Raw genomic sequence first — 68,076 nt, 5'->3', positions numbered from 1 at the left:
GAATCACTACAGAACCATTACAAGCATTACATCTGACTGTATACATGTTTATATGTATATGTGTATGTTTATTAGGACATGGAAAATAATGAAACTGACATTTTTCATCATGTCTGCACTTTGACACAAACTCAACAGTGATATTTGTATTTCTGCAGCAGCAGTAATGACAGAGAAATCATTTCTTGAAGAAAATCTGCTGTTCATTTCTTCACATCTGACTTCAAATGTCATAAATCGAGTATTTGGGGCTTTGATGAGTTGAATCAATGATCTGGATTAGATTAGATAGATCATTGATTAGAGATCATACAGAGATCACATCAGAAATGGTCTAGCAGTACAACAGCTAACACATGGATGTGAATAATTACAGAAGAACACTAAAAGTTTCATATGAATTGTGGGTAATATGCAATAATGTTTCAGCTAGCATAAGATCTAAACATAGACTGAACAGCTCACCGAGGACATTTATCATCTGACCTCACATAAGCACACGTTCATCAATTAATTATTGTCAAAGTTTCTGATCTCCAGTCAACTCTCCTCCATCTCAGATTGCAGCTCCGCCTCCTCAGCCCTGATCCTGTCTGATTGGATGCTCTGCTCTCATTTCTTTTTGTATTTGCTCTCATTGGTTCTCCACACTCTGGACTCTGTTCAGATTTTTAAGTGTGTCTTTTTTAGGAGGGATACACTTCCTGTTGTCAGGCCTGTGATGTGTCTTAATGTCTGCTGGTGGACAGAGGAACAGCCACAACCACAGGTGAGTTTCCCACCCAGAAACAGAGCGTGAACATCACCTCTGTCTGCGCTGTGTTGGTCACAAGGTTTGTTCTGGGCTTTTAAGTGGAGGGCTGGAACTTGTTGAGTGATGGAAGCTGAGAGCTGTGTTTGCATATGCTCGTGTTACAGGATGTTGGCTGCTGTGAAAGCTGAATGCTCTCTGGTTAGAAGTGATGTCACACATTAGGATAACTGTGCTCGCTCTCTGTCAGAGTACCAGGTCCTCGCTTTGACCACATGACTCTCAGTACACAGCATGATGTGTGCTCTGTAAACAGGAAGCAGAGGAGCAGGACTGAGGTAAACCTCTGAGGGATCAAATTGAGACTGAGCTCTCGATGTTTCCACATGTTTCTGCTCTGCCGTGTGTTTGATGATTATTTCAGGTGTAGATGATGGAATATGACCATACTGATGTGAGCCTGCTTTTCTGACAGCGCCTCACCTCTCTGTGCTGCCCCCTGCTGGCTCTTATCATTACTTAGCGCAGACATTCCCAAAGTGTGGGGCCCGCCCCCTAGGGGGGGCGCAGAGCCATTGCAGGGGGGGCGCGGCATGAAAGAGGGGGGGAAACAAAACGCTTGGACACTGCAAGCACGGGGCGGCCACAGAAACGCAAAGCAGGAGATGAAGCATCGCTGAATATGTTTCCAAACCAACTTCATTCTAAGCCAAAGACTAGAAAATATGGTGAAGCATATCTTCCCTTTGGCTTCACCTGCACAAGTGCGGAGGTAGGTCTCCCCTGCAGAATTGGTTTTCCCTGTGTCGGGAGCAGCGCTGGGCTGTTCAAATCACAGACAAACAGTATCTCACAGCTGTTTATGTTTTTGAACCCATTTTGCACAGAGTGACATTTTTTGAAATGTATTGATAGCAATGTTGAATATTATTAAACAGGGAAAAAAAACCAACTACACGTAAAATGATTACACCGTGATGCCTCTGCCTTTCTAAATGGAGGGACAGTAACTGCGTGTGTATATGTAAGCATGTAAAACCTGCAGATAGTCAGATTAACAGTATTTTGTCTCTATCTGCCATTCTGCAATTCATCTCATGTAAACAATAACGTGGCGCACAGCGTGACGTGAAAAAAGGCACATACCTTTGACGTTGCGTGATGAACTCTGTATTCCTCGTCCACACGTAAACGCAAAAAAGGAGTTTAAAAAAATCTCAGTTTTCGGTGATTCGAAATGCCTTTTACGTGTGGCCGAAACAGCTGCACTTTCAAAAATACCCGTGTAGGTGCGGACGTAGCGTGAAAGTGTTAGTAGTTTATTTTATTACTACCTGTAATTTATTGCAGATTACTTGTATTTGCTTAATTTTTTACTAAATGTTTGAGGTGTGAAATAAACCGCGATGGAGCAAAATATGGGTGTGTGGTTGGAGGATGTGCGTGTGCGTGTGCGCGTGTGGGGGGTGGGGGGTACATTTTTCTTGTAAACAAAGGGGGGCCCGGCAAAAAAAGTTTGGGAACCACTGACTTAGCGAGTCCTTGATACACTTACTGCCACTTTATTAAGTACAGCTTTCTAACACAGGCTCAGACTCAGCCAGACAGAGAGCTCCATTCAAGCTTTGCTGCCATCAGTAATAATTCTTCAAATATAATCATCAGTGTTTGAGCAGTTATGATATCAGGGACAATCTAGACACGTGTGACAATACTGAACATGTCACATGACACACTTTAATAATCATGTGATCCACCCTCAGTCTGCACTTTCAATCATGACTTTAACATGGTAAATGAGCTTTGAAGAAACATTCAGTGAAATAAAGCTTTCATCACAGGAATCATTTGAGCACCAGATGAACTTTGCAAAGATTCAATGGATTTATCTTCTGTTTCAGATCAGCTTTGATCACTTAGAGCCATCTTTAGTCCGTTTTTTCTAACTTCTCACTCACTAACATCTCATATGATTTCGGATTCTTGCTGTTCCCCACCTGCCGTGTAGGTGGCCTCAGTGTGTTCCCACTGTTTCCAGTCATCTGACCCGTCCTCCATCAGCACACTTGTTCAATATGATATTCGATGAAAATAGTTCAAAGTCATCAGATCAATTCAAACATTTAATTTCTCTTATTTTGAGAAGTTCTTTTTGAATTTTAATCTCAGCGACATGTTTCAAATATTTGGCTCAGGGCCAACAAAAGGCTGTGACCGCATTGGCCAACCTGCCCAGAAGGTTTAATTTAATGCCAACATGACCAGATCCATGTTTGGATATTTACATCATTCAGTCATTTTATTCACACAACATCTTCAGTCTGAATGAAGTTCAGGTGTTGCTGCTGCTCACTGATTGGACTGTTGGTTTCAGCTCTGGTCTCTGTCTTTACTGCACAGGTGAAGGTAGAAAGTGTGACTGGATCTATAGACTGGAAACAGGGAAACTCACTGTGACTATTTGCAGTATAAAAATTTTTCTTCCAAACACAGTCAGCAGTCTGGGTGTGACGGTATTAGATGTATCAGATGTCTGTTTACACTGGCAGATACAACAAGGCTTCATGTTAACAAGGTGAATTTTACTCTGAACCAGCCTGAAGTAACACACACTGAATTAAATTGTAAAACCAAAGATCTGTTTCTACACATTAAAGTCTGTACATGATCTAGATACATTAAACATGTCAGGCTTAATTTGTCTTCATCAGATTTTTCTCATTTCCAGAAATCTTGTGATTTCATGTGTGCTTCTTTTTCACTTTGTGTTTATACAACACTTTGCTTTAAACTATGACATATTATTCATCTCTGGCTCGCTTCCACGGTATGTCTTTGTGCTGTCTTCCTTCTTCCTTCCTTCACCCCAACCGGTTGCGACAGATGGCCGCCCCTGAGCCTGATTCTGCTGGAGGTTTCTTTTGCAATCCAAGTTTATTTAAAAAGCATTTTAAACAGCCAATACAGGACCAAAGTGCTGGACATTAAATGAGTTAAGAACAATAGATTAAAAGAAAAAGAGCTAAAAATAAAAATTAATAAATAACATAATACTTACATATTAAAACAGCCCTTAATTAGTTATTAAAAAACAAAACAACAACCACATCTCATATGGTGTCAAAGGCCAGGGTGAAGAGATGTTTTTCAGGTTTTCAGGAGTGATTTAAAAACAGGCAGAGAAGAAGTCTAATCTCTAAAGCCAGATCGTTCCACAGTTTTGGAGCTGCTAAAGCAAAAGCATGATCTCCTCTAAGTTTACGCTAATTTCTGGGTGTACAAGGCTGTAGCAGCTCAGAGAGATAAGATGAGAAAGACAGTATCTCTACTTTCAAGATTAGGCTTCAAACTTTCCTTTTTGCTAAAGCATATAGTTAGGGCTGGACCAGGTGACCCTGAATCCTCCCTTAGTTATGCTGCAATAGACGTAGGCTGCCGGGGATTCCCATGATGCATTGAGTTTTTCCTTTCCAGTCACCTTTCTCACTCACTATGTGTTAATAGACCTCTCTGCATCGAATCATATCTGTTATTAATCTCTGTCTCTCTTCCACAGCATGTCTTTATCCTGTTTTCCTTCTCTCACCCCAACCGGTCGCAGCAGATGGCCCCGCCCCTCCCTGAGCCTGGTTCTGCCGGAGGTTTCTTCCTGTTAAAAGGGAGTTTTTCCTTCCCACTGTCACCAAAGTGCTTGCTCAAAGGGGGTCATATGATTGTTGGGTTTTTCTCTGTATTTATTATTGTACGATCTACTATACACTATAAAGCGCCTTGAGGCAACAGTTGTTGTGATTTGGTGCTATACAAATAAAACTGAATTGAATTTAATAGATGGAGCTAGGCTGTGGAAAGTTTAAAAGCAAATAAAAGAATTTTAAAGGGAACCCTAAAAGGAATGGGCCTTCAGTGAAGTGAAGCTAAAATAGGGTAAATGTGCTCAAACTTTCGAGTGCCAGTTAAAAGACAAGCTGCAGCATTTTGCTCCCTCTGTAGATAATTGATGTATGAAGCACTGACCCCTATATAAAGTGAATGACAGTAATCCAGGTGAGTGCTAACAAAGACGTGGATAACTGTCTCAAAGTGCTGCTGTGAAATAATTGGCTTCATTTTAGCAAACTGCCTCAGCTGAAAGAAGCTTGATTTTACCACTGCCTTAATCTGAATGTCAAGCTGCAGTTCACAGTCCACTTTGACTCCCAGGTTTGTCACAGTTCGCTTAACATATTGGGCTAAGGAATGTAAATACACAATGGGGGTCTCAGTGGGGTTACCAAAAATCATCACCTCAGTCTTTTGTTGTCATTGAATTTTAAAAAGTTAATGTCATTACTTCAATGTCATAAAGACACTGAAGTAATGAGTGTATGGAATATGAGCCTTTTTTCTTTTGATGGAAACAGATCTGACAGTTATCAGCATAAAAGTGAAATGCAATGCCGTGCTTTCTCAGTATAGAAAATAAAACTTATTTGATTGAATGAAAGACTAAATTATCTGAAGAATTTGGTGAAGCATGGTATCTAGAGTAGGTGGCACTCATGGGAATAAGTTTCTGTAAAAGAAGATCCATCCATCCATCTTCTTATCTTATCCGGGGCCGGGTCGCGGGGGCAGCCTAGGCAGAGAAGCCCAGACCTCGTTCTCCCCAGCCACCTTCTCCAGCTTCTCCAGGGGAACACCAAGCCGTTCTCAGGCCAGCTGAGAGATATAATCTCTCCAGCATGTCCCCGGTCTGCCCCGGGGCCTCCTCCTGGTGGGACATGTCCAGAACACCTCACCAAGAAGGTGACCAGGAGTCAGATGCCCGAACCACCTCAACTGGCTCCTTTTGATGTGGAAGAGCAGCGGCTCTACTCTGAGGCTCTCGTGGATGGCTGAACCTCTCACCCCATCTGTAAGGGAGAGGCCAGCCACCCTTCAGAGGAAGCCCATTTCCGCCACTTGTATCTGCGATCTTGTTCTTCTGGTCACTACCCACATAGGTCAGGGTAGGGACGTAGATCAACTGGTGAAGTCAGCGTCCTCAGTGTCAGCATCACTGCAGCCGCAGCACGAATCCGTCTGTCGATCTCCGACACTGACTTCTCCCGTGACTCGTGAACAAGACCCTGAGATACTTAAACTCCTCCTCTTGGTGCAAGAACTTGAGCCTGATCCGGAGTGGGCACACCACCCTTTTCCGGCTGAGGACCATGGCCTCAGATTTGGAGGTGCTGATTCTCATTCCCACGGCTTCACACTCGGCTGTGAACCGTTCCAGTATGAGCTGAAAGTCATCACCCGACGAAGCCAACAGAACCACATTATACGTGAAAAGCAGAGGGGAGATTCTGAGACCGCCAAAGTGAAAGTGGCTACACCTAGAAACTCTGTCCATTAAAATTATGAACAGAATCTGTGACAAAGTGCAGCCCTGGCAGAGCCCATCACCCACCGGGAATAAGTCCGACTTATTATATAAGAAGAAGATTTGTGAAACACTCCTTTCCCGGGGACAAAGTGTTGAAAACGTGGATTAACTTGGTGGGTTCTATTAAATTCAGTTCTTTGTATTCTTTACGGCAAAGAAAGACACGGCTCAAAGTGGTCTAACTTAAAAAATGATCTTTAATTTTACATTTTCCGGAAAATGGAGACTGAGCACACACAGAAACGCCAGTTCAAGTCTGGGGCATTGGGAGCCTGTCTCACTATATATTTTGCAGCACGTCACCCATAGTTTCCATACAAACAACTCCTTATACTCAGTTCCTCTTTTCTGCGTCTGATTTATGAATAGGCCTGTGCACTAAAACTTCCTGTGCAGCTTGCAATAACTTCCCCTTTTTGAGGTCTGTTGCCAGGGCAACCTGTCACCCTTCGTCTAAACTTAGTTTCACTCTCTGTCTGCTACTAATATACTACAAAAACATGAAGTTCCTGTCTGCCTGTGACCTGGTCAAGTCTGGGCCTCTCATAAAACAATCTAATCAGCAAATAAGCATTAAAAATATATATGTGACAGTTTATTGTCATTACCAGTGTTTTGGGTAGCAAATATGGATACTGGAAAAATACCCCAGATATATAACAGATTGACTGTGGTGAGTGGTAAATGTAAGTTTAACAGGATCTATAAGATTGTAAACAGAGAAACTTCCTGGCTTTGAATGTTTGTATTGTGCATATTTCAATTGAAACAGTGTCAGCTGGGATCAGTCTGACCAGTTTGAAGGTAAATATACACAGTAATGAAGGACAGAAGGCTTCAGTCAGATTAACATAAAATAACAAGCTCAAAGACAGTAAAATGATCAGGATCCATTAAAAATGTCTCACTGATTTGATTTCTCTTCATTAATAATTTTTCTTGTTTATCTTTTGATAAAATTACTGTAATTGGAGGAAATCTGATTATGAATTAATAAATTAATTAATTGGTTGATGTTTTAAACATGAGCTTGTAAAAAAGTTAACATGACATCTGTTCAACAAGTCATGATGTATGTAATGAAAACTAATACTGAACACAGAAAATTCAAATTCAAATGTAATACGAATGAAACTAGAAAAAAAAATTGTGAAATGTTCCAGTTTCCAGTTAAATGGACTCAACTGCTGCTCCTGCTGAGCTCCTCCCACCTGTCCTGCTTCAGGTGGCGTCCCGCGTTCTTCCAGGAAGCAGCTCACCTGTGTGTTCGTGTTTAGTGTCCAGGTGTGGAGTGGAGCTTGTTGTTGGTGTGTGTGTTTGAAGAAACTGTAAGTTTTCTTTGTTTCCTCCTTTAACAGTTTGTCTTTAGGAACTTTGTTGTTTGTTCAGCTCAGGTTTGATTTCTTCACACAACAAACTGTGTTTTTATTTCTGGTCTCTCGTTTAAAGTCAGTGTGTAATGTTTTCCTGGCTAACATCAGCTGTGTGCAGCTTAGTTCCAGCACAAATCTGCCACTCCATAGTTCACGGTAATGGACTCACAGCTGGACCAACAAGGTCGAGTGTGTCCGCCATATTCTGTTAGTATGTGATCAGGGCTGTGTTGATCTGAGACTGTAGACATTAAAAATTCCATGGTAGAGATTGTAGCTGAATAAACAAGACTTTTGAGATAATGGGGTAGCAGGAGGAGAGAAGCTGCAGAGAGGCATGTAAGACTGCAACTCTGCTTCCTGGTTCCAACTCTGGATAGTCATATTTTGGGGGGTTTAATAAAGTGGTCCATATTTCTAGAAATGAGAGCTGCTCCATCCAAAGTGGGATGGATGCCATCCCTCCTAACAAGACCAGGTTTCCTCCAGAAGTTTTGCCAATTATCTATAAAGCCCACATCGATTCTGGGACACCACTCAGACAGCCAGCAATTTAAGGAGAACATGCGGCTAAACATGTCACTCCTGGCCTGATTGGGGAGGGGACCAGAGAAAACTACAGAGTCCAACATTGTTTTGGCAAAGTTACACACAGATTCAATATTGATTTTAGTGACCTCCGATTGGCGTAACCGGGTGTCATTACTGCCGACGTGAATTATGATTTTACTGAATTTTATGAATTTACATTTATCCTTTAGCCAGCAATTTTAAATTTCCCTCAATGTCGCCTGCTCTGGCCCCTGGAAGACAATTGACTATGGTTGCCGGTCTGTCTAGCTTCACATGTCTGAGAACAGAATCACCAATTACCAGAGTTTGACCCCCAGTCGGTGCGTCGCCGAGTGGGGAAAAATGGTTAGACACATGAACAGGTTGGTGGTGTACCTGGGGCTTCTGTTTAAGACTATGCTTCCTTCTCACAATCACCCAGCTGCCTTCTTTCCCCAGCTGTTTGGGGTCTGCCGGGGAACAGCTAGTCGGGCCTACGCTATCTTCGGCTGCACCAGCTACAGGGGCCTGGCTAGCTACGGGTGAATGAAGGGTGTGAAGCCGAATCTCCAATTCAGTAATCCTGGCCTCCAGAGCTGAAAATATAATACATTTGTTACAAGTATCATTACTGCTAAAGGAGGCCGAGGAATAACTAAACATCTTACACAATGAGCAGGAAAGCGCAGGAGGGACAGGTGAAGAGGCCATGATGCTAGCGCGCTGGCTACGAGCTAAGCTAGCTAAACAGTGAAGACACAATGAGTGAATATTTTGGCTATAAATCAGGTAGCGAGTACACAGAGAGTGTGCTTCAGATGAAGCACTACCACAAAATGACCCCGACTCCGGCCTCCACTCGCTGCCTTTTATTGGACAAAACAGTTACAATACGCACAAGCACCTCCCCTCGTAAAACCTCTCTTGGTTAGAAAGACAAGGCACTGTGTGTGTGTGTGTGTGTGTGTGTCATGGGGGTGTGTTTGTGTGACCTCCTGCTCACCAAAAGGGTCATAAAAGCAGGAAACTTACAACACAAGAAAAAGATCTGTCAGATAGGATGTATAAACAATAAAACCTCCCCCAGCACAGAGTGGCTGGAGACGTGGTCAGGATCAAAGGAATGGCTTTGATCCTACTGCTTGAACTAAGACTTTACAAATTTAAGAAACGCATTGACAACATTCAACAATTAGACTTAACAAAGATTATACTATGAAAAAAGAATGCATCTAAAAGTTTTTAATTAAATTGCTAAGCAGATAAGCTACTCAAAAATGCCACTTTGTTTGAGCAGGAACAGGAAGTGATACTCTACCGCAGAGAGAGCAAACACCAATGACAGCGCCACACGCATGTTTAATTTTTCTAATTTTAGAGATGTTGCACAAATGGAAGAAAGCAGTCTTACATATTTGTTTAATTTGTACATTGAAGGGCATTTCTTGGTCAAAAATGACTCCAAGGTTCCTCACAGTGTTACTGGAGGCCAAGGTAATGCCATCCAGAGTAAAAATCTGGTTACATACCACATTTCTAAGATTTTCAGGGCCGAGTACAATAACCTCAGTTTTATCTGAATTAAGAAGCAGAAAGTTAGTGGCCATCCAGGTCTTTATGTCTTTAAGACATGCAGTTTAACTAATTGTTGTTTATCTGACTTTCTGGACAGATAGAGTTGGGTGTCATCTGAATCTGCATGGTCTCCGCACACAGACAATCTGCGTTGCACACAAAAAATAATCTACACTGAATTGAAATAAAAATAAATATGTTAACAATTCATTCTGTTTTGCAGTGTGAGTCAGTCAGTGACCGGTGTCTGGCTGCTCCAACCAATGAGACAATTCACATTTGTATACACGCAGCTAATCAACGTTGTTGACAGCACCCTTATGTGCCGACACTGGTGTTTTAGCTAGAAAAGCGGCGTGGCTGACATTGAGTGAAGCCACGCTAATGACATTGTGTGCAACCATTGGAGATGTGAGCAGGATTAACAGAACAATTGTTGTTTATTTAAAAAAAACACCTTGGCTGCATTTTTAGGTAAATAGCTGCAAAAACTTTGTTGTTTGAACAAGATTTTTTTTCATTGTAAGTGGGCTAAAGCACTTAATTAAAAGTAGTCTAACATAAATGTAAATGCTGTAATTTGATTATTTTAATACACCATGTAACTTGGATGGATTCGATGCTGGTGTGACCACAATGCACACGTCTAATGTTGCTCACAGTGGTCCGAGGCTCAGTGAGTATATGTGTTTGCTCAGACACATGAAAAATTAGAGGGAACTTTGGTGGAGAGTCCCAGATTTTACGCCCTATGGGAGTGTACCCTCTATTGATCCTCTGCCTAATTACACAAGAAGGTGTCAAAATGTTTGTGGGTCACAATCAGCCAAGATTTCAGGTGAACCCATTGTGAAACCTAACCTCATCCTATCATGTGATTTATTGAGGTCAAAAAATGTGAAATTTGCTTTCCTCAAAGAGTGACCTTTGACCTAGACAGCTGAGTCTTGTCCTCTCCAGCTGGCTCTTCTATGTTGCACGATGTGTTTATGAAGTAGCTGTTTGGTCTCTCCAACGTCGAGGTCTGTGCATCCCTCGCTACACAGTACAGCATATACTACGCTGTTCAGTTTGTGTTTGGGATGAATCAGTTTGTGTCTGAGTGTCTGGCCAGGTCTCCACCAGTTACTCTTAGAACTGAAAAAGCTTCTCGGATGTAACGTCTTCAAGAAACTCAAAGAAGTCCAGACGCTTTGACGCTCGTATCTCTCTTTTCAAACATGACATTTAAAGTGAATTTTGAATAAATAAATAAATGTGTTTCTTTTCTTTCTCCTTTTAGAGTGCAGACATGTCTGCTGCCAGCAATCTGCGATCTGAAGATCAGTTTCTGTGCTCTATCTGTCTGGATGTGTTCACTGATCCAGTCTCTACACCATGTGGACACAACTTCTGCAAAACCTGCATCAGTCAGCACTGGGACATCAATCAGAGCTGTCAGTGTCCCATGTGTAAAGAGACTTTCTACACTAGACCTCAGCTGAGGGTCAACACTTTCATCTCTGAGATGGTTGCTCAGTTCAGACGTGAAGCTCAGCAGAAAGCCAGCAGCTGCAGCTCAGAGCAACAAGGTGCCAAACCAGGAGAAGTTCCCTGTGACGTCTGCACTGGAACCAGACTGAAGGCCCTGAAGTCCTGCCTGGTGTGTCAGACCTCCTACTGTCAGACTCACCTGGAGCCTCATCTGACAGTGAAAGGCCTGAAAAGACATCAGCTGATTGATGCTGTGGAGAACCTGGAAGGCAGGATGTGCACGAAGCATGATAAACTTCTGGAGCTATTCTGTAAGACAGACCAGACATGTGTCTGTGTGATCTGCTCTGTTTTAGACCACAAGAACCACAAGTTTGTTCCTCTGAGAGAAGAATATGAAGGAAAGAAGGCAGAGCTGGGGAAGACAGAGGCTGAGATTCAGCAGATGATCCAGAAGAGACGACTGAAGATTCAGGAGATCACAGAGTCGGTGAAGATGAGTAAAGATGCTGCAGACAGACAGAAAGCAGAAGGTGTTCAGGTCTTCACTGCTCTGATGGAGTCTGTTGAGAGACGCCTGAAGGAGCTCATGAAGGAGATCGAAGACAAACAGGAAACTACAGAGAAACAGGCTGAAGGTCTCATCAAAGATGTGGAAAAGGAAATCTCTGAGCTGATGGAGAGAAGCTCTGAGGTGGAGCAGCTCTCACGCTCTGAAGACCACCTCCACCTCCTCCAAAGCTTCTCGTCCATGAAAACTGCTCCACCGACCAAGGACTGGACAGAGGTCAGAGTCCGTTCACCATCATATGAGGGGACTGTGGGGAGAGCTGTGGCTCAGCTGGAGGAGACAGTCTGGAAACCCATGAAGAAGAAGCTGTTAGAGGCTGAGCTGCAGAGGGTCCAGCAGTATGAGGTGGATGTGACTCTGGATCCTGATACAGCAAATCCTGCTCTCATTCTGTCTGATGATAGAAAACAAGTGTATCATAGTGATGCGAGAAAGAATCGTCCAGACAACCCAGAGAGATTTTCTTACTATGGTATTGTTTTAGGAGAGCAGAGTTTCTCTTCAGGCAAATTTTACTTTGAGGTTCAGGTTAAAGGAAAGACTAAATGGGATTTAGGAGTGGCCACAGAGTCGATCAACAGGAAGGGAGAAATCACACTGAGACCTCAGGATGGTTTCTGGACTGTAGTGCTGAGAAATGGAAATGAGTACAAAGCTCTTGCTGGTCCTTCAGTCCCCCTCTATCTTCAGCCTGGTCCTAAGAAGGTGGGGGTGTTTGTGGATTATGAGGAGGGTCTGGTCTCCTTTTATGATGTAGGTGCTGCAGCTCTGATCCACTCCTTTACTGGCTGCTCCTTCACTCACAAACTCCACCCATACTTCTGTCCCTGTAACAAATCAAATCAAATCAAATCAAATCACCTTTATTGTCACGTCACATGTGCAGGTACACTGGTACAGTACATGCGAGTGAAATTCTTGTGTGCGAGCTTCACAAGCAACAGAGTTGTGCAAAATACAATAACGTGCAACAAGCAAAATATAAAAATGGTTAATCTAAAAAGTAATAAATATATGTACCATATATAAAGGTATATACATTACTGAATGTGTGTACTAAATATGTTTTTCTACGTGTGTGTGTGTGTGTGTGTGTGAGTGTGTATATACATGTTTTACAAATGAAATAGAGTAAACAATAAAATAAGATATATAAAATATAAAATATACAGAGGTAGGTATGTGCAAAACAGTGGTATTTATATACAGTCTGGAGTGCATAATGTTGAAGTTCTGGTAAGTGAGGGTGAGGTGTCTATGACGTGTTCAGCAGTCTGATGGCCTGGTGGAAAAAGCTGTCTCTCAGTCTGCTGGTACGGGACCGGATGCTGCAGAACCTCCTTCCTGATGGAAGTAGTCTGAAGAGTTTATGGCTGGGGTGACTGGAGTCCTTGATGATCCTCCCCGCTTTCCTCAGGCACCGCTTCCTGTAGATGTCTTGGAGGGAGGGAAGCTCACCTCCAATTATCCGTTCAGCACACCGCACTACTCTCTGGAGAGCTTTGCGGTTGTAAGCGGTGGTGTTGCCATACCAGGTGGTGATGCATCCAGTGAGGATGCTCTCAATGGCACAGCGATAGAAGGTCCTGAGGATGCGGGGGCTCATGCCGAATCTTTTCAGTCTCCTGAGAAAGAAGAGGCGCTGCTGCGCCTTCTTCACTGTCTTGTTTATGTGTACTGACCACGTAAGATCCTCAGCCAGATGTACACCAAGGAAGCGGAAGCTGCTCACTCTCTCCACAGCGGCGCCGTTGATGGTGATGGGGGTGTGTACTCCTCTGCACCTCCGGAAGTCCACTATCAGCTCCTTTGTCTTTGCGACGTTGAGGGTGAGATGGTTGTCTTGACACCAGTGGGTCAGGGCGCTGACCTCCTCCCTGTAGGCTGTCTCATCACCGTTGGTGATAAGACCCACCACTGTAGTGTCGTCCGCAAACTTCACAATGATGTTGGAGTTGTTAGTGGCCGTGCAGTCGTAGGTGTAGAGTGAGTACAGGAGAGGGCTCAGTACACACCCCTGTGGAGCACCAGTGTTCAGTGTGATGGGGGATGAGGTGGTGCTGCCCAGTCTGACCACTTGGCGTCTGTCAGACAGGAAGTTAATGATGGTGGTAAAAACTCTGCACCTCTGATCATCTGTCCTGTCAATCAAACTGAGTCGATCAACGACTGATTTTATTTGATGAACTGATTGATTTTTCTTGAAGGGAAAAAATGAACATGTTTAGTGTAAATCCTCTACAGTCTCCATGTTTCTATAGAATCTGATTATCGGGGACTGTGATTCACATTTTGATCTGATTCTCATTGAATTTTATGCGAGCAGAAGAAAAGTTGAATCATGAAATGTTCCCACTAATAGACTCAAGCTGAAGAGCAAATATCAGAGAATAAATGTCAAAAAGCTTCATTTCAAAATAAAGTTTGTTAAATGCTTTGAGTGAATACAGAATCACGTGTGGGTGTTATAGGGAGCGTCCTCCCTATAAAAACTGACAAAAACATTAGTGTCCATTGTGCGTGGGAAGAAAACTTCTGTTTACAGTGAAAAAAAACCCCTTAACTTCCAAGCAAGCACAGAGTGCGCTACCACTGAATGGAAAATTCACAGAGAAACTTGCGGATTCTTCCACTGACCGCTGTGGCACACCTGCACCAAGGCAAACATCCGCCTACCCCACTCCTGCTTTGTTTGTTTGCTTTATTTATTTTCTGCTGTGTTTTACTTGAATCTATTTGAAAGACTGGGTGTAAAAACAAAAAGAAAATATTTTATTTAATGTGCTGGAATGTGCAGAAAATAGGTTTAAATGTTAAACAAATTTCTTCCAGTCAGAGAATGTTGCATATAATATATTTTTTGCTTGATGCATAAAGTTAAAACATTAAAACTAATAAAACAAGTTTTAAAAAGAGACTTTTCCCATTTGATTACATTTTGTATGATGAATTATGCAGAAAAAGTAGAATTGGGATGAAAGATCTGTCGCTTTATCACCTATTCAGGTTGTAAATCATGTTTTTCAAAAGTAAATAAGTAAGTAAGTAACTAAGTAATTAAATACTTTTGAAAATAAGTAATCAGTAAAGTAACAGGATTACCTTCGAGGGGAAGTAATCAGTAATTAGTTACTGATTCCATTTTTCAAGTGACTTGACCAACACTACAGATGACTGAGCACAACCAACACAGTAAAAGTGGCACAGAAACACACAAAGGGAGGAAGAGGAGGAAGGCTTCTCTTCATCCTTCCTGCCATCATTAATGAAGTTTAGCTGACAGACAGTATCTGAGAAAAATTATCAGGGATATCATTACAAATATTTATAATGCTGTTATTGATTCAATTCAATTCAATTTTATTTATATAACGCCAAATCACAACAAAAGTCGCCTCAAGGCGCTTTATATTGTACAGTAGATACAGAGAAAAGCCCAACAATCATATGACCCCCTATGAGTAAGCACTTTGGCGACAGTGGGAAGGAAAAACTCCCTTTTAACAGGAAGAAACCTCCGGCAGAACCAGACTCAGGGAGGGGCGGCCATCTGCTGCGACCGGTTGGGGTGAAAGAAGGAAGACAGGATAAAGACATGCTGTGGAAGAGAGACAGAGATTAATAACAGATATGATTCGATGCAGAGAGGTCTATTAACACATAGTGAGTGAGAAAGGTGACTGGAAAGGAAAAACTCAATGCATCATGGGAATCCCCGGCAGCCTACGTCTATTGCAACATAACTAAGGGAGGATTCAGGGTCACCTGGTCCAGCCCTAACTATATGCTTATCAAAAAGGAAAGTTTGAAGCCTAATCTTAAAAGTAGAGATAGTGTCTGTCTCATCTTATCTCTCTGAGCTGCTACAGCCTTGTACACCCACCCGTTCTCTTAGGTTAGGTCAGCCAGTCAGCTTTTCCTAAATGTACCCAGGACTTAGCGTAAACTCAGAGGAGATCATTCTTTTGCTGTAGCAGCTCCAAACCTGTGGAATAATCTGGCTTTAGAGATTAGACTCTTCTCTTCTCTTTATTATCTTTATTATTGCACAGCATTTCAGTCTTGCTCACCACTTTGTGACCTTTTTAATATAATGGCCTACATAAAACAATATATACAGAAAATAAGCACTAAGAATATATATTTATTCTTTAACATCTGCCTGTTTTTAAATCAATCCTGAAAACCTGAAAACCATCTCTTAACCCTGGCCTTTGACACCATGTGAGATGTGGTTGTTGTTTTGTTTTTTAATATCTATTTTTAATATAGGGCTGTTTTAATATGTAAGTATTATGTGTTTTATTTAGTTTTTAGTTTTTGCTGTTTTGTTTTATCTATTGTTCTTAACTCATTTACTGTGCAGGACTTTGGTCCTGTATTGGCTGTTTAAAGTGATTTTTAAATAAACTTGGATTGCAAAAGAAACCTCCTGCAGAACCAGCAGAATCTGTCGCAACCAGTTCGGGTGAAGGAAGGAAGAAGGAAGACAGCACAAAGACATACTGTGGAAGCAAGCCAGAGATGAATAATATGTCATAGTTTAAAGCAGAGTGGTGTATAAACACAGAGTGAAAAAGAAACACTCACATATGAAATCACAAAATTTCTGGAAATGAGAAAAATCTGATGAAGACAAATTAAACCTGACATGTTTAATGTATCTAGATCATGTACAGACTTTAATGTGTAGAAACAGATCTTTGGTTTTATCATTTAATTTGGTTTGTTTGACTTCAGGCTGTTTCAGAGTGAAATTCACCTTGTTAACATGAAGCCTTGTTGTATCTGCCAGTGTAAACAGACATCTGATATATCTAATACCGTCACACCCAGACTGCTGACTGTGTTTGGAATAAAACATTTTATACTGCAAATAGTCACAGTGAGTTTCCCTGTTTTCAGTTTATAGATCCAGTCACACTTTCTACCTTCACCTGTGCAGTAAAGACAGAGACCAGAGCTGAAACCTACAGTCCAATCAGTGAGCAGCAGCAACACATGAACTTAATTCAGACTCTGTTATTGAAGATGTTGTTGTGCGAATAAAATGACTGAATGATGTAAATATCCAAACATGGATCTGGTCTTGTCGGCATTAAATTAAAGCTTCTGGGCAGGTTGGAAATACGGACCCACCCTTTTGTTGGCCCTGAGCCAAATATTTGAAACATGTCGCTGATATCAAAATTCAAAAAGAACTTCTCAAAATAAGAAAAATTAAATGTTTGAATATTTGATCTGCTGACTTTGAACTATTTTCATTGAATATCAGATTGAACGGGTGTGCTGATGGAGGACGGGTCAGATGACTGGAAACAGTGGGAACACACTGAGGCCACCTACAGGGCAGGTGGGGAACAGCAAGAATCTGAAATCATATAAGATGTTAGTGAGTGAGAAGCTAGAAAAAACAGACTAAAGATGGCTCTAAGTGATCAAAGTTGATCTGAAACAGAAGATAAATCCATTGAATCTTTGGAAAGTTCATCTGGTGCTCAAATGATTCCTGTGATGAAAGCTTTATTTCACTGAATGTTTCTTCAAAGCTCATTTACCATGTTAAAGTCATGAATGAAAGTGCAGATCGAGAGTGGATCACATGATCATTAATGTGTGCCATGTGACATGTTCAGCATTGTCACAGGTGTCTAGATTGTCCCTGATATCATAACTGCTGAAACACTGATGATTATATTTAAAGATGGCAGCAAAGAAGCAATTGAGCTCTATTATTATTATTATTATTATCATTATTATTATTGTTATTTTTATTATTATATATCCTGGTTATGTGGATGCACTTTTCTATCTGTCAGTGCTGAAGCAGACATCACTGATCACATGATTCTGAGGGATGTTTCCAGCACCTCACTGAATCTGAGCCATGAAGATTTAACCTCCTAAGACCCAAACTCTTCCAAAGCATGCATTTTTAATTTCCCTTTGATATCTGGGCATATTGGCACCCGATGAATGTAAAAACAAAGAATTACCAGTTTTTTGTTTAACCTTATTTTTGTTTCTAAGAAAAATTAGATCCCCATATGAGGATATTTGTTTAAAATCTCAATAGAACAGTAGCAGTATAATGTCTTCGTAAGTGGATATCAGGCTCTTGTAGAGTAAAATTGAGTATTTTGGTCTAAATAACCCAAAATGTGATGTTCACATATGTGGATGCCAGGTCCTAGGAGGTTAAGGCAGCTCTGAAGGCAAAGCAGGTCTGAGCCTGTGTTAGAAAGCTGTGCTTAATAAAGTGGCAGCAAGTGTGTCAAGGACTCAGTAAGTAATGATAAGAGCCAGCAGGGGGCAGCACAGAGAGGTGAGGCGCTGTCAGAGAAGCAGGCTCACATCAGACTGGTCATATTACATCATCTATACCTGAAATAATCATCAAACACACGGCAGAGCAGAAACATGTGGAAACATCTGGAGCTCAGTCTCAGTTTGATCCCTCAGAGGTTTACCTCAGTCCTGCTCCTCTGCTTCCTGTTTACAGCGCACACATCATGCTGTGTACTGAGAGTCATGTGGTCAAACCGAGGCCCTGGTACTCTGACAGAGAGCGAGCACAGTTATCCTAATGTGTGACATCACTTCTAACCAGAGAGCCTTCAGCTTTCACACCCAGCCAATATCCTGTCACACTGAGCATGTGCAACCACAGCTCTCAGCTTCCATCACTCACAAGTTCCAGCCCTCGACTTTAAAAGCCCAGAACAAAGCTTGTGTTCAACACAGCGCAGACAGAGGTGATGTTCACGCTCTGTTTCTGGGTGGGAAACTCACCTGTGGGTGTGGCTGTTTCTCCCCTACAATCTCTGTCCACCAGCAGACATTAAGACACATGACAGGCCTGACAACAGGAAGTGTATCGCTCCTAAAAAAGACACACTTAAAAAGCTGAACAGAGTCCAGAGTGTGGAGAACCAATGAGAGCAAATACAAAAAGAAATGAGAGCAGAGCAGCCAATCAGACAGGTTCAGGGCTGAGGAGGCGGAGCTGCAGACTGAGGTGGAGGAGAGTTGACTGCAGATCACAAACTTTGACAATAATTCATTGATGAACGTGTGTTTATGTGAGGTCAGATTATAAACGTCCTCAGTGAGCTGTTCAGTCTGTGGTTAGATCTTATGTTAGCGCAAACATTATTGCATGTTACCCACAATTCATGTGAAACTTTCACAGTGTTCTTCTGTAATCATTCATATCCATGTGTTAGCTGTTGTACTGCTGGACCATTTCTAACGTGCATTGAACTGTATGATCTCTAATCAATGATCCAAATCATTGATTCAACTCATCAAAGCCCCAAAATGGACCTTAAATACTCGATTTGTGACATTTGAAGTCAGATGTGAAGAAATGAACAACAGATTTTCTTCAAGAAATGATTTCTCTGTCATTACTGCTGCAGACATACAAATATCACAGTCGAGTTTTGTCAAAGTACAGACATGATGAAAAATGTCAGTTTCATTATTTTCCATGTCCCAATAAACATACACATATACATATAAATATATATACAGTCAGATGTGATGCTTTTAATGGTTCTGTAGTGATTCAGTGAGATTTCAAAATCATATTCAGTAAATTTCCTATGAGTCCATCTTCAGTCTGATTTCCACTTCCTGCTTTGAGCTCTGTGTGAGTCTGTCTGTACAGTCACATGACAATGAGTGTGTCAGCAGGAGCTCTGCAGGTTTCAGGGTCAGTGCAGTGAGATGATGATCCAGATGTTTGATTCATCATCTGCATTTTGATTTAAGGCATAGCAATATGATTCATGTGACAGCTGCTGCCACATTAACCGTGTGTTGTCCACACTTGAGCTGTGTGGCAGCAGCACAGCTCAAGTGTGGGTCTTTATGGGGTCAAATTGTGGTCATAAATGTTTTGTACTTGTAAATCAGTTTTGTACTTGTAAACCAGGATTTGCATGTATAAAAAGAATTTGTGTGTGTGTTAAAAAAGATTTGTGTGTGGACTTAGCCAAAAAATACGTGTGAAACTCATGTGAATTCCTGAGGTCAGATGGCCCAGGATGTGAGTGGGCGTTAAGGCGTCTGGGGAGGGAACTCAAAACTGGATTATAGATGGCAGACAGTTGGTGTCGTAAACCACCGCCTACACCAACTGTCCGCCCACTCACATCCTGGGCCATCTGACCTCAGGAATTCACATGACAAGGTGGGGCCAGGTTTCACAATGAGCTCACCCGAAACCCTGGCTGATTAGGTCCCACACCCGCTTTCGCACCTTGGCGCATGTGATTAGAGGATCACCAGGGGGTCCTTTGTCCCTCTTTGGGGGGATACTCCCACTGGGTTTAAATCTGGGACTCTCGGCCATTTGACCTTAGAACTGAAGAAGCTTCTCGGATGAGAGATGAAACGTCTTCAAGCAACTTAAAGAAGTCCAGACGCTTTTCTTTGCAAACTCCTTTGACTACGATGACCTGGATGACTGAGAACCTTCACAGACTTACGAAGGGTATGTTGTGACTTACCTTCAAAATTACAGTGGTCCCTCACTTCCGACACTGCAAAATAACATGCTCCAAAGTTTCCTCCTCTGCACAATAATCATAGTTCCCTAAATTATGTTTCCCTATCAACAATAGTGTAGAATTCAATTCTGTATGTCCAAATCTCAGTCTTTACGACACGACCACCACCACATCCTCCTCCTCCTCCTCGGTTTCAGTTCTGCTGTTAGTCTTTACTGTTAGGTGAAGCTAGAAAGTGTGACTGGATCTATAGACTGGAAGCAGAGAAACATGCTGAACATTTAAAGCTTTGCAGGAGAAATGTTCATCTTGCAAACACAGCAGAGCTGATCTGGGATCAGTGTTCACACCTGCAGCTACAATAAAGTTTCATGTCTTCACACGTCAGCATGTGAACTATACTGTGACTCAGCGTCACTCTGACTCAGTCTATACAGTCAGACAGCATATTTTTAAAGTTAACACATAAACACACACATAGCTGAGGCCGTCCCATCTGTCCTGCTTCAGGTGGAGACCAGCCTCCTTCCAGGAAGGACCTGTGTCCATGATTAGTCTCCAGGTGTGGTGTGGAGCTTGTTATTGGTGTGTTCGTTTGAAGAAACTGTAAGTTTGCTTTGTTTCCTCCTTAACAGTTTTACTGTTTGTTTCTGCTCTGGGATGTTTGGACCAGATGTTCAGCTCTTATTTCAGGACAAACTTTGATCACTCTTATGTTTGAAGACAAATCCACATGATTTTAGATTATTGATTGACTGAATCCACACTGGTTATGAGTCAGTAACTCTGCACTGAAATATTTGGTACTGTGATGGATCTGTATGAAACTTTAGAAACATCAGACATTGATTAGTGATCTGATAGAAAATTGATCTTCTTTTAACTGGAAACAATCAGATAAAATCAGTTTGTTCTTAAGAAGTTGGTGTTCAGGTTTTACTGAAGTGACAGAAAAAAACCCCCCTTCATACATCTGCATGTGGAGGATTTTACTCGAGTCATGCATAATATGCAGCAAAGTATTTGGACTCTGCAGCTTTTCCATGACTTTGTGTTTTTAATCAGTGGATTTGAGTCTGAGATTTCTTTTAGCATTTGAAGCTGTGAATCATTATTAGTTGGTCAGAGTGTGTCTCTTGTGTTTCTCTCTAGTTTGTGGTCTCTGGGTTGTTTTGCTGATGATTGAGGCGTCACAGAAACTGATGGAACAGAAACAGAAAGTGAGACATTTTCAACTTACTGCTGATGCTTCACAGAGATCAGCTGTTCTGTAAACTGAAAGAATGCTGCTTGCAGTTACCAGTTTTTCTAGTTTAAACTCCCATGAAGAATGTTCCCTCGGCTGAAAAATACGGGCTCAAATCGTGATCATAAATATTTTGTACTTGTAAATCAGGATTTGTATGTGTAAAAAGAATTTGTGTGTGCGTAAAAAAGATTTCTATGTGTAAAAAGAATTTGTGTGTGTGTAAAAAAGATTTGTGTGAAACTCTGTACTCAAGTTTCAAGTTACAAGTACGAATTTTGACCCTATTTTTCTTCCTTTCATCTGATTGGCCAATGTCATGTCAATCACAAATTTAAATATCCAATCAGAGAATAGATGGGTTTGGCTGTCGGAGGGGCGCGTTTTTGAACTGCAGGTCCTTGAAGGGTAATACAGTTTGAAGCTGGAGGATCTCTATATAAATATCCGATAGAAGCTAGGTCCCCTAACTATCAGTAGCTGTGAGCCATAGCCCAGTTACAGACCTGAGTGCCTTCACTGCAATCTTGGGGGACTTCAACCATGTCACCTTGGACAATACATCACCAACATTCACACAAAATGTGGTCTGTCCCACCAGGGGGGAGAGAATCTTAGATCTACTGTATGCTAATGTCAAGGATGCATACAGCTCCTCCTCCCAGGCCCCCACTTGGAAGGTCAGATCACAACCTGATTAACCTCATCCCCGCTATGTGCCGATTGTGAGGAGGGAACCTGTGACCACGAGAAACAGTAGGATGTGGTCAGAGGAGACATTAGCGGAACTACAGGGCTGTTTTGAGGTGAATGACTGGGAGACACTCCGTCAGCCTCACACCGAAGACATCAATGGGCTTACTGAGTGTATGACTGACTACATAACTTTCTGCTCTGACTCCATTGTTCCAGCTGAGACTTTCCATTGTTTCCAAAATAACAAGCCGTGGCTGAATAAGGACATCAAAGCTATCCTCAATGACAAGAAAAGGGCTTTCAGAGGGGGCAATAAAGAGGAGGTGAGAAGGGGTGAGGTGTTACTAAAGGATAAGATCAGAGAGGCTAAGGACAATTACAGGAGGAAGCTGGAGTGGAAACTCTAGCAGAACAGCATGAGAGAGGTGTGGAGTCACAAGAATATCATTTGTAACCTTCACTAAAGCTGTTTCTGTGCTGTGATGAGCTCTGAAACCTGACTGAAACTCTTCAAATAAGCTATTTCTCTGCACATGATCTGTTAGCTGTTTGACAACAACTCTTTCAAGAATTTTTGGTATGGAAGAAAGGTTGGAGATTGGCCTATAATTAGCTAAGACCGCTGGATCAAGAAATGGTTTTTTAATTAACGATTTAACTACACCCAGGTTGAAGGCCTGTGGTACATAGCCGATTATTAGAGATAGGTTGATCATGTTTAAGATTGAATTAAACAAACAGTTCTCTATGGTGGCATCATAGTAGTACTAGAGAAGCTTATGGCAGCTTCTTCTGTTTCACACTGGTATCTGACTGCATTCAGCTGACACTGAGATGAAGCAGGAAAGAAGCAGACGATATTTGGACAGCACACGTGATGGAAAGGAGGATTTCAGTTGATGTGCACAGGAATGATTTGTGTTTCCTCTGCAGGTGAAGGTAGAAAGTGTGTGTGAGCTGAATTGAGCAGCATGGATCAGTGTCAGGACAGAGATGAGGGAGTCCCTCCCTCTAAAACCACTCTGTGTGGGGAACATGAGAGCCAGACCAAAGTTCAGAGGTGAGATGACCATCTCTAACTGTCCATGACTCTTCTCCATGTCACAGCTCAGCACTCATATTACTGCTCCATCATTATTCACAGGAAGAAACGAGGAACTAAACGCAAACATGAACCCGGATCTGATCCCAGCTTTGTGTCCTCAAAGAGCAATGTGCCTAAAGATGAGGTCATTGATTTTAACGTCTCTGCTGCAGAGAGGTGAGCTGTTAGTAACATGAACTGATGTCCGTTTGGTGTCTGATTTAAATGACTTTTATGTTTCCTGTTTTCTAAAATGCATATCTGTAGGAGAGCAGTGTCTGAAAGAATGCACAGGTGTAACTGTCTTTTTAGCTGGTTTTAAGACAGATTTGGACAGAATTGTCAGTTTTTAACTATTGGAAACAAAAATGAAGCATCACTTTGTGACAAAAAGTGGAGATACTTTTCTGTTGGAAGTAGGGCTGCCACAAACGATTATTTTGATAGTCAACTAGTCACCGATTATTTTTGCTATTAGTCGACTAATCAGATCATGCATCCATTGGACGTAAAACGTACAGCTTATTGCACCAGCATGCATCTGCTCTTATATAACTATCATTAGCTTACAGCTTTAAGTGTTTAAGGTATGTGCTAACTAAAAATAAAGACAAGATGATAGTTTATTTAATTTTAATGAAATCTGCAGATTGTTTCAGTGGAGTTTAATAAACTTAGCCATCTGCTCCTTGCTTTCTAAAATATAACAGGACACTGGAGTAAATTCTTGAGCATCTCACACTTCTGATAATCAGTTGTCTGCTTGATGTTTATTCAGCTGTGTAAAAACTATAACTTTAAATCTCAGCCAAACCGATTTACTCAGGAACAAATAAAATGAAAAAAGCCAAACAATAACATTTTTAGGTTATCTAAGTGACTTATATATCATGTTTAACCTGAGTAGCGAAAGACGGCGGTGGGTTTGAAAATGATTTGCCGGGAGTCCGCTGTTCTCACCGGCTCTAGTGAGCCTTGAACCCCGGCTAGCTATCGAGCTGGTGGGTAACAGACGTCTCCAAAAACGTCGGCATGCTTTTGAAAATAAGTGGTGTCTTGATAAACCAAGCAGATACTTGAGGTTTACACTAGAGATGGACCGATGCGATATTACGTATCGGTATCGGTCCGATACTGACCTAAATTACTGGATCGGATATCGGTGAGAAATTAAAAATGTAATCCGATCCATTAAATATATATAAAAAAAACACCTCACAAAACTTGCGACACGGCGTAACTGGCCTCATAACCGTAGCATGTCGGAGCAGTGTGCGCTCACGTGATAGAGCGGCTGTGTGTATTTGTAGCCTCGCTACCAAACCAGCATTTCATCTCCTAAGAAGTTATCCCAGAGAGAAGTAAAGCAAGTGTGTAAGTTCATCTCTGAGTGTTTGTAAAGCGTTCCCATGTTAAGCTTAACAACCGATATATGGAGCGAGTGCCTCTCATTTTCTCTCCCTCTCCTGCCGCTACTTCATGAAACTGCTTAATGATCAGCTGATCGGCTTTTCTGTCGCGAGTCCGTCTCTCTTCTTTGTTTTTGGCCCACTTTGCACCAGAAAGAGGAAACCAGCGGCGGAACAACAGCAGCACCTTTAAGCTTTAAGCTTGATAAGCTGTTGTTAGAATTTATTTAATATTACTTTCTACACCAGGATCCTTTTCTACGTAGCTGACGGCTGGTAACTGTGCAGGGGCGGATCTAGCAAAGTTTAGCCAGGGGGGCCGATAGGGCATGAACGGGGAAAAGGGGGCACAAAGACATACTTTTCTTTCTTATTCTCATTTAAAATATCTAGCTTTTAATAAATAATTATCTGAATCTTACACCCAAAGTTTTAATCTGATGTAAAATATATAGAAGTCCATTACTGTATATAGTAACTGTTAAGTCTAATATACCCTAGTAAGCTACAGTACTTTTTCCTTTGGGAAAGTACCATCTGTGCACTCTGCAATTCTGTTGAAGAAAGATGTTGAATCTATTTAATTATTCTTGAAAAGTAATTTAATTCTGTGCATTTTTTTTCACCCTGCATCAAATTAAAGTTGATTACGTCGATTAAGCATCATGAGGTGGAGGGTGGGGGGTGGTTCCCTATTTTTTTTTTGCTGGGAGTTTGCAACCCTATTAGTTAGGTTGCTTAATATTTCTGCTAAGTACTCTTTAAAATACCAGAATAGGGAGGATGGAGTAGGTTTAAGTTTATTAGATTGATCAGTGTTGCTGAACTATAAAATATTTTGGGTGCAGTGTATTTTTTTACATACAGGTATAACAGAATAGCTTTAGTGTTGTTGTTTATTTAAACTTGAGGTTGAACTTATACAAAATGCAGCAAGATATTAAAAAAACAGTTTTATTGATTAAAAAACACACTATATCGGATTCATATCGGTATCGGCAGATATCCAAATTTATGATATCGGTATCGGTATCGGACATAAAAAAGTGGTATCGTGCCATCTCTAGTTTACACAGCTACATTCTAACATGAAAATATGTTAAAAGTTTATTTTGTGACCCAGAAAGAATAATAAGTGTAATATTAAATAATATCAAACAATGGTTGCTGCCATTGTTTGAAACTGAGCAGGGCTGCGCTATGAATTCTGGGACACAGCTTCTTCTTCTTCTGGGTTTAACGGCAGCTGGCATCCTTGTACATGCAGTGCTGCCACCTTCTGTTTCAGTCCGTTATTACACTCTTAAATCCTACTACTTATTCCTGCGTCTTTTGGGATCTTACAAAGCTTCAAATGACGTGTCGACTATTAAATTAATCGTCCACGATTTTGATGGTCGACTTAATCGTGACTAGTCGACTAATCGTGGCAGCCCAGTTGGAAGGCACTGTTCAGTCTGGAAACAGTCTGGCTGGGGCAGACTGCATGTAGTGTGAAAAGGACTCAAATGCAGACAAAAACAGAATGTGAAACGCGACGCTGATTAACAAAATCAAGCCGTTTATTAAGGCTAGCAAAAATAGATAGAAACAAAGGGCATGGGTGAAACTAAACAAAAACCTAAACTGGGAGAACTACAATTAAAACATGAAAAAAAATTATCGTAACACTTTTACTGTTCTCTGTGACCATCAGAACTTTTTCACCATCTTTTAAATTTGGATATTTTTAGCAACCGTCAGTAAATGATTTTAGTGATAAAAAAATGTGTTCAGAGAGAGGAAGAGGAGTGCTGTTTGTGAGGAGGAGCAGCTGCCCTGCTGTCCTTTCTGTCAGGACGTCCTGAAGGATCCAGTCCCTACCAGCTGTGGACACTGGTTCTGCAGACAGTGCATCTCCTCATACTGGGACCAGTCTGCCTCATCAGGAGACTCATCCTGTCCCCAGTGTAGAGAAAGATCCAGAACTGGAGCTGGACTGCAGACAGCCAGTCAGAGCAGCTGTGTACAAAGTAAGACTGAACATCTGTCTGCTGATGGACTCATTTCTGAAAACTGGACTTCTTATTCCGTTGTTCTGACATTGAAGAGTTTTCCTTCTCTTTAGTCTCATTGTTTTTCTTTCTTTCAGCAGATGTTGGTTTGCAGGAGGTTTTAGATGAACATAAGATCAGTGTGAGGAGGAGATGTGAACGTGTGACTGAAGGAAGTGATAAAGCAGGAAGTAGAACCCTCCTCAACAGGATCTACACTGAGCTCTACATCACAGAGGGACAGAGTGAAGAGGTTCATACCCAACATGAGGTGAGGCAGCTGGAGACAGCTTCCAAGATGGACACCCTCCATGACACTCCAATCAGGTGCATGGACATCTTTAAAGCCTTACCTGACCAACAGAGACCCATCAGAGTGGTTCTGACCAACGGCGTCGCTGGTGTTGGAAAAACCTTCTCAGTGCAGAAGTTCACTCTGGACTGGGCAGAGGGCTTGGAGAACCAACATGTCAGTGTGGTGGTTCTGCTTTCATTCAGGGAGCTGAACCTGATCAGAGATGAGCAGTACAGTCTTCTGGAGCTGCTCCATGTTTTCCATCCAACATTACAGAAGGTCACAGCAGAGAAGCTGGCTGTCTGTAAACTTTTGTTCATCTTTGACGGCCTGGATGAAAGCAGACTTTCATTGGATTTCACCAACAGGAAGCTGCTGTCTGATGTCACACAGAAGTCATCAGTCAGCCAGCTGCTGACAAACCTCATCCAGGGGAATCTGCTTCCCTCAGCTCTCGTCTGGATAACTTCCCGACCTGCAGCAGCCAATCAGATCCCTCCCACATGTGTTGACAGGCTAACAGAAGTACGAGGCTTCACTGACACCCAGAAGGAGGAGTACTTCAGGAGGAGATTCAGTGATGAAGAGCTGTCCAGCAGAATCATCTCCCACATGAAGACATCCAGGAGCCTCCACATCATGTGTAGTATCCCAGTCTTCTGCTGGATCACTGCTACAGTTCTGGAGCACATGTTGACTACAGAGCAGAGAGGAGAGCTGCCCAAGACCCTGACTGACATGTACTCACACTTCCTGCTGGTTCAGACAAAGAGGAAGAAGAACAAGTACCGTGAGGGACATAAGATGAGTCCACAGGAGCTGATGGAGGCTGACAGGGAAGTTCTTCTGAAGCTGGGGAGGCTGGCATTTGAACATCTGGAGAAAGGCAACATCATGTTCTACCGAGAAGACCTGGAGCAGTGTGGTCTGGATGTCACAGAGGCCTCGGTGTACTCAGGAGTTTGTACAGAGATCTTCAAAAGAGAGTGTGTGATCTTCCAGAAACCAGTTTACTGCTTTGTTCATCTGAGTATTCAGGAGTTTCTGGCTGCAGTCTACATGTTCAACTGTTTCACCAATACAACGACAAAGGTGGTGGTGGACCTTCTGAGGATAGATTGGAATGAGTCACCTCTGATTGTTTTCCTGAAGAGAGTGATGGAGAAATCCCTCCAGAGTAAAAATGGCCACCTGGACCTGTTTGTTCGCTTCCTTCATGGCCTCTCTCTGGAGTCCAACCAGAGACTCTTAGGAGGTCTGCTGGGTCAGACAGAGATCAGTCCAGAAGTCATCCAGAGAGTCATCGACAACCTGAAGAAGACGACCAGTGATAAAATCTCTCCTGACAGAAGCATCAACATCTTCCACTGTCTGATGGAGATGAACAACTTCTCATTATTTCAGGAGATCCAAGAGTTCCTGAAGTCAGAGAACAGATCAAAGAAGGAACTCTCTGAGATCCACTGCTCAGCTCTGGCCTTCATGCTGCAGATGTCAGAGGAGGTTCTGGATGAGTTTGACCTGCAGAAGTACAACACATCAGAGCAGGGACGACTGAGACTGATTCCAGCTGTGAGGAACTGCAGAAAGGTTCAGTGAGTCTGAAATCTAATGTTAAAAACATTGACAAATATCCAGAGCAGTCACCGTCTGAGCTTCTCCTTTGTGCTTTGATGTTCTTATCCACGGCGTTAATGTGCGCTGTGAAGGATTCCACTTCTTGTGTTTTGATTTTGACCGAGGTGTTGTCTACATATCTGTACCAGTGGCTGGGTACTCTCCCTTTAAAAGAGCCAAGAGCCTTTCTTTCCACTTCTTCCATGTAAAGGTTGGCTACAATAGGTGACATGGGGGAGCCTTTGGCACAGCCATGTTTTTGTCTGTAGAAACCCTTGTTGTATTTGAAATATGTAGTGGTGAGGCAGAGGTCTAACAATGTGCAAATCTGATCAGGTGTGAAGTTGGTCCTGTCTTCCAAGGAGCTGTCTTCTTGTAGTCGTTTTCTGACAGTCTACACTGTCAGAAAACTGTCAGAACTTAATTTTAACTCAACTTAAACTTAAATAAGTCCAGACACTTTTCTTTCCAAGCTCCTTAGACTACGATGACCTGGATGACTGAGAACCTTCACAGACATTTTGGGGTCCTCAGGGACTAAGTAAAGCGCTATACAAGTACAGCCCATTTACCATTTTATAGTGATCTCTGTAAATTGTTGCCTAGCCGCCTCCACGACGGCAGGTCCTAGGTGTGTTAAGGAAGTTACAGTTTCAGGAGTCAGTTCCACAAAAGCAAGTAGATCATCAGTGTGTAGCCAGGTTTCAGTAATAAAAAGAAAGTCCAAGCCATGAGAGACAAACAGGTCACGGTATATGAAATTCTTGTTCACCATGGACCTTGCATTGATTAATGCCAATTTGAATGAAGAATCCAAGACTATATGTGTGGCAGCACCAGGTAAAATAGTGGAAGGTACAAATTCCAGACACTGAAAATTGTTGGTGCTGGCAGCTCTGTTTTTTCTGTGCAGTCTAGTTGAGAGACCATGGGGAGCTGTCCAGACAGATGGTATTTGGTGAGAAAGTCTGTTTCCCACAGGATAATTATAATCACGGCAGCCCCGGTGAATGTAGCGTGGGCGGCGAGCTATCCCGAAAGCAACACAGCGCGCATAAGTTTGGGGAGGCAGCCGAGTCCTCATGTTTAGACATAGCAGTTCCAATTTTGAATAATGCATTCCCTCATTCGCATAAAGGTCTGAGCCTTTGGTATGGCTATAAAAAACACTGCATAGTCCAATAATAAAGCCGAGCAATGGTAGGCATATCAAGTGTATGGTTAAAAGGGAAATCATAGTTTCTAAATTTGTTCACACAGCCAGGTTAAACCACGTTAGCCAGCATGCAACGGCCACGAACTACAGCCCAGTGCCAGAAATGTAGCTGTGGTTACCTACCTGGCACTGTGCACACCGTCGGCAGCTAGAGAAGGCAGATGCTGTGACAGGCCAAACAGTAGTACATGCACCAGGGCATGTGTTAGGCTGGTGAGTCAGGTGCCCTCCTTTATCTCCAAACTAAAGCCAAACAAAGATTGTCTATAAAAGTCTGGAGATCTGAGAGAGACTGAATCACATTGTCATTTCAAACATAGTAAGAGGAGCTGAAGCACAGATGTGAAGAGCACATGTGTGTTTATAATATTATTTTCCATAATCACAGACTGACTCAGTGTGGACTCTCAGAAACTCACTGTGAAGTTGTGGCCTCAGCTCTGAAGTCCAACCCCTCCCATCTGACAGAGCTGGACATGAGTGACAATGAACTGCAGGATTCAGCAGTGAAGCTTCTGTGTGCTGGACTGGAGAGTCCAAACTGTCAACTGGAGACTCTGAGGTGAGTTTGCTGACTGCAGCTGTTTTTGTTTTTCTATATTTCGGATCTTTGATGTTTGAAACATTCTTTGGTTCATAAATGTTCAGGATGTATCTGAAGACAAATGTGAAGAAGTTTGAGTGCTTTCAGAAATGCTGTGTCTTCCCAAAAAACTGAACAACAGTTTTTCCTTTTGGCTCCAAATAGAAGTGACAGACTTGAGCAGGGTTCATTTAAAGGCTGACAGAAGTGGAATGGTGACGGGGAGATGTTTGACAGGACAGTTTTTCAGCCTCCACAGGTTCATGTTGTGCTCCATCAGTCAGTGTGTCTGCTGACTACTTCATCAGTACTTCATTAGTACTGACTTCAGTACTGATGAGGCTGTAGAGTGTGTGAGGGATGTGGATCAGGCTGTTGAAGATCTGATGATAGCAGATAAAAACAGGCTGCAGAGACATTGAGCTTCTGTGGAAACAAAGAGAGAGAAAAGAAAGACATGAATGTAAAAGCTTATAAAGGTGAAGTTAGGAGCGGTGATGATGTTCATGGTATCAGAAGCTGCTATGGCTGCTACAGAGATAACCCATTTAGCTGCTGTGGGGATTTGTGTGTTAAAGCAGAGGAACACAGAGCAGCCTAACACAGACCCAAACATGACAACAAAGCAGGATTCGGGGTCTGTGAGAGGATTTCAAACAGAGGCTGGAGAAGAGAAAGGACTCTGTTAGAATGACTACAGAAAGAAGGCAGCTTAGACCAGCTGACTTATTCATCACATTTATTCCTTCCATAAAACTCCCCTTTCTCTCACCTTGGCTCAACGATATTAAAAACATAAGAACTGTTTTCATTTTGTAAAAAAATCTCAATTCTTTCTGCCCATGTCTGACACCTGTTGCAACAGGGATTTCAGCCCAGCCAATCAGAGTAGAGTTTGACAAAAAAGCCAAAGATGGCCTCCAGTGAAGGTGGGACATGATGGTTGACATCACTGCAGCCATCATGTCCCACTTCTGCTGCTTTCATTCATTTGGAAGTCCTGTCGCTGAGTTTGGGAGAGACCACCAGCCTCGGCAGCAGAGGGGAGAAAGGCCAGCTGTAACACCATTACTTTACTCTGTTTTCCCTGTGACATCATTTTATCAGAAATGATAAATGTTGTTCTGTTGGTGCTGTTTATTATTGTGTTAGTTTTGATTCCTGTCTCTTGGATGGACCCCAGCTGAGCATAGCCTCTGGCCCCTGTGGTCAGAGTGTGTGTTGAGGCCAAATTGAAATGGGATTGTAAAGTACACCTGCATCCCGCATCGCCCCCTTGAGCTCACTGCACCACTCCTTCCCTGCAGTGGAGGCAGGGACCACATCTCTGCCACACACCTCCACCGCCCAACTGATGCCGGAGAGCCATCCGGCGGAACCCCTCATGGACTCCAGGACTGCGGCCACCCGCTGCATATGCTCCGCTATAGGTGTCACTATGGATGATCATGTCATCCAGGTAGGCTGCAGCATACACAGTGTATGGATGCAGAACCCGGTCCATGAGGCGCTGAAAGGTTATACAGGTGCTGACACTGCTGAGCCTGGAGGAAATTCTCCTGTGATAACCTCCCCAAAGTGTGGAGTTTCGCTCTCAGGTGCAGCACGTACTGAATCTCATTCTTTGCGAACTCGGTCTTTCCTCCCATCTTTCTTTAATCAAGTCGAGCCCCCACGTGGCTTCCTGCCGAACAGGAGTTCAAAGGAAGAAAATCCTGTGGAGGCCTGGGGCACCTCACACACTGCAAATCACCAGCTGGATTTCAGCTGGTGATAGGCTTTTAGCCTATTAATCAACAAAAGACCAAGACAGACTTTTAATTCATTTGAAAGCCTGATGGTTAGCCTTGTCCACCCTAGCGGCAAAAGTCAAAAACCAGTCTTATTCGTGATTATCTATCGTTGACCTGGGCAATCCATGTAGATGCTAAAAATGAAAGCCTCAACACAGCATTTAATCTGTTATTAGACTCAATTGGCTTCTCTCAAAATGTGAAAGAACCCACCCACCACTTTAATCACACTCTAGATCTTCTTTTAACATATGGCATAGAAACTGAACATTTAACAATGTTTCCTGAAAACCCTCTGCTGTCTGATCATTTCCTGATAACATTTACATTTACAATAATTGATTATACAGCAGTATGGACTAGACCTCATCACTGTAGATCAACTGCTGTAACTACATTTATAAAAAAAAAAACACCCACTGTTATCTTCAATGCCCTGTACCAACATAGAGCAGAGCAGCTACCTGAACACTACTCCAGAGGTCGATTATCTTGTTAATGATTTCACCTCCTCACTACGTATGACTCTGTATGATACTGTAGCTGCTGTGAAAAATAAGGCCTCAAATCCGAAGTACCTGACTCCATGGTATAATTCTCAAACACGTAGCCTAAAGCAGATGACTCGTAAGCTGGAGAAGAAATGGTGTTTCAAAAATTTAGAAGATCAGCATTTAGCCTGGAGAAATTGTTTGCTGCTTTCTAAGAAAGACCTCCGTAAAGCTCTAACATCTTACTATTCATCACTGATTGAAGAAAATAAGAACAAACCTAGGTTTCTCTTCAGCACTGTAGCCAGGCTGACAAAAAGTCAGAGCACTGTTGATTCAACCATTCCTCTAACGTTAACTAGTAATGACTTCATGAACTTCTTCACAAACAAAATTTTAACCATTAGAGAAAAAATACCTATAATAATCTCACAGATGTAACATTATCTACAGCTACTTTTAGTACCATTGTTATTTATCTAGTCTTTTTCTCCAATTTATCTTTCTGAGTTAACTTCAATAATTACTTCCTCCAAACCATCAACGTGTCTTTTGGACCCCATTCCTACAAGACTGCTCAAAGAAGTCCTGCCAATGATTAATGCTTCAATCGTAAATATGATCAACCTATCTCTAATGATCGCCTACATACCACAGCCCTTCAAGATGGCAGTAGTTAAACTGTTAGTTAAAAAGCCATCTCTAGACCCAGCTGTCTTAGCGAATTATAGGCCAATCTCCAACCTTCAGATTTCTGAGCCCATTGCAGCACAGAAACGGCTTTAGCTAAGGGTTACAAATGATCTTCTTCTGGCCTCTGACAGTGGACTCATCTCTGTGCTTGTCCTGCTAGACCTCAGTGCAGCATTTGATACTGTCGACCATAATATTCTATTAGAGCGATTAGAGCATGCTATTGGTATTATAGGTAATGCGCTCAGTGGTTTGTATCATTGATAGACTCCAATTTGTTCATGTACATGGAGAGTCCTTTTCACACACTAAGGTTAATTAATGTGTTCAGTGCTAGGACAAATTCTGTTTACATTATACTGTCCTGATTTGAGATATTGAGAACCAAAACAAAATACCAGGGGCCCAGAAGGATGCAATCAAACAGATGAGTTTATTGAACACACGCGTGGGAAGAAGCACACAGCATCACATCTGCGGGGTTCTTCTCCCAAAATACACAGAGAAAGGTTTTTATAACGTCGGGGTTTGACGCCCCCCTCTTGCGTTCTATAACATATTTTTGTATTTCTAAGAACATCATTTGCATCTTGTACAGACAATAATCAATTTTTAGAGCTAAAGTCAGACACAGAAGTTCCTCTTTCTAGCATCTTCTTTCCAAATATGGTGATGATCTCAGACCCTGGAGATCCCCATAGACTTGTCCTCCTGCTGACCCATCTCCTATCGTCTGTTGCTAAGCAAACTCAAATGCAACAGGTTGCACAAGAAGCTGAATACGTTCAGGCCTTCACTCAAGCCTATTTCTAGATTATATGTACTATATGTGTTTTGTAAGCATGTATGCAGTTTTAACCTTAATGCAATGTGTGTGTACAATTATTATGGCTGCTCCTGTAATAAAACGTTAATGTGAGGCCAACAGGTTTTAATGAACATCTTAATGCAGTATCAATGCTGTAAAGCAGTAAAATAATTTCTTCAATTCCACAATACATGCTTCCCTTAGGCAGTATCTTCAGAAGGCATAGCATACATTTTCAATGCTATTCAGATGAAACCCAGCTCTATCTATCCATGAAGCCACATAACACACACCAATTAGTTAAACTGCAGGAATTTCTTAAAGACATAAAGACCTGGATGGCCGCTAACTTTATGCTTCTTAATTCAGATATAACTGAGGTTATTGTACTTGACCCTGAAAATCTTACAAAAATTGTATCTAACCAGAGTCTTACTCTGGATGGCATTACTTTGGCCTCCAGTAACACTGTGAGGAACCTTGGAGTTGTTTTTGACCAAGAAATGCCCTTCAATGCACATATTAAACAAATATGTAAGACTGCTTTCTTCCATTGGCGCACCTCACCCAGGAGGCGCCCAGGAAGGATCCTTGTCAGATGCCCAAACCACTTCAGCTGGCTTCTTTCGATGTGGAGGCGCAGCGGCTATACTCTGAGACCCTCCCGGATGGCTGAACTTCACACCCTATCTCTAAGGGAGAGGCCAGCCACCCTTCAGAGAAAGCTCATTTCCACCGCTTGTAACTGCATTCTTGTTCTTTTGGTCACTACCAACCGCTCGTGACCATAGGTGAGGGTAGGGACATAGATCGACTAGTACATTGAGAGCTTCACTTTTATACTCAGCTCTCTCTTAACCACGACGGACCAGTACAGCGTCTGCATCACTGCAGCTGCAGCACAAATTCATCTGTGGACCTCCGGCTCCCTTCTCCCATGAACAAGACCGCAAGATATTTAAACTTGGGGCAGGAACTCGTCCCCGACCCGGAGTGGGCACTCCACCCTTTTTTGGCTGAGAACCGTGGCCTCAGATTTGGAGGTGCTGATCCTCATTCCCACCGCTTCATACTGGGCTGCAGACCATTCCAGTGAGAACTGGAGGCCATCACCCGATGAAGCCAACAGAATCACGTCATCCGCGAAAAGCAGAGATGAGATTCTGAGACCACCTAAGTAAAAGCCCTCCGTCACTTGGCTGCGCCTAAAAATTCTGTCCATAAAAGTTATGAACAGACTTAGTGACAAAGGGCAGCCCTGGCGGAGCCCATCACCCACCGGGAATGAGTCTGACTTATTGCCGGCTGTGTGAACCAAGCTCTTGCAAAGGTTTTATAGGGATCAAATGGCCAACACCAATTGGCCGGACACTCCATTACTCCCGCAGCACCTCCCAAAGGACACACCGAGGGACATGGTTGAATGCCTTCTCAAAGTCTACAAAACACATGTCGACTCGTTGGACAAACTCCCATGCAGCCTCAAGTATCCTGGAGAGGATAAAGAGCTGGTCCAGTGTTCCGTGACAAGGACGAGAACCACATTGTTCCTCCTGTATTCGAGGTTCGACTAACAGACGAAGTCTCCTTTCCAGTACCCTGGTATAGACCTTCCCTGGGAGACTTTTCTCAGTCGAAGTCAGCAGGGCTCCACCAGAACTATACACAGTACAGGTAGAACACCGCTTTCCCCTCCTGAGTCACCTGACGGTTTGCCAGAATCTCTTCAAGGCAGTCCGAAAGTCTTTTTCCATGGCCTCTCAGAACTCCTCCCACACCCAAGTTTTTGCTTCAGCCACTGCCCAAGCTGCATTCGGCTTGGCTTGTAGGTACCTATCGGCTGCCTGCGAAGTCCCACAGGCTAACCAAGCCCTTCTTCAGCCTGGTGGCTCCCTTCACCTGTGTTCTCCACCATTTGGTTCGGGGGTTGCCACCACAACAGGCACCAACCACCTTGTCGCAGCTCAATGCAGTAGCTTTGGCAATGGAGGCGCTGAACATGATCCATTTTGACTCAATGTCCCCAGTCTCCCTCGGAATGCTGTTGAAGCTCAGCCGGAGGTGTGCCTTAAAAATCTCACAGACTGGGACCTCTGCTAGGCGTTCCCAGCACTCCCTCACTATACATTTAGGCGCGCCGGGTCTGTCCAGCGTCCTCCCCCGCCACCTGATCCAGCTCTCTCTTCAACCCTCTCTTTACCTGAGTATCCAGAGCATACACCTGCAGGTCTGGTGATGCAATTACAAAATCGATCATTGACCTGCGGCCTAGAGCGTCCTGGTGCCACATGCACTTGTGGACACTTTGATGTTCGAACATCGTGTTTGTTATGGCCAAACTATGATTTGCACTGAAGTCCAATAAGAAAACACCACACGGGTTCAGATCGGGGAGGCCGTTCCTCCCAATCACGCCCCTCCAGGTCTTACTGTTGTTGCCAGCGTGAGCATTGAAGTCTCCCAAAGGACAACAGAGTCTCCAGGCTGAGCACCCTCCACCACCCCGCCCAGGGACTCTAATAAGACTGGGTACTCCGAGCTTCCACTCAGCGCATAAGCGCAGATGACAGTCAGGACCCATTCCCCGACACGAAGGAGCAGGGAACAAACCCTCTCATCTACTGGGAAGAACCCCAATGTACAGGCAGCAAGCCGAGGGGATATTAGAATACCCACCCCAGACTGAGACAGTCCAGCCCCTCTCCAGGAGACTGGTTCCAGAGCCCAAGCCATGCGTTGAGGGGAGCCCGACAATATCTAGCCAATACCTCTCAATCTCACGCACTAACTTAGGCTCCTTCCCCACCAGAGAGGTGACATTCCATGTTCCAATTGCCAGTCTTGGTAGCTGGGGATCAGTCCGCCAGGGCCTCCGCTCCTGGCCACCGCCCAGCACACAATGCACCCAACCCCTACGGCGCCACTTGTGGGTGGTGGTCCAGCAGGAGGATGGGCCCATGTCCCCCTTTTGGGCTGTGCCCGGACGGGCCCAATAGACTAAGGTTCGGCCACCAGACACTCGCCCTCGTGCACCCTCCCCAGGCCTGGTTCCAGTGCGGGGACCCGGTAACCCTATCCCGGGCAAGGTAAACTGTTCTCTTGGTGAAATTCTCATAGGGGTGCGATAAAACCTGTCTTTTAATAATACAAAGCGCGGGTAGGTCCACACGGCTTCAGTGAGCACCACATGACCATTGATCTCAGTCACTTGGTCGAAGGCTGAGCGTAGGGTGTCATCACTGCTCCAGTCGGAAATCTCCCGTGCGGGTTATTTCCAGAAGGCAGGTCCTTCCAGGGAGGACCCGCTCCCACCCGCCTCCCTGGAGTCAGTGTCGGATGTCACTGCTGAGCGCCACACAGACACTACACGCTACTAATCATGATCGCATCCCCGCAAACTGACCCAACACATGATGAAACCCCGGCCAATTCGTGCCCAAGATGAGGGGATGCAATAGGCGTTGGCTAAGCACAGCCTTAACTCTATGGGTTTTACCCTTATATTTTAACAGCAGTGGCACTATGAGATATTTGTTGTGCGCATCACCACACTTCACCTCCACCCACTCTGCCTCTAGCAATGCCCCGGGGCAAACCAAGTTTTAGTGCACGAGGGTCTCCCTACACCCTGTGTCCACCAAAGTATGGCGTATACCTCAAGATCTTACCGGAATGCTGTACGTCCCTCCTGGACCGGGGGAGGGTGCTGGGGCACCGCCAATGCGGAACACCTGTCCCACTTCCATCAGAGGGCAATCCCTCCTCAGGTGTCCCGGCTGCCCGCACTTCCAGCACTCCTGCCCCAGCGTCTGTGCCGCTCTCCGTGGCGCAGGGGCAATGTTAGTTGTCTCTGATCAATGGGGAGGAAAGGCGGGAATGAACAGGTTAGTAGGACTCCACACCAGGGCCCATTCTCCTGGTATCGGTGCAGGAATCCGTCGCCTCGGTGCCGGCACCGGGGCTTGGTTGCGCGGTGGCCGGCTGGCTCCTCCCGGCTCCTCTGTTTTGGCGGCCAGGTGATCCTCCGCCAGCGTGACTGCCACCTCCAGCCTTGCCGGTCGATGGCACGGGACCCCCTTAGCGGTCTCCACCAGCAGCCCCTTCACAAACTGCACCAGCATGACTTTATCCACCAGCTGGGCTTCTCCCACCAACTGCCCTGGCTGCAGACACTGCACTGCTGCATCCTCCCCAGTCAGCCCATTGTCAGTAGCATAAACTCAGCCACTTACAACATTTCGAAACACCTTGCTACCATCCTAGCACCTCTTGTGGGGAACACCCCACACCACATCAAGAACTCCACCGACTTCACCAACAAGGTCCAGAAACTTACCCTGGATCCAGATGAAAACATGGTGTCCTTTGATATAGTCTCTCTCTTCACTTGCATACCCACCATGGAGGCAGTGGAGACTGTCAGAAAACGACTACAAGAAGACACCTCCTTGGGAGACAGGACCAACTTCACACCCGATCAGATTTGCACATTGTTAGACCTCTGCCTTACCACTACATATTTCAAATACAACAGGGGTTTCTACAGACAAAAACATGGCTGTGCCATGGGCTCCCCCGTGTCACCTATTGTAGCCAACCTTTACATGGAAGAAGTGGAAAGAAAGGCTCTTGGCTCTTTTAAAGGGAGAGTACCCAGCCACTGGTACAGATATGTAGATGACACCTGGGTCAAAATCAAAACACAAGAAGTGGAATCCTTCACAGCGCACATTAACACCGTGGATAAAAACATCAAGTTCACCAGGGAAGACACAAAGGACAACTGTTTGCCTTTCCTGGACTGCGCTATGCACATTGAAGAGAATGGCAACCTCAACATTGAAGTTTACCGGAAGCCCACACACACGGACCAGTACCTCCTCTTTGACTCCCATCACCCTCTGGAACACAAACTTGGAGTAATTAGGACCCTACACCACCGGGCAGAACATGTTCCCTCTAAGCCTGAAGGGAAAAAGAAGGAACACACACATGTAAAGGAAGCACTCAAAACATACGGTTATCCTAATTGGGCGTTTATAAAGTCAGCAAAGAGGCACAGAAAAGAAGATCAGACACCAGCAAGGGAGGATAAGAAATACAGACGCAACAACATTGTCATCCCCTATGTAGCCAGTGTATCAGAGAAACTCAGGAGAGTTTTCTCCAAGCACGACATCCCAGTGTACTTCAGACCCAGCAACACACTCAGACAAAAACTGGTTCACCCGAAAGACAAAACTCCAAAACACAAACTTAACAATGTGGTGTATGCTGTACAGTGTAGCGAGGAATGCCCAGACCTCTACATTGGAGAGACCAAACAGCCACTTCACAAGCGCATGGCACAACATAGAAGAGCCACCTCCACAGGACAAGACTCAGCAGTCCATCTGCATCTAAAGGACAATGGTCACTCTTTCGAGGATGCCAGGACAGTTGGTGTCGTAAGCCACCGCCTCTGTCCAAAATGTTCAGGACAGATGGTTTGAAAGAGGAGTGAAAGAAGCCATTTATGTCCACTGTGAGCGACCATCTTTGAACAGAGGCGGTGGTTTACGACACCAACTGTCTGCCATCTATAATCTAGTTTTGAGATCCCTTCCCAGACGCCTTAACGCCCACTCACACCCTGGGCCATCAGTCCAGACGCTTTTCTTTCCAAGCTCCTTAGACTATTCCCGCTGGGCCACCACCTGGTCTCAGCACAGCGTTGCCATCTTTGCCAGCATCTGTGCCAACAACTGCGCAGGCTGAGTGGATGGCGCATGGTGTTGCAAGTTCACATATTAGTCAGGCGGCATAGACTGTTGAACAGCGAACTCACAGCTGTCAGCACACATTTGCATCAGCACAACAATAAAAGCACAAAATCTCCCCAAAACGCTCCATCAGCTGATTCATGACAAATGCCAGTTTGTGCTTCATCATTACCCAGGGGTAACTCTGTGATTATTCTCATCCTGTGGGACTGGATTAATCTCACATCATAAATGTTGAGTAATAACTTGACTCTCAAACAGCGTGACTGAAATGCCTTTAAACATCAGTGTTATCCTGCTGATCAAAGTCCAACACTGAGTTTGTAAAAACATGTTTGTGAATCATTTTGTTTGGTTTCATCATATTTCCTCATAACCCTCTGTTGCCTGAACATTTGAATCACATTTAAATTTCCAAAAAAGGACTCCACAGACTTTGGTGAAAATAATGACAGTAGATGTTTGTGTGAAAGTGCTGTAAGCAAATTTGTGTCTCATGTTCTGTCATGGTGCTGGGTCATTGACCCAGCTTTTTGTGTTTTATGATTATTTTCCTCTGTTCTAGTTTCTGATTTTGGTATTCTGTGTCCTCCCCCCTTGTGTCCGGTTCGTGTTCTAGATTTCCTGTTTTATTCTGAAGGTCTGTCTGTTGTCATTGTGTTCTGCTTGTGTCCTTCAGTCATCATGTGTATTAGGATCAGCTGTTCTTCCCTTCTGTGTGTCATTACCCGATTACCTTGTGTGTGTATATTTAGTGGGTGTCAGTCTGTGCTCGTTGTCGGCTCGTCTGCGTTGGTCTGCGTTTCTCCGCGTTTCTCTGTGTTCCATGGTGTTTCGTTCGGCTCTCTGCCCCGCACCCTGTTTCGTATGTTCTCAGGTTTGTTATTTAGTTTTCCCAGTTTAGGTTTCTTTAGTCATTTCTCATGCCTCACTGCTTGCTTGCCACTATCCCACCTTGTAAATAAACGTCACTCGAATCATCAGTCACTGCCTGCATTTTGGGTCCTCTTTTCCTCATTCCACAACACGACTGCTGCCCCAGCCGTGACATGTTCTTTCAGTGTTGCACTTTGTAGACGCTCCCTGAGCACTGGTCTCACAGCCAGTTGCACATAGAGCCCAGTGTTGTTAGTCCAGGTCAGAAGGTGACTTGTTGGAATGAAAATGAGCTTGTAGGTTGTCTGCTGTAGTAATGGGATTAGAAAATTGTGCTGTTGGACTTCAATTATGTCCATTTCGTTCCAAATCGACCTTTAAAAGTGAAGCCTTTTGGTTCCTTGAATGAAAAGCCCAACTTTTTCAAGTCTTCCTCATGTTTTTATGAGAAATGTGCGACATTAATGTGAAAAATTCAGTTTTTTTTTTTTCTTGTTGTGTTTGTTTGAAGCTGCTTCCTGTTGGCTTCAGCTATTTGGAGTTTCCATTTTATAAACTTCTACATTCTGAACCTTCTTCAGCTCTAAATCAGATTGTGAAACACAGAATGATTTCAAGAACACACTTTGTCTAATAAACTTACATCTTTCATTGTTTATACAGATTGATGAGCTGTGGTTTGTCAGAGATCAGCTGTGATTATCTGGCAGCAGTGCTGAAGTCCAACCCCTCCCATCTGAGAGAGCTGGACCTGAGCTGGAACAACAAGCTGGAGGATTCAGGAGTGAAGCAGCTGTGTGGTTTTCTGGAGAGTCCAGGATGTGGACTTGAAACTCTGAGGTCAGTCACCATGTTTTAGTTGTGCTGAGATGAATATGATGTGAAAGTTGCCCTGACACTAAACTGCAGACATAAGGCTGAAATTATACTGATCCACACTGAGGATCTTCATGGTAAAGTCTGTTTTCTTATCCTCTGGATTAGTCCATTGACAGTAGCAGAATTATGTTCACATTTCAAACAGTGTAACCCTACGTATTGCCCGCAGCACTCCACAGGATGCCAATCAGCCTGCTGACCTTTCCTAATTCAGAGAGCGGGGACCCTGATTAATTGTGTGCTGTTCTTTCCTACAGTTCTAAGAATAATCCACAGCTGAAAGGTCAAAGGTCACGGCACACAGCAATCTGTGAAACTGAAATGGTTTGGAGCAGGAATTATTGCACATTTCCCAACTGAGACTGCTGCACAGCATGCTGGGTAATGCTAGCTGGTCAGGTATGGGTATGTTAATGGCTGTGAGAGGCTCCATGGCTGGAGAACACTGAAGAAGAGAAAAGAGAGATGGAGGCCACACAGTGACAGTGAAGCAGGCGAAGAGTAATAAATAAAGACTATAATAGCAGACAGGATTTCTTAAGCTGATGTACAAACATGTAGAATGATGGTGGCAGGTACAGAAACAGGTTCATACAGACTGAAGCATGTCTCCATTCCTTTGCATATTCCATATTTGATACTGAGAGTTTCCAGAAGAGCAAACATCAAGCATGCCTCCAAACATGTGACGAGTCAGACTGACATCATTTCTACAGAGAACAGTGTGAGCTCTCAGCGGGTCACTTCAATAAGAAGGACAAACAGTGCAGCAGGAATGACTAAACCCACTAACAGTCTGATGTTCCTGTTGTTCTACAGCGTCATCATTAATGCTGCTCCACCACCATCACTGCAGCTGACTAATGAGCTTCTGTGATGTTATGTGACACTCTGTGACTCAGACTGGAGAAATGCTAAATATCTAACGTGAAGCTAACCTGAGTTTGGTAGTACTGTGTGTGCACAGATGGACTCCACATGAGATCTTCTTTATGAAGAAACTGAAGTTTTTCCAACAGTGGGAACATTTCAGAGAATATCTCAGAGAATATCTGTGAAGCACAAGCTAAACATAATAATAGAAGAAAAGCAAAATAATGATCAAAATCCTGCTCTGAGCCATCGTTTAAACATCACTATGCCTGAGGTTTGTAAAGGCTTCCAAAGACTGCTCACCTCTCAGACTTAGTTAAAGATGCTTGTGCTGATCACAGACCAGCTGACCTGGCGGGTCTCCATGATCAGCTTTGTTTCCTGGAGATAAAGGCTGAGCCCTTTAGAGCTTCAGTTCTCCAGAGCAGTAGGATGGCTGAGGTTTGCAGAAACACAAAAACACAGCAGCTAAAAATAGTTGGGAGCTGCTGATTCCTCAGCTTTCATACTGGATTTGCTTCAGTGTTATTACAATCACTGCTGTAGGAGCTATATTTAGTCACAGCTGATTGTCTTCTTTGAACAATAAGAATGAACATTGTTCTAAAGCATGCTGGTGGTTAGCACTATTGTCTCACAACAAGCTCCTGGGTTCAGTTCCACTATTGGAATGTGAAAAATTCAGAGTGTTTTTTTTCTATTGTTGTGTTTTTCTGAAGCTGCTTCCTGTTGGCTTCAGCTGTTTGGAGTTTCCATTTTCTAAACTCCAATGCGTTCATTGGAGTGTGAATGTGTGTGAATGTTTATTAGTTGCACTTGAGTTTAGAAGTGCTTGTATGAGTGGGTGTGAATGGGTGAATGAGGCATGTTGTAAAGAGCGCTTTGAGTACTCCGGGAGAGTAGAAAAGCGCTATATAAGAATCAGTCCATTTACCATTTACCATTTAAACGTCTACATTCTGAACCTTATGAAACACTGAATGATTTCAAGCACACGCATTGTCTAATAAACTTACATCTTTCATTCTTTATAAAGATTGAGGAGCTGTGGTTTGTCAGAGATCAGCTGTGATTATCTGGCAGCAGCACTGAAGTCAAACCCCTCCCATCTGAGAGAGCTGGACCTGAGCATGAACAACCTCCAGGATTCAGGAGTGAAGCAGCTGTGTGGTTTTCTGGAGAGTCTAGGATGTGGACTTGAAACTCTGGGGTCAGTCACCATGTTTTATTTGCGCTGAGATGAACATGATGTGAAAGTTGTGCTGACACTAAACTCCAGGCATAAGGCTGATATTATACTGATCCACAATGAGGATCTTCATGGTAAAGTCTGTTTTCTTCTCTGGTTTAGTCCATTGACTATAGCAAAACAATGTTCACAATTTCAATCAGTGATACTCAACATATGGCCCGCGGCCCACTTGTGGCCCTCGACAGGATGCCGAGTGGCCTGCCGAACTTTCCTAATTCAGAGAGATGATTAACTGTTCTTCCTCACAGTTCTAAGTATCAGACACAACAATGAATAATCCACAGCTGACTCTCTTTAGCAGGTCAAAGGTCAAGGCACACAACAAACTGAAACACTTTGGAGCAGGAATTATTGCACATTTCCAAACTGAGACTGCTGCACGGCATGCTGGGTAATGCTTACTAATGTTAAACTGGGATCCCAGTTTTTGTATAAATATAAACATCTGCAGAATTCTCTCCTCTGAGCTTTGACTTTATGAATGAGTAAATGACTTGGAGCATCGGTCAGCTGGATTCAAACCCAGGACCCTCTGCTGTGAGGCCACAGTGCTAACCACTGTGCCACAGTCATTGCTTGGTTCATTGTATCTCTGGGTAATTGTGTGGATTACTGTCGGCTACCTTCACCTGGTATGTTATTTGCCATGATATTTACTTCTGGTTCATTCGATTAAGACTCATTAAAGTAGATCTGGAACTAACTCTCTGTGCCTACTCTCTGACCGGAGTCCCTGTCCTAGAAGGAGCTATCAAACCATTACAGAGATATCCAGCCTAATAAATAAGGAGAGCTCATTATGATGAACTGAACATGATTCACTGATGAGCAGAATTCAATCCAGCTGTTTGGGGATTGGACTCTGATGGCCAATGATGGTGGAATGGTTTCCCAGCAGTGAGAGGGATTAGGCAGGACCAATGGAGTCTGAACACTGGTGATGGAGATGAAGATAGAGGCTTGGATGGAGCCTGAGTAACATGGGAGACGGAGATGGGGAGGAGGTGGGTTGGAAAAGGAGTCTGCAAGGAGAAGGACAGATGAGCCGTGAGATTTAAAGTATGTGGAGTGGAGGCTGATTGGCCTGCAGAAGGCTGCAGAAAGATGGAGACTAGACCAGTGATGTCAGCAATATGGCAAAGAGGAAGTGATGTAAGCGTAGGTTAGCAACCAAACACCGAGGAAGCTGACAGATGTGTGATTACAGATGTTTGTTATTGAACTTACACATAAGCTTCATTTTTGGCTCAGCTGGAACCTAAAATCTTAAGCTGTGTGAGTAACTGTGTGTTTGTTCATGAAGCAGTTTTCAGTGTGCAGCATCTTATCAAACAGGAGTAGAGCAGAACAATTCTGTATCTTCACTGAGGGTTGGTACCGACTGACAAAGACACGATCAGAGTGAACAGGAAGTCATTGGAGCACAGTAACCCCAGAAATCACTGATTACTCTGATCACATGCTGCTGAAAGTCTCTGTCCTGTGTGGCTCCAGCCACCTCAAAGCTGATTGGAAATGAAAGATCACATGTCCCAGTGATCTGGATTTCATTAAAAACATGCTACGCTTAAGAGTTTGGCTGAAATCAGAAGGTGACGTCTGGGAATCGGTTAAAAGTAACTGGAAGAGTTTAAATTCGAACGTGGTGAATGAAATCAATTAAAAACAAAGTATAACAAGGACGTCAACAGATACAAAGAGCTGAATAACACAGGAAGAAGAAAACCTATAAACTAAAACAGAGTGTGTTAAGAATGAATTATTATTGGGTGAAACTCACAAGAAGTGATGTCAGTGGTAATGTTCGCTCTACCAATCAGAGCAGGCGTGGCAGTAGTTCAGTGTGGTGCATTAAAGGTTCCCTCAGAGAGCTGCTTGCTTATGTTCAGCAGTCTGCCGTGAGATGGTGACACCATCAGCTCCTTTTACAAATCATTGATCCCTTTGAGCTCCAACCAGGAGAGAGGAGGTCATCACAGCATCGTCAGCTAAACAGTGATGAATCTCCAGGCCCTGACAGCTGCCAGCTGACTGTTAGAAACTTTGTCTGGATGACATCATTGACCTTTAACCTCAGTTTATAGTTTGTGGTTTGAAGGATGGTGTTCTGTGCAACTCCTTTTACCGTGGACTCTTGTGCTTCTGATATAAAAAAGGAGATAACTGTGATTTAAATGATTATATTATACTAGACTGAATTATGTACCAACATGTGCAATGAGGGGTCTCCAGATGTGAGACAGACTGTACACAGAGAGATCACTGACAGCAGTAATACATCAGACATATTCCATCAGCATCAGGGCCAAATGAAAGCAGCACAGAGGGAGTGTGGATCGGCTCTGACCTCACTAAAGCTAATATTAATATCCAGGTTTAAGATGACATGAAGGTTCTGGGTCTCTGGATCAGCGGGAAAGACTGCTGTGAGTCAAACTGTGGACCAGTTTGACTCACAGCAGTCTTTCCCACTGAAAGAAGGTGAAGGGAAAGAAGTCTGGAAATGGGAAAACAAAAACCCTGATCATGAAGCTGGTGTGAAGATTGTTCAGTGTCACACTGTGTCCAGATCACGTTCTTATCAGCAGTTTCCACCTCCACAAAAATCCATCATGACTGAATAAACTGAGGTCCAAACTGATCTGGGGGACAAACCGTGAGCAAACACAAAGATCTTTAATGCAGAAAAGTCCCATAAACGCTGGTTGAGGAGCCTCTGATCTCAGGACCTGCTAAAAATCCCTTGGACTAAAAATAAATGTGATGCAATGAACAGAGGAACGTTCTGGATCAGTGGGAATAAAACTCACTGCTACAAGTTCAAAGGTAGAGCTAAACCCAACGTCCCTGACTATGAACTCTTCTTTGGAGATTTGATTGAAGAAACATTTCAGTATAAACTGCACCGGCTCAAACACCATGTATACAAATCCCTCAACAGTGCAGAGCGCCGCCACATGGTCAGACATAAATGAGACAGTTTGTCTTGTTTGAATCAGCAATTTCCTGTCAGGGCTGTGGTTCATCACACCTTACGTTAAAAACACATCCAATGACAGATGAAGATGAAACATGTGCTGCTAGGCTGCTGTAGATCGACTCCAACAAGACAGAAAACACTGGAACATTGAATCCAGTGTAACATCTGTGACGTGCGCTCTCATTAAGGACCGTTTTGGACAGTCAAAGACGTCTGCTCTGGTTAGTAATGAGCATCATTAACACTCACATGTGGAAAACCAAAGTTTTACTGAGCAGAGGATGATCATTAGTGTCTATAAATATACTTTTGCTGACCCTCAGCAGGAGGAAAACCATCAGACTGAAGACCAACAGTCCTCTTTCCCAGACATTTCGAAGCTTTAGTGGTTCTGATCAGTGTAAACTGTAGATCAGTGTACAAGCTTAACCATGAAAGAAAGAACAGCAGTGAGAGAAGGCACTTAAAAAATTACCTTGATCACCTGTTGAGAGAGAGAAAAAAGAAAACAATGATGCTAACCACCAACAAAGAGAGCTACATACTGAACACAACACCATTGCAATAACCTAGATAAGTGTAGATAACAGTAAATACTAAATATTGAATGTTATTGCGCAGCACAGAAGAGATGTGCTTTGAGGTAACAGCCAAGAAAGGTATACAGTAGTTTGTGTCTATGAGCAACTGTGTGGATGAGCACACTTATATTCAAAAGGTTTCTCCATATAACAATCTGCCAGAGGGTGTGGGGAGCCATAGCCTCATCCCCCAAGGCATGAAGCAGGCATGTACAAGATTTAGGCCCCAGACATCCAGAGGTCAAGGAGGACCACCGGAGTGGCAGCAGCACCACCGTCCTTGAAAGAGCTGAGGAGAGCCCCACACGTGGGGTCAACCAGCAGCCACGGTGCAGAAGCCACAGGGGGCTGCAGTGAATTCAAACAGGCTCTGTGGGCAGCCAGCCACACCAGAGCAAACTGAGCTCCGGACCCAGAGGCCCAAGGTTCGAGGCCCCCCACCACCAGGAGTCAGCCGGTACATACCTAAGTGCCCAGCTTTGCGCTCACGTATGTAGTTTGTCTGCTTTAATAAAGTGACTGGAAAAAGGTGCTGTTGGACTTCAAATATGTCCATTTCTTTCCAAATTCACCGTTAAATTGAAGCCATGTGGTTCACTGAACGAAAAATGCATGAAATGTGTGACTTTAATGTGAAACATTCAGAGTTTTTTCTCTTGTTGTGTTTGTTTGAAGCTGCTTCCTGTTGGCTTCAGCTGTTTGGAGTTTCCATTTTCTAAACTTCTACATTCTGAACCTTCTTCAGCTCTCAACAGATTATGAAACAGAATAATTTCAAGCACACACTTTGTCTAATAAACTTAGATCTTTCATTCTTTATACAGATTGATGGACTGTGGTTTGTCAGAGATCAGCTGTGATTATCTGGCAGCAGCCCTGAAGTCCAACCCCTCCCATCTGAGAGAGCTGGACCTGAGCGACAACAACAAGCTGGAGGATTCAGGAGTGAAGCAGCTGTGTGGTTTTCTGGAGAGTCCAGGATGTGCGCTTGATACTCTGGGGTCAGTCAGCATGTTTTAGTTGTACTGAGATGAATATGATGTGAAAGTTGTGCTCACAATAAACTGCAGACATAAGGCTGATATTATACTGATCCACAATAAGGATCTTGGTAAAGTCTGTTTTCCTCTTCTCTGGATTAGTCCATTTACTGTAGCAGAACAATGTTCACATTTCAAACCTTCAAAGAAGAAGAAAAATCACTGCGAAACTCTAAAACTTTATTCCACCTTCATGGGGCGATCGTGGCTCAAGAGTTGGGAGTTCGCCTTGTAATCGGAAGGTTGCTGGTTCGAGCCCCAGCTTGGACAGTCTCGGTCGTTGTGTCCTTGGGCAAGACACTTCACCCGTTGCCTACTGGTGGTGGTCAGAGGGCCCGGTGGCGCCAGTGTTCGGCAGCCTCGCCTCTGTCAGTGCGCCCCAGGGTGGCTGTGGCTACTATGTAGCTTGCCATCACCAGTGTGTGAATGTGTGTGTGAATGGGTGGATGTCTGGATATGTAAAGCGCTTTGGGGTCCTTAGGGACTAGAAAGCGCTATATAAATACAGGCCATTTACCATTTACCACCTTAAAGTCTGTCTGACATTGAAATCCAAACCAAAATGGCCGTCTGCTTTACAGATAGCAGTCCACCACAAAACATACACATATCAAACAAAACAAAGAATGATTGGAAAAGAGGAGGAACACTCTGATATTCAGGATTAGAATGAGTTTCATGAAGCAGACTGTGAAGATCACAGCTGCATTAGAAGCTTACATGAATGAATGAGTGAACATAAGTGGACAGAGATCATCTCAAACACTTCAAATGCTTTAAATAATTAAATTTCTCTTCATTCTTTATTAACTGTGTTAGTTTCTATCAGTTTTCTGTGTAATGAAGCTAACAGCAGGCTAATAACATGCTGACCAATAGGTTTCTATAAAAGGTTGTAATTTGTATATTAAAAAGTGCTTTGGCTCAGCAGGGATCAGTTTACAGGTAGAATACAGCTGCTGGATGTGATTAGCATGTCATGGCTATCTACCAAACTGCCAACTGGGGAATTTCAGGCCATCTATGAATCATTTTTACTAACTGTTTATTCAGCTTAGGCTCACAGGGCTGCAGCCTGTGCCCTAGCTGTCATAGGGCAATAGGCGTGGTCCACCTGCACAGGTGAGCAGTCTTTGACAGGCCCACAGAGAGACAGAGAAGCACTCTCTCACATCCACACCTACAGCCAATTTAGAAGCACCAATGAACCTAAGCAGCATTTCATTGGACTGTGGGAGAACATCCAACCTCCACAGAAAGGCTCAGCTGACCAACAAGCTTCAACCTACAATCTTCTTGCTATAAGGCACTAGTGCTAACTACTTTTCCCAATTTCAGCCCAAATCCTGCATTTTCCTGTTTCTGACTCCAGGCCAGCTCCACTAACACTTTCTCATCAGACACTGCCACCTAGTGGAGCAAGTCTTACTTTGATTTGAAGCTTCAGATTACAGTTAGTTCCTTTAAAAAATGGTGGAGGTGGTGGGGCTACATGACCATCATCACTGAGTACCATAGGACACTTAACCTTTGTTTCCATATGCTGGGAACTTCTGCATCTGCATTCACAACAATGGGCAACAAGTAGAATGGTTTTAATTCTTGTGGACAAAGAAGTGTCACATAAACAAACATTTAAGCCAATATAAGGATGGCAGAAACAACACACAACATCTAATATTTAACCAAAAATAGCCGGGTCAACTTCTATTACTGTTGCAGTTAGTAACATGATTTTTGTCCATAACATTTACACATTCATTACCTCTGCAGGAATCTTCCATTACTCACCCACACTTCTTTGCCATTTGTAGTTAATGCAGGGTGACATTTGCGACCGTAGGTGGTGGCATTGTCCCATTAGCGGAATTTAACTTGTGCCTTTATTAATTATGTTACAAAAGCAGTCCCTCAGTTCCAGTATAGAGCCTTTGGTCCAGACTGGAACAACTGTGTGCTCAGTTTGAGCTCTCTTCAGTGCTGTGATCTAACAGACCCAGAGGGTCATCACATCACATTTAGAAGCTCCCCTAATGGAGCCACAACACATGTCCAATACTTAGTCTGTCTTGTTGGAAAAACTGGAAGAAATTATTCAAGGACTTAGTCACAGAACAGAGATTCAAATCTCCTAAATCAGACTGGCTGCATTGGGACATATAGTCTGAAAACTGCAGTTTCCTGTTTGAAGCTGCTTCCTGTTGGCTTCAGCTGTTTGGAGTTTCCATTCTCTAAACTTCTACATTCTGAATCTTCTTCAGCTCTTAACAAATTATGAAACACTGAATTATTTCAAGCAGACACTTTGTCTAATAAACTCACATCTTTCATTCTTTATGCAGATTGTGGAGCTGTTGTTTGTCAGAGATCAGCTGTGATTATCTGGCAGCAGCGCTGAAGTCCAACCCCTCCCATCTGAGAGAGCTGGACCTGAGAGGAAACTACCTCCAGGATCCAGATGTGAAGCAGCTGTCTGATCTTAAGGAGAGTCCAGACTACAGACTGGAGACTCTTTGGTCAGTAGAGTGTTGGAGTGAGTGGGTGGTGCTGTCGGCAGTTTTGTAATAACACAGTCAGTATGAAACAAATATCCAGATTGTCCTATAAAGCTGCAGCCTTCTCGGTGAAGCTTTGAGAGGAGAATGGTGACAGGCTTCAGAATTGGACACAAAAACTTCCTGTTTCTTCTTTTTTTCCCCCCACCTTTTTGTTCACCATAGTAAGGGCTGACACGCTGTGATCAAACACTGACTACAGCCAATCAGCTCTCTGAACAAAGCATGCTCCAGACCAATGACTGCATTTATTTCCAAGTTTAAAGGAGGGAAGAACACGGTCTGTAGGCGAGGAAGAATTTAGTGAGACCAGAAGTTTGGATGGAATTCCTCCAGTTAACAGCTGGAACCGTCCATCTGGATTGTTGGGGTTGTTGTTGGGGTTCCTAAAGAGCTCAAAGTGGACAGACCAAGGTTATTCTAATTAATGAAAGTCCAAACTAAAGCTAGGAGTGAAAAACATTTTCATGAACTTCAATAAAAATCCAAAGTAAAGATTAGAAAAAGTGAAACAATAATGAGTACTACTACAGTCCCAGCACTGAAGTCCCTGCTGCTCTTTATACTGGATGTGCTGCATCACTGACTGACAGCTGATGAAGTGTCTCTGGAAACATTTGTGTATCTCCTCTGCTCTTCCTTCTTCTCTTTGCAGGTGGAGCTGGTGATGGTAAACAGGACGATGTGCGTGCTGAGAGAGGAGGAGCTGTGTCCTGATGATCCAGAGAGGTTGAAGCAGCAGCAGCTTGTGTGTAGAGACGCTCTGAGTGTGCCATGTTACTGTGAGGTGGAGAGGAGAGCTTCATCCAGCAGTGACTGACAGATGCATGAGAAGAAGTGCAGATGACTGTCAGTGCTGCAGAGTGAACTGATCTGAGAACAGCTCCACTGTCAGACACAATGTAGAGTCCAGCATCATCCCTGTGTGTCCCTCTGGATCTGACAGAGGATCATCAGTGGATCTGGACTGCTCTGCTGCTGCTCTGTCCTACAGTCTCTGCACAGTCTCTGTCTGACACTGGCTTCAGAGCCTCCTGGATCAAACTCACCTGGAAAGGCTTTCAAACACCTTTGAATAATAAACATCATGTTTTTATAAGATAAATATCATGTTTTCATGTATGTGTGCAGTTTGAGCCTCAGTGGATGAATCAGTGCTTAATAATGATCAATAAATGTGCTGACTGGAATAAAAAGAATTACTGGGACTGAATTTGTTCCTGCTTGTCTCTCATGTTGATCTGATCCAGACCTGCAGCTTCTGCCCTCTGCCTCACATTTGTCACCCAGCACAGCAGCTTTCCCATTAAATCTCACTTTTCCCGCCTCTAAAAGGAGCCTCAGATACACCTGGAAACATGGATCAGAGAAGTGTGACAAGATGAAGAACATCTGGGAGAAAAGACACAACACAAGCTTCTCGTCTGTGACTGAACAGACGAAACACTCTGGATCCAGAGTGTCTGTCTGGCCTTAAACTCTGATTGCTGTTCGCTGTCTGCGTTGTTTTGTGACAATGACCAGAGGAGTCAACTCTCACTTTGCTAGCTGGGGTGGATTTATTCTCCCATAACTGTTTAAATTAAAAATTAAAAAAACAGTACAGTGACTTCACTTTACTGGACTTCTGCATGAACACAACAAATCTAATTAACAAATATTCTGAGATTGGCTAACTAGCATGTTACAATAAAGTGCTTTACTCAAAAGAGAAACAACAATTCAATTTTATTTATATAGCGCCAAATCACAACAACAGTCGCCTCAAGGCGCATAATATTGCTTTATATTAAAAACTCCCTTTTAACAGGAAGAAACCTCCGGCAGAACCAGGCTCAGGGAGGGGCGGGGCCATCTGCTGCGACTGGTTGGGGTGAGAGAAGGAAAACAGGATAAAGACATGCTGTGGAAGAGAGACAGAGATTAATAACAGATATGATTCGATGCAGAGAGGTCTATTAACACATAGTGAGTGAGAAAGGTGACTGGAAAGGAAAAACCGGCAGCCTATGCCTATTGCAGCATAACTAAGGGAGGATTCAGGGTCACCTGGTCCAGCCCTAACTATATGCTTTAGCAAAAAGGAAAGTTTTAAGCCTAATCTTGAAAGTAGAGATAGTGTCTGTCTCCCGAATCCAAACTGGAATCTGGTTCCACAGAAGAGGGGCCTGAAAACTGAAGGCTTTCCCTCCCATTCTACTTTTAAATACTCTAGGAACAACAAGTAGGCCTGCAGTGCAAGAGCGAAGTGCTCTAATAGGGTGATATGGTACTACAAGGTCATTAAGATAACATGGGGCCTGATTATTTAGCACCTTGCATGTGAGGAGCAGGATTTTGAATTCAATTCTGGATTTAACAGGAAGCCAATGAAGGGAAGCCAAAACAGGAGAAATATGCTCTCTCTTTCTAGTCCCTGTCAGTACTCTTGCTGCAGCATTTTGGATTAACTGAAGGCTTTTCAGGGAGTTTTTAGGACATCCTGATAATAATGAATGTTAGTAGTCAGCCTGAAAGTAATAAATGTGTGAATTAGTTTTTCAGCATCACTCTGAGACAGGATATTTCTAATTTTCAAGATGTTGCGCAAATGGAAGAAAGCAGTCTTACATATTTGTTTAATATGTGTGTTGAAGGACATGTCCTGGTCAAAAATGACTCCAAGGTTCCTCACAGTGTTACTGGAGGCCAAGGTAATGCCATCCAGAGTAAGAATCTGGTTATCTCTCTGGCTCTTGACGAAAGCGGTCACACTTTCTCCCTCTCCCTTCCCTTATCTGTCCTGCTTGGCTTTCTCATGTCTCTGTCTAGTCTTGTCTGCTTCTCTCCCTCTAACCTGGAACAGTCTCATAGTCTGTTCTCTAAAACCTAAAAGAGCAATTATGGATTTGAACAACTGGTCCCTGAATGCAATTGACACCCTCCTCTCTGAGAAGCCTGGGTCCGGGAGAGCACATTGAAGACATCTATCTTTTGGAACCATGATAACAGGAGTCTTGATGATCACCCCGGCTTGGCCCCGGCTTATCGAAGATTAAAGAAAGCGGAAACAGCTGTTCAAATCCCCACAAGGCTGCCCGCTATGTTGATTGGAATGATGGAGCGAGCCGCAGCTTCTCAGAATGGGCTCATTAGACGTAGCATGGATGACATCTTGGAGAAGCTCGCGGCTGCCGTGAACACTTATGCTCTTTGAGCAAACTGGATAACATCTCGGTGTAGCCGGATAACATCGTGGAGAGGCTCACGGCTCTCCAACGGGAATGGTGGGGAACCAGTGATGGACATTAGACCAACTGTAAAATTAACATGCAGTGGTTCGCACTAAAGAGGGAGGGGTGGCAACTTGCAAGTGACAAATAAAGGCTTTATTTAGGTATCTTATTTCTAAGATTTTCAGGGCCAAGTAAAATAATCTCAGTTTTATCTAAATTATGAAGCAGAAAGTTAGCGGCCATCCAGGTCTTTCTGTCTTTAAGACATTCCTGCAGTTTAACTAATTGGTGTGTGTTACCTGGCTTCATGGATAGATAGAGCTGGGTTTTATCTGAATAGCAGTGAAAATGTATACTATGTCCTCTAATAATACTGCCTAGGGGAAGCATGTATAATGTAAACAGAATTGGTCCTAGCACTGAACCCTGTGGAACACCATAATTGACCTTAGTGTGTGAAGAGGACTCTCCATTTACATGTACAAATTGGAGTCTATTAGATAGATATGATACAAACCACTGCAGTGCAGTACCTGTAATACCTACAGCATGTTCTAATCGCTCTAATAGGATATTATGGTCACCAGTATCGAATGCTGCGCTAAGGTCTAGCAGGACAAGCACAGAGATGAGTCCACTGTCAGAGGCCAGAAGAAGATCATTTGTAACCTTCACTAAAGCTGTTTCTGTGCTGTGATGAGCTCTGAAACCTGACTGAAACTCTTCAAATAAGCCATTCCTCTGCAGATGATCTGTTAGCTGTTTGACAACTACTCTTTCAAGGATTTTTGATATGAAAGGAAGGTTGGAGATTGGCCTTTAATTAGCTAAGACAGCTGGGTCTAGAGATGGCTTTTTAAGTAAAGGTTTAACTACAGCCACCTTGAAGGCCTGTGGTACATAGCCGATTATTAGAGATAGGTTGATCATATTTAAGATCGAAGAACTGATTAATGGCAGGACTTCTTTGAGCAGTTTTGTAGGAATGGGGTCTAAAAGACATGTTGATGTTTTGGAGGAAGTAATTATTGAAGTTAACTCAGAAAGATCAATTGGAGAAAAAGAGTCTAACTTAACATCAATGGTACTAAAAGTAGCTGTAGATAATATTACATCTGTGGGATGATTATGGGTAATTTTTTCTCTAATGATAAAAATTTTATTTGTGAAGAAGTTCATGAAGTCATTACTAGTTAACATTAAAGGGATGGTTGGCTCAATAGAGCTCTGACTTTTTGTCAGCCTGGCTACAGTGCTGAAGAGAAACCTGGGGTTGTTCTTATTTTCTTCAATCAGTGGGAAGGGCTTTCTCAAAAAGCAACAAACTATTTCTCCAGGCTAAATGATGATCTTCTAAATTTGTGACATGCCATTTCCTCTCCAGCGTACGAGTTATCTGCTTTAGGCTACGTGTTTGAGAATTATACCACGGAGTCAGGTACTTCTGATTTGAGGCCTTAGTTTTCACAGGAGCTACAGTATCCAGAGTCGTACGTAGTGAAGAGCTAAAATTATTAACAAGATAATCGACCTCTGTTGGAGTAGCGTTCAGATAGCTGCTCTGCTCTATGTTGGTACAGGGCATTGAAGATGATAACAGTGGGTGGATTATATTCTTAAACTTAGTTACTGCGCTTTCAGAAAGACATCTACTGTGATAAGGTCTACTCTCCACTGCTGTGTAATCAATTATTGTAAATGTAAATGTTATCAGGAAATGATCAGACAGCAGAGGGTTTTCAGGAAACACTGTTAAATGTTCAGTTTCTATGCCATATGTTAAAACAAGATCTAGAGTGTGATTAAAGTGGTGGGTGGGTTCTTTTACATTTTGAGAGAAGCCAATTGAGTCTAATAACAGATTAAATGCGATGTTGAGGCTGTCATTTTTAGCATCTACATGGATGTTAAAATCACCCACAATAATTATTTTATCTGAGCTGAGCACTAAATCAGATAAAAAGTTAGGCTGGTGTGAAAAATTGCTGCCACACTGCCCTCTCGGCCTGTGCTTCCAGATTTCTGGTAGTTAGAATGACTCGGGGGTGTTGATTCATTTAAATTAACATAATCATCCTGCTGCAACCAGGTTTCTGTAAGGCAGAGTAAATCGATTTGTTCATCAATTATTAAGTAATGTACTAACAGAGACTTGGAGGAGAGAGACCTAATATTTAATGATCCACATTTCACTGTTTTATTGTTCTTTCTTTGTGATTGTTTAAGTTTAAGTTGTTTGTTGCTGGGTTTTTTGTTTTTTTTTTCTGTTTGGGAGCTGACACAGTCTCAATGGAGATGGGTTTTTGGGGGGGTAGCAGGAGGAGAGAAGCTGCAGAGAGGCGTGTAAGATTGCAACTCTGCCTTCTGGTCCCAACTCTGGATAGTCATATTTTGGGGGGTTAAATAAATTTGTCCATATACCTAGAAATGAGAGCTGCTCCATCCTAACAAGACCAGGTTTCCTCCAGAATTTTTGCCAATTATCTATGAAGCCCACATCGTTTCTGGGACACCACTCAGACAGCCAACAATTTAAGGAGAACATGCGGCTAAACATGTCACTCCTGGTCTGATTGGGGAGGGGACCGGAGTAAACTACAGAGTCCGACATTGTTTTGGCAAAGTTGCACACCGATTCAATATTGATTTTAGTGACCTCCGATTGGTGTAACCGGGTGTCATTACTGCCGACGTGAATTATGATTTTACTGAATTTAAGTTTACCCTTAGCCAGCAGTTTTAAATTTCCTTCAATGTTGCCTGCTCTGGCCCCTGGAAGACAATTGATTATGGTTGCCGGTGTCTCTAGCTTCACATGTCTGAGAACAGAATCACCAATTACCAGAGTTTGACCCCCGGCGGGTGTGTCACCGAGTGGGGAAAAACGGTTAGACACATGAACAGGTTGGTGGTGTACCTGGGGCTTCTGTTTAAGACTATGCTTCCTCCTCACCGTCACCCAGCCGCCCTCTTTCCCCAGCTGCTTGGGGTCTGCCGGGGAACAGCTAGCGGGGCCTACGCTATCTTCGGCTGCACCAGCATTTACTTACCTGGATGATTGAGCATGCATCTAGACGTAAAAACTGAATGTTAACGTGATTGCTCAACAGCTCGAGGAAAGCCTTTAGACCCATGTAGGGTTCGCGTTTCATCTTCTGCACCTTTCGGACATCTCCCTACACGGAGAGGTCACTTCACACATCACAATGGCAGCTTTCTGTCGTCCTCTGGTCAAGCCTGTAGAGTTAGAGAAGGGGACATCCCCTAACAGTAGAATTTATAGGCCTGTCTTTCTCTGGGAGAGTCAGTCTCAAAGGTTTGGACCTTCTGGTGTCATCACGAGTCCAGGCAGACCATCTTCAGAGAAGACAGCTTCTCTTTGATTTTGTCTGTTAGTATCTGAGTGTAACAGTCCAAATCGATGCAAATAAGGGGGCAAAAAAACCACAAACGTCTTACAACAAACCACGAGGCAGCTGTGCAATATAAAATAATGGGGTACATGAGCCTTAAAGGGTTTAGTAACTACCGGTCCCCCACATAACAACTCAATGTTCACTATATGTAGGAGCCACACACATGCCTTCTCCTCTCGTTAACTGAGATAAACTGCTGGCATATTTTACATCTATACTGTCCAGTCTCTCCTGGTGGACATGGCATACAGCAGCATTGTTTAATCTCATTTGAGTCATTGTTGACCTTAGCCATCTTTTTAGTCTTCTGAGAGCACTGAAGCTTCTTTCAGCCTCAGTACATGCGTTTTATCCTCAGATTAAAATTATTATTCTGTGCTTGATGTGCCTCCCCTTTGGCCCTGGCTCCTCCCCTCTGACTGCACTAGGACATATTGCCACCTGATAAAATAACACATGGATTCGTGCCATATAAAAAGTGAGACATGTCAATTCAGATTCTTTGTCAAATATACACTAATGAATCAATTTACATCAGCAGCCTAACAATTGTCATGATAATAAATACTAGTTAATCTATAGCACCACATCATCAGTCAGTCACCTGTGACCTCGCCTCTTCACCTCTGTCCGAGCTACAACATGGCAGAGCTGCCTCTGTCACCTGATAAATAACAGTGAGACATTCCAAATACATGCAGTCACACATGTGCTTCAAATACAGAAATGAACCACCAAGTCATCATCCATTGGTTCTTCTGTCACCTGACAAATAGGACATACATGACAGTAAGAATAAAATGGGGAGCTGCTTCAGTGTTTCTGTCTGTGCAGATCTTGACTCATCAGTAATGTTTGTAGGGTGAGTACATTTTTAAAACAATTTGCAAACTGCACTACAAGCTGGAATATTTGCAAAATCATGACTACCTCATGATATATTGTCTCAAAAATTAACCCTATGAATATGTCAGTGCCATTAGGATGAAATTATTGTGTCACCAACATTTTAATGTTAGACATATAATTTTAACAGCCGCTGTAAACTAATATCCTGGCTTGCTCGAGGCTCCGTTTTCTCTGACAGTTTCAATCAAAATTGGAAATGTTACTCTGAGACTGAGAGAACTAATAGTGCTGCCTGTTGTGCAGTTAGTTTCCAAAACACGTTATTCATGGTTACATACAGTTTTAGACTGATGTGGGCCAAAGCCTAGCAGAGCTTGTAACGTTATTATGACGGACACATTTTATGAGTGAACTTGGCTTTAAGTGACTTACAGGTTTCTTTGAAAAACACTTTCTTATATCCAGGTTCTTCCTTTGTGCTGCCATCCTCCTCTCCTCCTCGCAGGTCCTTGCAGCGCAGGTTTGCCGCTGCTAAAACTAAACAGAGCTCCCTGAAAGGCACAGCCAATCACATTGGCCATAAGATAAGATAAGATAACCTTTATTAGTCCCACACGTGGGAAATTTGTTTTGTCACAGCAGGAAGTGGACAGTGCAAAAGTTATGAAGGAAAAATTAGAATAAGATAAAATAAGAATAAATACAGTACACAACTGTACAGAATAGAATAAAATAAAATACTATATACAGTAGAATAAAATAGAATAAAATATACAATAAGATAAAAATAGAATACAAATGCTATATACAACTGAGTAAAAATACAACGATGCCAGAAATGCCATATTTGTCACATTAGGCAGGACTCCAGTAGAGACCGTAATTTAACTCTTTCTGCACCGCTGGGTGAATGAGACGTTGACAGATCGTATTTTTCTTTCTATCGGGTTTGTTTTTCTTTACTCGAAGAGATCAAATTATTGGTGGGGACAATTCAATAATCGCTGAATATTGGTGGGGACGTGTCCCTTCTGTCCATGACAAATCTACGCCCTTGGAATGAAGTCCACAAGAAGATGATGATGGAGGAAGAGGAGGACAGAGCAGAGTCTGGAGTGTCCAGCTGTCCATCTGTGAGGAGTGACCGGTCCAAAGATCGACCTCCACTCTTCAGTAATGAACTTGTTCCCGATTACGGCGTTCCTGCGTAACTCATCTCCCGGTCCCTTGGTTTTTCTAGTTTCTCGCGTGTTTTCCTTTGACCCTTCCGGGACACCTTTAGTTAAAATAAAGTTTATTTTTCGTACTCCTGTGCGTATTGTCTCTGCTTCTGGGTCCAGCTTGTGTACTGAACTTCGGTTCATGACATGTCCAGTCTCTGTAGCTGCTGGTGAAATGAATAATATTTCTGGTGGTGCTTTAGGGTACTTGTTACTAGATCTAACAACAATATTACATAACCCCTTTTCTTTTTATACCTTATGTTCAGTTTTTCCTGGTCCTGGTCCATGGTTATGAAGGAAGGATGCCTCAGAGTTTAAGTCATCATCATCATGGGCTCATCCGATTAGAATGAGAATAAGCAGTCATCAATCATTCACAGGGTTCTCCTTTTATTCTCAAAATCAATAAGGAAAGACACACATGGACTGCCAATGCTGAAAGAAAACAGAGATTTAAATTATTCATTACCTTAAACAATACATGAAATCAAACCCAAACAGAATCTCACCTCCGCTGATGCCCCGTATAATATTGTTGTGAGTGGAGAGGTGTACTTACGGGCAGGTCGTGGCTGGTTGAAAGATGAAACAGGACTGGCCTTTCTTGGTTGACACTTGCCTTCCATTTCCAACCAGGATGAGAACAAAGGCAAGGTATACGTCATTTCTCCCTGTTCCCTGCAAACGTGCCGTTTAAAGCGACCGAAATGCTCTGCAGGCAACTTTGCTAACAAGCGATCAACATGGGAGCCACAATCTAGTTCTGCACGTCCTTGATCTTCCATAGTGCTAAGCAAACCAACTAAAGCTTGTACACAAAGAGCAAAGTTATCAAGACTCTGACCATCACCTGCTCTGATAGGAGGGAGCTCCAGTATATTCTTTAGTTCTTTCAATGCTAGCTGTCTTGGTTGTCCATAACGTTCATCTAGGGCTTTGATGGCTTGAGTATATGGGTCAGGAGCGTAGGAAAAGGCAAGAGCTAATCATTTAGCTTGGGCTACTTTCAGGTGATCAAAAAGGACATGATATTTGAAGTGCTCTGTCTCATGAGGATCAAGAAGGTTTGTAAGGGCCATTCGTAATCCGTCCAATCCTGACCTAAATTACTGGATCGGATATCAAGGAGAAATCAAAACTGTAATTCGATCCATTAGATATCACAAAAGCACCTCACAAAATTTGCGACATAGCGTAAGCCAAGTAGTGACCTTAGCATGTCAGAGCAGTTGCATCATCTGATGGAGCGGCTGTGATGTGCGAGACCTGTCGGCGGTCTGGAGTTAATTCACACTGAAAGAATTTGGAGCCTTGCTACATGCTGCCAAACCGACATTTCTTCTCAGAGCAAGCTATTTCAGAGAAGTAAAGCAAGTGTATAAGTTCATCTCTGAATGTTTGTTAAGCATTCATCCTTTTAGTTTAACAACCGATATATGGAGCTCAGACATATGTGTGTTGTCATTGCTAAGTCTGACTGTACCAGGGGTTGGCAACCTTACTGATGATGAGTGCCATCTAAAATTTCCTCAGAAGTCAGTGTGCCATATGACTGCATTAGCAATACATTTAATAAAGCGCTATATTACAGTTACACACTATATAGAACAACTTTATATAATTATATTTGTTTGCAGATGTTGGCAGCTATCAGTGAATAGTTATCAGCTACTTTGAAGAAAAAAAAAGAAAGAAACTTTTTATCCATAACAAGAACTCCATAACAGCAAATGAACTGTACAACAGAACATGCAAATGTTACTTGTGGTCTCCCCACAACAATGATAAGAAAAATAAATTGGGCCAGTATGGTATGTTTGTTAATACAGAGACACACATGTTAATGTGATCTCTGGTCTCCCACTAAGAAAATATGGGTCTCCGAGTGTCCAGCATTCAGACGGCTACCTGAGGACACTCTTCATGTGACAGAAAATCTGCTCACACAGACATGTAGAGCCAAATACTGTCAATAAGGCCTCTGCAATGTTCTGAAGACAGTTAAACTTGTCAGGTAGTTATGTCCAGCAGGTGAAACTGCATGCTCCATGAACACACACATCTGTAGTTTCCAGCTGCGTTCGTAGTTTTGCCAACTTTGACCCTCACAGAGTTGAGCTTTTCAGTTCAATCAGCTGCATTTTGATGTCCTCTGTGTCCAGCCAGTTAATGCGAGACAAATCCAGCTGCTCATTAAAGCTTTCTGGTTTGATCAAAAAAGAAAACATTGGTCCATACACCTGAAAGTCCCGAAAACACATTGTGAATTCTGTCTCGAGTGGATGGATGTATCCATGTATTTCCGCTGTGCTGACGCTGCTCTGAGCGGACAGCTCCTGAAGCTTTTGAAGTGTCGGAATGTGGAAATTTCAACATTGCTTAAAAAAAAACTGACAGCTAGCAACGTCCCTCTCACCGGTGGCTAAGTTATTTTGAATCTGGTAGTTGGGGTTGTTAGCTAAGATACCGTCATTAAGAAGCTCCACAACTTATGTGTCTACGGCTGTGTCCCAATCCAGCGACCGCACGCTTTGTAGTGCGCATTTGTAGACTGATTATGTCACAGCGACGCGATGAAGGGTGTCCCAATTCGAAGTGTGTTCCAAATGCGGTCGACAAATGCGCACCTCATTTCTCCAAATTTGAAGGGTGGGTCTGGTGTAGACTTTGTGGTCCCATATATCCCACTATTCATAGCACGGCGGTGGGTGTGGATATTTTGTTTGGAAAAAACGGCGGATGGCTGAAGTGGGGCATCGAAGAGTAAACTTTCAAAAGTAAGTACAGAATATTATGTCACTTATTTATGTGCGAATGAAGAAACTGTGGTCCACGTAGTTCACATGGTATGGCCTTAGATTGGACCAAGCTCCCCAGGTCAATGCAGCATCCTCATCCCACATAGCAAAATTGGTATGGCCTGGATCTGGCCCACACAATGTGCTTACACATGGCCCACATACCAAAATGAATGATGGCCCTTTGGTGGCCCAGATCAGGTTTGCCAGAGGTGGCCCAGACATGGGCCAGCACAAGGCCAGTTGCAGACACACTGGTGGTCCTGTGCTGGTCCACAACAGTTTCAGCTCTGGCCCCAGATGTCAGCCTAATGTGTACCTTAATCAAGCCATGTAATAACAACATAGCACAGATTAAAAATGTCTCAAAGGTAGCTAATTTATTTTGGATTGAATAATTTATATAATTAACAATATATCAAATAATACTGCTGCTGGAACATAATAGTGCAAAAGCAACATGCTGAAACTCAGTTCAGACAGTGAATGGACTGATTCACATACGGTGCTTTTCTACTCTCCCGGAGTACTCAAAGCGCTCTATACAACATGCCACATTCACTTTCTGTAAACTAAGTGCTTCCTAACTACATTCATACACAGTCACACTCTGATGGATGCACCGGAGACCAGCTTGGGTTAGTATCTTGCCCAAGGATACTTGACATGCAGACTGGAGGAGCCAGGGATCGAACAACTAACCTTTCCGATCAGTAGTTGACCTGCTCTACCTCCTGAGCTACAGCCACCCAGTGGTAAATGTGAGTAAGCCCTCACTACCAGTGGTAGCCTAGTGGTAAACACTAGGTTTTGGAAAAACTGTACACTCACAAACCTGCATTTGAAACGTTGGCTACCATCGCAGTATAGTATTGCAACATGGCGTTTGGGTCTTCTAACTAAAATAGGAAAATAGGAACATAAATAGTGACATCATTGCCAGACCTGGCCCACATCTGGTTGACATACACTCTGCCATGACACCAGTCAGTCAGAAGTGCCAGCTTGATGCCGGATCCAGGCCAGACCCATTTTCTATGAGCCTGGGCCACTTAGTATTTGTGCTTGTAGGTTCACTGTGTTTATTCTATTGTATCTAGGTTGTTCAGTTTAGCATTTGGTTATTAGGGTTCCCCTGTGTCCTTGCCCTTGTGTCTCCCTCTGTGTGCCTATGTTTATATTGTAGTGTGAGTCCATGTTTCTCCCTGTGTCTTATTCCCTATCCGTCATGTCTGCCTCTCTCCTCTTCCAGTCTGTGTATCTGTGTGCTAGCTGTTTTACTTGGCAGTGTACGTCATGTGGTGTTTTCCCCTCCGCCCTCGTTACAGTGATCTGTGTCAGCTGTGCCCTGCATTGTTATTCTTCTGTTTATTTATGTCAGCGTCTTCCTCAGTTCTGTTTCGTTTCAATAACGTCACCCTCACCTTCTCCGTGCTGTGTCTCGCCCTCCATCTTCAGGTGAAATTCCAGTTCCCTCGCCGAGTCAGTGCTTCCTAGTTTAAGTTCCCCGAGTCTGGTTAGCTTTAGTTCAAGTTTGTGGATCCTAGTTTGTTGTTTCTTCTGTCAACGGATGTTCCAGCAAATAAAGCTGCGCTTTCAGTTAACCTCCTGTTTCCGAGTCCTGCATCTGAGTCCACACCCTGCCTGCACACAGCGTTAGCCATGACAGTTACTTTGTTTTGTAGGGCATCTCACAATATGATACATCATTTATCAAACACACCATATACAAATCTAATATGTCAATAAAACAATAAGGTTACATTAGTGGAATCTTTTTGTGACCCCTTTTGAGCTAATGTGATGAAATCATAACAATATCTTGATTTTAGGTTCAGAGGATTTAAGCAAATTTGCGCAGGGTTAGTAAATCTAGTGATAAACCAAACCACAATCTAGCCAGATATGGCATGCCATCACATAAACAGTGCCATCTATGCCATGCCTGACCCATATCTGGATGACATACCACTTACCATGCCAGAAGTTAGTCAGCAATGTTGGCTTAACACCACATCCGGGGCAGACCTGTGTGCTACGTGGGAGCTGGTACAGTTTTGGAGCCCCTGCAGGTCCGTCCACACCACCAGGGTCTTCTCACTCACCTTTTCTTTGTCCTTGTCCTTTATCCGCCATGCTGAGTCTTTGTTCTTGCAGTGTTGTTCCCACGATGCAACGCTGATGTTCCCACCTCAAATACACAAAAATGATGGCGCTGGTCTTTCCTCGGGTGGGAAAGCATCCTTCACTAACCCAGAACAAAGATCCAGAATTTGATCCCTCCTAGGAGAACAGGAAACATAGTCATAAGAGTTTCAAAGTGTCTTTGTAAGCAGACATGATTCAAATGAGTCAGTGTAAGTTTGGCTCCTGCAGTTTGTGCATCATGAACAGTGCTAAAGCAGAGGCAGCGTGTGCTTGATGTGGATCCGATCAAGACCTCCAGCTTCTGCCCTCCGCCTCACATTAGTCACCCAGCACAGCAACTTTCCCATTAAAGCTCACTTTTCCCACTTTTAAAGGAGCCTCAGACACACCTGGAAACACGGATCGGAGAAGTGAGACGAGATGAAGAACAGCTGGGAGTGAAGGCACAAGCTTCTTGTCTGTAACTGAAACCTTTCAATCAGACTCATTTTTAATCAGTTCTTTCCTGTTAAACTGGGCAGTGATGCAGCTTTGAACACAGGAGACTCAGCATTGACCTGTAAATGACCCTGTGACCTTTCCTCCAAGGCCACCCTAATTCCACAATCAGGGTGTGACTGATTAACTGAGCTGAGCAGATCAATATTCCAGGAGTTTCACAGACTTGATGCTGCACTCTGATTAAAACGAAGTTTTATTTTTAGGAGCAGTGTATAGTTCGCTTCCTGTCACTGACATTAAGACACATCAGAAAGATAACAATAATAATAATAATAATAATAATAATAATAATAATAATAAAAATCTGAAACAGCTCAATAAAACAAAACAGAAATATTTTAATGTAAGAAATTAAGTAAAAGAAAAGAAAAAAGCAGAATTCAATAAATTTAAAATAAAAAAAAATGAACACCACAATATTATGATCATTAACAAAGCATAGGTTATGATTCATCATGAAATTACAGAGAAATCTAAAGTATGTAAAACAAACAAAACATAAAGAAAATTGAAACTAATAAAAGAAACGGTAATAAATAATAAATTAATAACAAAATAGAATGAAATAACATCACTTATCACCTTAATATAAAATTAATAAAGACGTCGCCATGAGTCTGACTCTGAGAAACTTCTTGTGTGTCAGCTTAGCGTTGCTGCTGCCTCACGGCTCATGTTACTCAAAAATTAACCACACAACTTTGAAAACCTTATATAAAATATATCTGAAAATTTCTGAGCATGGTCCTATGGTCCTCGTTCTTTGTGATACAATGGAAAAAGAACATCCATCTCCTCCTCCTCTGTCTCTAACAGAGCAGCAGTGTATGTGGACTGTCCTGCTGGCACTCTGTCCTTCTACAGAGTCTCCTCTGACACTCTGATCCACCTCCACACCTTCAACACCACATTCACTGAAACTCTTTATCCTGGGTTTACGGTCTATCGAGGTTCCTCAGTGTCCCTGTGCTGAGTTGAGTGTAAAGAGTGTCCTTCTGTTTGTTGTTGCGTTTCTGTGTTTTTCCACTCAAAGCTTCACAGTGAATATCAGTATGTTGTGTTTCTCTGAAGCTCAGTTCACAACCAGCTCCTCTGCATTTTCAACAAGTCTGAGCTCATTAAAATGAATCCAAATGTTTGATGTCTCCTTTTTAATGGGATTTTCTCAAACTCTCCACGTGCTCTTACTGTTTCACTCATTGTTGGAAGCTCATCATTGTTTCAGCCATATAAGCTGAAAATATTAGATCAATAGTTTTTATTCCAGTTATAACCAGAATCTGATTGTATTGAGGGATCATAATGCATGTGGCTTATCTACTAAAAAGCAAAGACTTCAATTCTCATTTGAAACTAGTCTTGTGTATTTCCCATGTTAACCAAGAAGATGGTGCAGGATGTTGGTAACAGCTTGGTTATCAAACTCCTAGAAACATGTACGTGTGTGTATAGCAATGCATATGTTGTGTATCACCTTAGTTTGTATGAAACATGAAAACTATCACAAAGGGTCCTGGTGAAGAATCTGCTGGAATTTGGTGTCAGACATTACATTTACTTTGATGTCAAACTTTTAGAAGCCATCTCATTGTTTTTCATGCAGCTCTAATTTTATAAAAAGCTGCATCAAAAACAGAGAGGAAGTGATGACAGATATGTTTATGTCCACAAAGGAAAAATTCCCCTCTAAAGAGCCTTTTAGAAGTACAGACGATGCTGTATCCACAGTGCTTTACTGTGTCTTCACTGGACAACAAGAATAGTTATGCCAGAATGCTGTTTGTTGACTTTAACTCAGCATTCAATATAGTCATTCCCTCCAAGCTGATCACCAAACTTGTGGATCTTGGAATCAGCAACTCTATCTCTAACTGGATCATGGACTTTCTGACCAACAGACCCCAGCATGTTCATGGTCAGGCCATAACTGCTCTACCACCATCACACTCAACTCTGGCACTTCACAGGGCTGTGTGCTGAGCCCGTTCCTCTACTCCCTTCTAACCCATTCCTGTAGGTATAAGTATTGATCCAATTCCATCATCAAGTTTGTGGATGACACCACGGTGATTGGTCTCATCTGTGACAACAATGAGTCGGACTAAGAGAAAATAACCTTTATTAGTCCAACACGTGGGAAATGTGTTGTGTCACAGCAGAAAGTGGACAGTGCAAAGTCAAAGCAGCAAGGATTAAGAAGAACAATGGAATATTATAAGATAAAAAGAATAACATACTATGTACAGTAGAATAAAATACTATGTTCCATACATCCGCTTCTGCTTATACTTTCCAGGGTCGCGGGGGGTGCTGGAGCCTATCCCAGCTGTAATAAGGTGAGAGGCGGGGTACACCCTGGACAGGTCGCCAATCTGTCGCAGGGCCAACACATAGGGACAGACAACCATTCGCACTCACATTCACTCGCGCATTCACACCTATGGACAATTTGGATTAACCAATTAACCTATCCCCACAAGCTGTTGTGTATATAAGATTTTTAATTTAATTTTATTCTTTCTTTATTTTCTTTCCTGTTTACAATCTGTGCATATGGTTTAGAACAAGGTTTCATGTCTTCACATGTCAACATTTGAACTTTACTTCTTCCTGAACCAGTCTGAGCAGTCAAACAGCATAATTTTAAACCAGCACATGAAGGTGTGGCCCTCTCACACTCTTCAGGTAGAGTCCCTCCTCCTTCCAGGAAGCAGCTCACCTGTGTGTCTGTGATTAGTGTCCTGGTGTGGAGTGGAGCTTGTTGTTGTGTCTCTGTTTAAAGAAACTGTAAGTTTGCTTTGTTTCCTCCTTTAACAGTTTGTCTTTAGGAACTTTACTGTCTGTGTCTGCTCTGTGATGTTTGGACCAGATGTTCATCTCTTATTTCAGGAAAAACTATGATCACTCTCGTGTTTGAAGAAAAATCCACATGATTATAGA

At 43.0% G+C, this 68,076-nt stretch overlaps 3 protein-coding genes and 1 long non-coding RNA gene across 4 annotated transcripts; all 4 read left to right on the top strand.

The window, feature by feature from the left end:
• Positions 1–7,470: 7,470 nt before the first annotated feature.
• LOC100706696 (tripartite motif-containing protein 47-like) lies at positions 7,471–11,867 on the top strand (the record flags this gene model as incomplete). The annotated part of the gene is made up of 2 exons (XM_025905248.1): positions 7,471–7,492; positions 10,947–11,867. A coding segment is annotated over exon 2 (912 nt), but the record flags the coding sequence as incomplete, so codon positions are not given.
• Positions 11,842–13,955, top strand: LOC112846153 (E3 ubiquitin-protein ligase TRIM21-like). Its single transcript, XM_025905461.1, has 2 exons — positions 11,842–12,544; positions 13,812–13,955. Exons 1-2 carry the CDS (start codon positions 11,889–11,891, stop codon positions 13,879–13,881), a joined length of 726 nt encoding a protein of 241 aa, XP_025761246.1. The 5' UTR covers positions 11,842–11,888; the 3' UTR covers positions 13,882–13,955.
• A 9,182-nt stretch (positions 13,956–23,137) lies between these two features.
• On the top strand, positions 23,138–42,582 carry LOC100706966 (protein NLRC3-like). The gene is made up of 8 exons (XM_019351482.1): positions 23,138–23,145; positions 23,191–23,226; positions 23,311–23,427; positions 26,436–26,671; positions 26,791–28,582; positions 30,209–30,382; positions 41,490–41,516; positions 42,525–42,582. Exons 1-8 carry the CDS (start codon positions 23,138–23,140, stop codon positions 42,580–42,582), a joined length of 2,448 nt encoding a protein of 815 aa, XP_019207027.1.
• An 8,205-nt stretch (positions 42,583–50,787) lies between these two features.
• LOC112846158 (uncharacterized) lies at positions 50,788–52,194 on the top strand. The gene is made up of 2 exons (XR_003218999.1): positions 50,788–50,947; positions 51,642–52,194. It is a non-coding gene; the product is annotated as an uncharacterized LOC112846158 (long non-coding RNA).
• The last annotated feature ends 15,882 nt before the right edge of the window (positions 52,195–68,076 follow it).

The sequence above is a fragment of the Oreochromis niloticus genome, linkage group LG3, assembly GCF_001858045.2.
Source record: "Oreochromis niloticus isolate F11D_XX linkage group LG3, O_niloticus_UMD_NMBU, whole genome shotgun sequence".
Classification (NCBI taxonomy): Eukaryota; Metazoa; Chordata; class Actinopteri; order Cichliformes; family Cichlidae; genus Oreochromis; species Oreochromis niloticus.
The sequence above is the reverse complement of the archived record's forward strand: the minus strand, read 5'-3'. Positions and strand labels throughout refer to the sequence as shown.

Bases quoted from the DNA above. Each gene is read 5' to 3' on its own strand.
- LOC112846153 (XM_025905461.1), top strand. From the start codon at position 11,889: ATGAAAACTGCTCCACCGACCAAGGACTGGACAGAGGTCAGAGTCCGT. The intron at 12,545-13,811 runs ATCAAATCAAAT...ACAGGAAGTTAA, and splicing joins TACTTCTGTCCCTGTAACAA to TGATGGTGGTAAAAACTCTG.
- LOC100706966 (XM_019351482.1), top strand. The intron at 23,227-23,310 runs GTGAGATGACCA...CATTATTCACAG, and splicing joins AGCCAGACCAAAGTTCAGAG to GAAGAAACGAGGAACTAAAC. The intron at 30,383-41,489 runs GTGAGTTTGCTG...TTGTTTATACAG, and splicing joins TGTCAACTGGAGACTCTGAG to ATTGATGAGCTGTGGTTTGT.